We start from the raw sequence: 63,481 nt of genomic DNA on the forward strand, positions 1-63,481 counted from the left end.
GATATAACTTCAAGGTAAGTCACTCCACAATCCTCAGTAGCTCACTCTGCTGCTCCTCTAGTCTCTAAATCTACGACAGCAATAACAGCCATCGCTGAGTACTAGAACTCAGTGGTGCACAATATGTTAAAATAATCTTTATGCAGAATTTAAATAATATTTATTCAAAAATTGGACTAAATATGAGAATTAAATACAAAACATGAATTATAAGATTTTAATCCAAACAATTTAATTTCAAAGTATCAAAACCAATTTCATAAAACTCACAGTTATATCATGCCATTCGAAACAAATATAATCTCATTAGCCAGAGGCTAAGGAGAAGTCACTTCACAAGGCTAGCTAGCTCAAATATATGGATATCCATTCAATTTCTTCTTCTACTGGCACACACCTCAACACTTCAGCCAGAGAAGGAATCAAAATTCGAAACTGATTATCCCCACTAGTCATGCTAGTGAGGTGTTCAAATATATGGTCATGACACTGTGGTTTCAAAATTTATCTTAACAATTTGCTAAACATTTATGCCATCTCAAATATACACAAATAACTTTCAACAATTTAAATCAAAAGCATAATAAATATTTTGTCACAATAATGTTACAATTCAATATTTCAAATTATTCAAAACAATATGTAGAAGAAAATTTACAGAAATTTTACGTTGTGCACAAACCTTATATGAGTCGCCTTTTGGTCTTGACTCGACACCTCGGGTTCTTTCCCGGTGTTCTTTTTCACTGAAACACACAGTTTCACAGTGTTTCAGTATCATAACTAAGCATAAATCCAAAAGTAAAAATTTACTTTTGCCTAGCTCTAATGTGCTAAACTTGACGTTCTTTAAAATTTGTGTTTCGAGGTTACTATTCAAGTCAATTTGTTGACTTTTTAAGGCTTAATAGGTATGGGAATCCCAACTTCACCCACATACCACATTTTGGTTACTAAATTTGTTGGTTTTGGTTGTTTACTCAAATTCTAAGTCTTTTAGGCAAATTTGCAAATTTTCAGTTTTTGTGTCTTAAGTTGCACTATTCTATTGGTCATTTTCTGTTAGAATTTGGCAAAACTTTTTTCATAGAAAATGTTCCCTATTGTCCTAGCTTTATTCTCCTTTTTGGATCACTCCATTTTGAGTTTTGTAGCTCAAGTTATAGCCATTTGAATCATGGCTGCCAGATTAGACTTAACCCAGATTTCTGGGCACCAAACTAGTTCTGGCAGTTTTAGGTCACCAACTTTGGGTGGCCAAATGACTTGGTTAAGGGCATAATTTGGGTTTTTGTTCTTCATGAAAGTTTTAGGTCTATATCTCAGCTGTCCACTGGTAAAATTTCAGGTCATAACACTGTTCATTTGGTCATTTTTGTACAAGTCAGACTGAGAAAATCCGAATTTGGTCAATTTGTTCACTAGGTTTTGGTCACTTTTTGGGCATGATTCCTAAATGAAAAATGTTCCATTTTGTGTCTATTTTCATTCTCAATTGGTCTCATACCAATTGGACTTGTAAATTTTCAGTTTTGGTCCCTCAAAGGGACCTTGGTCCTGCTGCCTGCAGCATGGCCATTTTCAATCCGAATTCACTCTCACTTTCAACAATTCCAACACATCTCAATTGGTCACAAATGACCATTTCTCACCTCAAACAAGGTCAAACACACCATTTGACCATTTTTCTAATTTTTGGCTTTCAAAACCCTAGGTCAAAACCCTAATTCACATTTTTGTTTCATCTACTTGATTCAAAGCATACCAACATCATTCATCAACTCAATTAAGCTTTCTAACATATTTAATTCAATCAAAACACATGTATTTCCATCACAAACCTTAGCTGCCAGAATTTCCATCTAGTCCTCCAACAATTAATTTCTTTTCAATTTAAGCATATTTCCAAGTTCTTCATGCTATAAATACTTAAATTAAACTAAAAACTTAAAGTGAACTCACTAACCTTGAATTGCAGAATTTTTTTTTCCTCTTCAACTCCTTCCTTTCTTCTTTTTTTCTTGCTCAAACTTCTTTTCAAGACTAAAAGACCAGGTTTAATTAAGGGATTTGCAATTTTTATGACTAAGGTTTGGTTTCTTCAAGCTCAAAATGAGCTTTAATGGTGATTTGGTGAGGGAGAGTTGAGAGGGAGAGTGGTTCACATTTTTTTTAAGAAGATGAAGTCTTTTTTTTTTCTTTTCTTTTTCTTTTATGAATTTAGTCTTATGAAAGGCCATAAATCAAATTAAATAAATTTTTAATTATAGTATTTATGGCATCATGCATGATGTCATCTCTTTTCACTTTTTCAATTTTCTTTTTATTTTTCTATTTATTTTTTTCCATTAGTTCTTTAATTTAATTCTCGATTCCGAAATTTTCTTTTCTCAGATTTTATTTGACAGTTAGGTCAGGAGTCAGCTCTCGGGGTCAATTGACCAAATTGCCCCTCGCCGGTTCAACCCGGTTTGCAAATAATTCAATATTTCTTCCGGCTCCCTGACCTAATTATTTGACTGGCTTAACAATTCTTTTTCGTGATTTTCTCTTTTCCACTGTGTTCATAATAGTCCTAAGGACTGCAGCGTCACGTTTTATGGTTTGAAATTTGAGTTTAAATTGACTTCGCAATCCTTCCCGAGAAGGTCACCCATCGCTGTGACTCTCGACTCGTTTAACTTCTTATGTTCTGTTTTTCTTATTTATACTTAACTAATTGGCAATTACTAATTATTTATGTTTATAGTTTATCTAGTTGTCTTAAGTGTGGTTCTAATCCCCTTAATTATCCAGACCGACACCGGTCACCGAAATAGCGAAATATACCAGGCTATGCAAATAGGGGTATTACACTAACCTCACTTATGTGACACCCAAGCTTGCCAAAACTCAACTTTTCTATTTCTTTTTGCTCCCAAAATCTTCACCAAGATGAAATATTAAGGTTTTTGTTGGAAATTTAGGGTTTTGTTAAAGGAAAACTAAGGAAATTAAGCTTTTGTAAACATAAAAATGGAGGAGAGAGAGAGGAGCAAGGTTAGGCCAAAGAGATGAGGAAAATGGCTGATAGCTTTTTAAATTTTTTGACTTCTTCTTCTTCTTTTTAATGTATTATAAATGTATTTATTGAATTTTTTATTGGCCAAGAAGTTTTTGATTACCTCATGCTTAATAAATCAATTTTATCTTCATTTCTTTTCTTTTCTTTACTACTCATTTTTTATTTTATTTTTAGCAATATTTATTCATATTTTATGTCATATAATTTATTTACTTAATTGGACAAGTTAGTCAAAAATCATCTCTGAATACGAAATGACTAAAATGCCCTCCGTTTGGCTTAAGGAGCTAAAATTGTGTATGCCGATTAATTTAATTTTCTTTGTGTTTTCTTACCATTTTATTATCATCGAAACCCCAATAATCCTTCCCTGAAATCCCAAAAATTATTTTATGGAGTTTCCCCTGGGTCTAGGGTTGCTAACGACCTTCACCGTCACTTCCTGTTAGGGTCACTCATCGCTGGGGCTACGGCTCATTTAACCTTAGTGCATTTCATTTCTAAAATTTTCCTTAATTTTCTTATTATTATTTGGTTTATTTATAACTACTCACTCTAATCTAATTATAATTCCAGATATTCTAGCTGCCCGGACCGACATTGATCACCGGAACAGTAGAACGTACGAACTAACTAAAATGATGATGTTACAGAGACGGTCTGTCCTGCTCCAATAAGCTGGACTTAGACCTTCAGTGTTGTGGAAATTTATTTAAATTTTATATAAATTATAGTTGATACAATTTTATAAGTAAAATTCATTTACTTTTATTTCCTAAATTTATTCAAGTAAAATTAAAAAATTATCATTCTCTACAACATCAAAAGAAGTTTCTACCTAATAAATTTATAATAATTAACAATATATTAATAAATATAAAATGAATTCACGGTCAAAGTTTCCTCAAATGATTGATAGGGCTAAGGCATCACTTTCCGAACATCAATTAAATTGGCAGGCATGATATCTTGGTCTTTATGGAGGCGAAGAATCTTTTATTGTTTCAACAGAAGGTCATCTAAATTAAGATATGTGGCTACGGTTTTAGTTTATTCCTAATAAGAATTGAAATCGGAATTAAACTTCAGTTTCTCTATTTTTCAGAATTAAAATTGGAATCAAATTTTGATACAATAAAAGATTCTAGTATTAATTTCAATTTCGTTCTGATTTTAATTTTAATTTCAATTTTCGATTGTTATACTTAAAATTGTAGTATTATTATCTTTTTTTCTTTAAAAAATAAAAATAATTATATATTTCTAACTTAAAAATATCAATGAAATAATAATGCTAATATTAAAAATAATAATATTAAAATCAAAATAAAATATTAATAAAATAACATAAAATCAAACTAACAATACTCACATAAAAATACAAGATAACACCAAATATCCATAATAAGTTACATTATATTTTCATATTCACAATTATAAAATAACAGCAAATCAATTCATAAAAAAAATTTTGTAAATTATGATTAAAACTTTTTAAAATTAAAAATAAAATAGCTAACATAATTTTAAATCACTTCATAATATGTCTCTTAATAACTATATTCTATTATCTTATGCATATTTTTTAATTACATAATTTTTAACTTGAAAATATGCTACATGACTAAAAGGAGAATTTATCGTATAATTAATGACTATAAAGTGATTTAATGTATTTATGATTAAAAGTAATAAATTTAATATTAACTTATACATATAATTAAGGATAAAATAGGTTATATATATAATAAGGATAAATTAGGTTATATATATATAATTAATTTTAATTGCATATAAATTATATGATTTTGTTGAAATTGTTTAATATATTTAAAAAATCATAAAAATATATTTATAATTTCAATTCTTCAGTTTGGTTTAATTTCAAAATGGTTTTGGTTTGATTTTTGATAAAGAACCAGTACCAAATCAAAATAGTAAAATAAGTTTAGTTTGGTTTGATACGGTTCAATTTCTACAGTAACGATTCATTTTTGGTTTCGATTCAATTAGATACGATTTTTTAGCTCAGTTTAGAACCCTAGAAACCGCGCACAACCCTAGTCATTTCTATCCTAATGATTGTTGATCAAGCTGCTGCTCTATTACAAGACTACCAGACTTTATACCCCACTTCACCGAGGTGCAAGTATATCAGGTCTCAAGTTAAATGGCAGGTCCCAGAAGAAGATTTTTTCAAGGTTAATTCGTATGCATCGTTTGAAGGTGGGTTACGTGGTTTGGGAATGGTTATCAAAAATCACAAGGGAGAGGTGATGGCCTCTGGGCTTTGTCAGCGTGCGACGATGATGGAAGTCATTAAGGCTGAGATAGAGGCAGCAAACTTTGCTGTAAAAACTGCAATGGAGTTAGGCTTGTTAAATTTAGTACTAGAATCAGATTCTATAGAAATAGTCCACCTCTTGAATTCAGGATTTTTCTCTCTTGATTATGCGGGAGTTCAACTTCATCAGTTGAGTTCGGCAGTTCAAAATTGTAATATTTTCTTTTGTAGCCATGTTTACAGAGAGGGCAATGTGGTTGCTCACTCATTATCAAAAGCTTCCTTTTAATTTCGTAGATAAGGAGCTTGTATGAATTGAAGAGGTTCCTTCCTCTATCCTTAGGTTTGTTTCCAGTGATATTGTTTCTTCTGATTGAGTAATGAAATCTTTTTGGCCAAATAAATCATCAAACATCTTAACTATTTGGGTTTTGACTATTGCATGCATAAACTAATTTCATATACCTAAACTAATTTCATGACCTTTTGAACATTTAAACTTAAAAAATTGATTACATTTAAATATAAAATTATCACCCAAGCAGTGATCTGTCAAAAAATTTTAAAAAAAAATGACCTCACTTTTTACTAACTATGCTTTATTTCTCCCATAAGATGACTAAATTATCCCTTTCCTTCTCTCTCTCTCTCCCCCTCTCCCTCTGCCATGGTCGTTCCTTTCTTTTCCCCAATCCCTCCAATGCCTCCATTCTCTGTTCAATCTCCATTTTATGTCTTTAGTTTCCACTTCGCTGATTACTCTCGTTCATTCTCCACTATGTTGACCCTTTCATCATTGGCTCCTTAGTTCTTAAGCTTAATCTTATAGGTTTTCACTACATCCAATCCAAGCTTGAGGCTCTTCATAAGCTTGAGAATCTTTTTTTTGGTGCGCCTATCGATTATCTTCATGCTTTTCGTTTCTAACCTTGGTTGACTACCGTGCATTTGAACAGCTATGTGATATTCTTAGGTTGCTTAAGTCACTTAAGGTTGTTTCTGTTTTGCCTCCGCCTATTTGTGACCCTACTCTGCTTTCATTATTGCCGTTTGAGAGATTGAATGTTTGGGAGCTTAGAGGGTGTCATTTGCCACTTTAGTAGCTAGAGTTTTGCTTGAGTTGAGACATACTTTGGAGAAGATCATTTGCCACAATTCAACTGTGAGGTTTTTCACTTTTTTTTTACTATAATGTTCTATTGTTTTGACTTGCAAATTGTAGTAACTTTCTGGTTTCAAATGAAATGCAAGAGAATGGGATAATGAATTATTTTGCTTTTCCTATTGTAAATGAAAGACTAGAATAAATGGCAAACACAAGCAATTGACAGGAGATTTAAAAAAAAAAAAGAAAAAAAAATTGAAAGACTTGTGTTTATTGTAGTTATGTTCCATTGAAGAGGATGAATGGTAATGTATGATTGTGCTGAAATGGGAAGTTGGGTTTTATTATAAATGATATTGCAATTCAGTAAGGAGGTGGAGAGAGAAATGTAGAAGAAGATGAATAATTTAGTCATCTTATGGGAGAATTAGAACATATTCAGTCATTTTTTACTATTTTTGGCATATCACTTCTTAGATGGTAATTTTTGCTTAATTGCAATTTTTTTTTAAAATTCATATATTTAATAGGCCATGAAATTAGTTCATGTGTGCAGTAAACCAAATTCAAATAGTTGAGATATGTAGTGATATATTTAGGCAAATCTTTTTCCCTCAAACAAAAATAAAATAAAATAAAATAAATCCGTACATACAAATTTCGTGTCTGAAATCTAAACACAAGATAATAGAGAATTAATATCAATTTTTTATGAATTTAATAAAAAAATGAGGTACAATCTCTATCGTGGAATTTCTTAGATAGAAAAATTTAATCCTTTAATTCTTTTATTTGGAGAGTGTGATTCAAGGGCTTGAGAGATTGTTTTTGAATATGTGGAGAAGACCTCTTTGATTTGGAGAAGACAAATTTATAGAATTGGGGTAGTCTTATTGTTTGAATAAAAGATCTGTAGAGCTTATAGCTTGTAGCTTGGACAGAGCTTTAGTAGTTTGAGACTTCATGTTTTTTAAATGGAAAATCTGTAGAACTTGTAATTTGTAACTTGGACAGAACTTCAGTAGCTTGAGACTTGATCTTCTGATCTTCTTTCATCCTCTTTTTGAAGAGCAGGGCATCTCTATTTATGGTGAATTTTGGAGGAGATAGCTCAATTGTCATTTGACAAATGTTATTATTTTATTAATCAACTTATTCCCTTTTTAATAAGAGACATAGAATACTTTAATTAGCAATTTATCACACATATGACAATATTTAAATGGATTTATTTAGTGAAATTAATTTTAAAAAATCACTAAATAAAATTTGTTGATCCAAAAGTCATGTGGCAATTTGTAATTAGAATTTAAAAATTTTTGTTCCTCCAATATCTCATAATATAAGATATTTATTGTGAAAGACTTTTCATATTATATAAGTGAGCAATTTTTTTTTTACATAGTGAGTATTTATGAAAAAATTAATAAAAAGCTAAAATAATAACAAATTAAAATAAGTCTTTTTTTTAATTTATTTAATTTATTAATCATACTTGGTAGTTTTTTAATTAACAAATATAAGAAGAGTCATTGGGTGAAAATTTTTTACTAAGGGTATTTTAGTAAAAACAATGTTATCACACAGGTTTTGTACAATTTATTTTAAATTTTATCAAATTTATAAAAATTTTGATATTTTCATAATAAAACTTAATTAAATTTTACAAAATTTTATAAAATGAAATTAACCAAATAAGGTCATTGCCCGAAACGGAGAGAAACGCTATTGGTGTCGTGCAAGCGGTAGAAGTGTCGTAATACATAAATATCCATATCCCTCTTTGTCGGGTCGGGTTTTTAGTCCAATTCAAACGATCAATTCCTCATTTAAAATTTTTGATAAATTATAATTTAATTTTTAAAATTTATTTTTTAAAATTAATTTTTAAAATTTATTAAATATTATAAATTTGATCCTTCAATTTCTAAGTTGAGATAATCGACTCATGATCATTATATGACCAAAATAAATTTAATTTTTAATATAAATGAAACACTCAACACCAATAATCTCAGAATTCAAATTCGAGAACCCACGATATCACCAATAATCTCTGCAAGAACACAGTCCATTCTCAAACCTGTGAAATCTGTTAGCATCTCTCACTAAAAATACCAATTGCAGGATTTTCGATAAGCCCTTGATGAACTGATGACAATCCCCGCAAATTCTCAAGTTTTTGAAGACGCGAATCACCCCTCCGCTCTTTTCCCAGCCACCACAAACCAAAGCCAACCCAATTGCCAACTTCTCACTGTGAAATCTCAAGCTCTCTTCCTTTGATTCTTCTTCCACATCACGCAATACATATTTCATTCCGTACACATAACCCAACTCTTCTTTCATTTTCTTCTCCATTTCTTTCAAGACTTCATGTATTTTCTCTATGAGTGGGTGTGTGTCATCTCCACCGTAGAAGAAGTGGACCTCCTTGTCAATCTCTACCCAACTGCGGCCTGCTTCTTTCTTCAACCTCTTTGTCTTAACCAATTCTCTTACTCTCTCACACTCATTCCAGTAGCCAGCATCAGCATAAATATTTGACAGCATCACATAGTTGACAGGATTATCACCATCTAATCTCAAGAGAATCTCACCTACTTCTATCCCCAATTCCACGTCTGCGTGAATTCTGCAAGCACTGAGCAATGCCTGCCATATCCCTATATTTGGCTTTAGAGGCATGCAGTCTATGATATCCTTAGCTTCTTTTAAGCGCCCTGCTCGGCCAAGGAGATCAACCATACAAGCATAATGCTCCACTCTAGCTTTAATCCTATGATCACTACACAACCTAGAGAAGTATTCTTGACCTTCTTCAATTAGTCCAGAATGGCTACATGCTAAAAGTACAGCCAAGTAAGTAACATCATCAGGCTCAATATTATTGGATTGCATTTTGTTGATGAGAAAAACAGCCTCTTTACCAAGACCATGCTTCCCATAGCCATTGATCATAATTGTCCAAGAAAACACATCTCTCATTGCCATTTCTGCGAAAAATCTCTCGGCCTCACCCATCATTCCACACTTGAGATACATATCCACGATTGAATTGCATACTGATATTTCTAAACCTGACGGGACTTTGATGGTATAAGCATGCATTTGCTTGCCTTGCTCCACAAGTGCAAAATCAGCAAACACACCTATCATGCTTGACAGAGCAAACCCATCTGGTTGGATGTCGCTCCCTCTAAGCTGCTTAAACAAGTCCATCGCTTCAGCTAGGTTACCTTCTTGAGCATTGCCAAGAATTAGTGCACTCCATGATATCACATGCTTCTGTTCAATCTGACCAAACACTCTCCGAGCTTCACATAACTTCCCACATTTCACATAATGATCAATAAGAGCACCAGCAATACTAGTTGTAATCAGATATGGAAAACCACTAGTGGCCAAGAAAGCATGAATTTGGGATCCTTCCTTTATTGCACCAAGACCACTACAAGCCTTCAATATGCTTGTAAATGTGAACTCATCTGGGGCTTGCTCATTTTCTAGCATTTTTTGAAACAAAACTACAGCTTTCTTACCCAATCCTGCAATATTGTACCCTGCTATCATTGAATTCCAACTTACAAGATTTCTAACTGGCATAACATCAAACATGCGGGCAGCTTCATTAATCCTTCCACACTTTGAGTACATATTAACTATAGAATTGCCCACTACAATCACCATGTCAAATCCAGTTTTCACACAAGTATCATGAATCTGCATCCCAGTATCAGAAAGATTCAACATACTACACGCTTTAAGATTCATCGAAAAAGTGAACTGATTCGGTTTTACATCAGATAATCCCATTTGAGATAGTAGAAATAATGACTCTTCGGCATTGTCATTCTGTATGTGCCCACACATAAGAGCTGTCCAAGAAACCACATTTCTTTCAAGCATTCTATCAAACACAGCACAAGCAGCATTCACTCTACCACATTTCCCATACATATCTATAAGATCATTGTTCAACATCAAATCAAATCCAAGCCCTCCTTTTACTACGGCTCCATGCACTTGCAGTCCTTGATTAAGTAACCATTTTTTCGAACAGCATCGCAACAGTTCTGCAAGTCTTTGCCTCTCACTCAAAACTGAGAACGAAAACTTCTTCATAGTTTATCAGAGACCAAAATTCTCAACGTCACGGTCAATAATGGCAAAGGAATTGGAGCCTTGAAATCAAAGAACTGGAAAATCTCTTTGTACCCATTTTGCGAAATTGCAAGAACATAGAAGAACTGAAGAGAAACCATGCTCTCATTATCAAGTACTCACTGTCACAGAGCAGCTTCCTGGTGAAAAAAAATTGTTGATGCGTGTGATAGTAGCGAGGATATGAATTATCCAGGCTTGATTTTGAAGCAAGTCGTAGAATCAAATACCTTTTTGTACAATGCAGTGATACAACCCTCTACACCGGCCTAGAGATGATGGCTCTTTGTAAGCAAATGCTAAAGCAAAATTCCCAACGAAGTGAAAACCCCATTTTGCCGACGAATTCACGTTCCCATCTGTGGTAGAATCCTGTGCAAGGCTTGTGCTCCATAATCAAGGTAAGCAAGTCCATGCCCATTTCTTAAAATTTGGGCCAGAGTTCCATCACAGAGAATGCGATGATTGATATGCATAGAAGTCATGTTGGGCTTACCCGCTAGGTCGAGCCGGTGATCGATAGATGTAGTTGATAGCCGATAATCTATGATAATTAATTAGTGTTAAATATTTAATAAAATTATGTTAATTATTTTTATGGATATATAAAATAAGTAAAGAAATATATATTATATAATTTATTTTATTATTAAAATAATTATATAATTATGAATTTGTTATATATTATTAATTATTTTATTATTAAATTAAATATATAATTATTAATTTATTATTTTAATAATTTATCTTATTATTAAAATATATAAATAAAAATTAAATATTTTAAAGTAATATAATATTTAAATGTATTTAAAATATATTTGAAACTATAATAAATTTATTTAAACAAATAATAATCATTATTTATCAACATTAATTTACAGGCAATTTGATTATGTAAGGCATTCACAATTTAATTACGTAAAGCATTCACTTGAAGTGCTTCACTTTTTTTATTACTTTCTTCTATTTGAATGTCATCTACATCATTAAATATATTTGGTGATATAAAATTTGGACTTTTATCCAATCGCTTAAATACTGGATCAATCAATACTTTTCTTCTCTTCGAATGTGATTATGTAATGTTATGGACATAATAATCATATCTTTTTGTACATGAAATAAATAAGGAGACACACTGTTCAAAATTCCTAACTCTAAAAGTTCGTTTAATGCAACATATTAGAGATAAATGCCAACGATTAAAAATTTCTTTAAGTCCTCTTGATCTTCCATTGCATTGAAAATCAGGTAATTATGTTCATATTTCATTTTATTTAATAAGCTGCAATCAACATATACCTAATCCTAAAGAAGAAAAAAGGTTTTTTTTTTTTTTAAACCTTCACATGCTCCATATTGAATAGTAGGCAAAAACTATTCTATAACAACTAATATTAGAAAAAAAAATAAACTCCAATTAATCAAGTAAAAAATATAAATAATAATAGGAAAAAAAAAGCTGAAATCATTTATATTGAATGTTCTTCAAATTTATTATAATTATATTGAAATTTAATATGATAATAAAAAGTTAAGAATATATCAATTTGTAACAGATTTTTATTTACTATAAATAATAATTTGGCAATAATTTTCAACTATTTCATGAAGGAGATTGAGATCAAATTCAAGAGATCCGTGGCGGATTGATCGGTTTGGTTTTATTTTTTTTATTTTTATTGAATATAATAAATAATTTTAATATTTAAAAATATAAAATAATATTTTATTAATAAAAATTTAAAAAAATTATTATTCTAATATTTTTAGCAAAATAATAAATTTATTTACATTTAAATCAAAAAATTTGGCTTAATTTAGACGAAAACTTAAAAATTACCTTATTCAAATGTTAAATTAAATTGATCTTTATTACCAATCACATAACAAAATTGATCATAATATTTCTGTTCTCTCATAGGCTATAACCCTATTGGTATGTGATTCTCACATGAATCAAAAGTTTTACACATATACTTCTTTCTTTTGTTTTCTCCTGATCAAGGAAAAAGGTGTGTACTGAGTGTGTGGATGATGTAAAGAATTTAAACAGAGCATAGCTTTTTAATAGAAACAGAGAGAACACAAAGTGAAAATGAAATTAAAAATCTCATTATATTGACATTAAAATAAAAAAAAAAAAAAAACTACAGTTAGAAAATCATACATTTCTCCCAATAGAAAACTTCATAAAGACAAAATACAACATAAAAATAGCATTTGCAAACCCACATGAAACCCCGACGAAACAGAGGACATTCCTGACGAATGGTATGTTGCTTCCCAATGCTGTAATTGAATAATAATTCCCAAATGCCATTTCTTAAAATGTTCACTTAAAATTATTGTCAATTTCATGGTTTGACAATTTTGTTTTCTAAAAATTATTTTTATAGGAATTTTTTATCAGGTAAAAAGCCTAAATTTAAGAGCTTTATTGATGAGGTAATTGGTCTAATCCAACCTAAAAATTATTTTTATTAGAATGTTTTACATGTCTTTCCCTTGTCTATTGTTATAAATATGAATTGTCAAATGAAATCAAATATGATCAGAAATCAGGAGCTCTATAATAAATTTTGTTTAACAAAAAAAAAAGTCAGACAAGCCCAAAAAAAAGACCCAAAATTGAGATTAGTAGAAAATACACAAACCTAATATTAATTTTAAGGTCTACTAATAAATAACAATATAAATAAGAGTGATAGCATCAACAAATATAAAATTAAAAATTATAAAATTAGCGTACCATATAATCTAGTGCAGTCAATGTCAAAACCAATTCAACCTTGAGAAGAAATAAGTATTCTTATCAACAAACTCAAGAAGGAGATACAATAATAATGTAAAGATTGATAAAAAAAATAAGAATTATGATTAAAATAGGAGATAGAAGATAAAAATGAAAATACATAGAGGAGAACGTTAGAGTCAGCATACCTTGTAATCCAGCGCACTCAATATCAAAACCAATTCAACGTTGAGAAGAAATAAGTATTCTGATCAACAAGCTTAAGAAGGAATAATAATGATGTAAAGATTGAAAAAAAAAATAAGTATTATAATCGAAATAAGAGATAGAAGATAAAAATGACAATACGACAAAGGAGAATGTTAGAGTAGAAAATTTTTTTTGTCAAAAATTAAAATCAACATATAGCAGTTTTTAATCAGCTCCTATCTTAGAACTAATAGAAATAGCTTTTGGTTATCATATCAGCTAACAATCAGTTATCTTTTAACTTTTTTAATATTTACCAAATACCTAAGTTTAGCTGTTTGGATACCCATCTATTATCAGTTACATTCAACTGCTGAACCAAACACTCTTGAAGTGTGATAATTTGTTAGATGCATATAAAGTGTTTGATGAATTGGATGACAGAGATACTGTTTTATGGGATGGTATTTTATGGTATTATTATTAAAATCGCAAATTGACGAATTATCATTATTTAAGAAATTTAAAAGTATTGTAAAAAACAGAAATTTAAAAGTTAAAATATATGAAAACTTGAAATAGATTTTTAAATAATAAAATTAAAACTAATATTATTTTACTAAATTATAAATTTATATATTTAACCTTTTAAAATAAAAATATTTTTTAATTTATTAAAATAAATATCTTCTATTTATTTTAACATTATTTTTAATTTTTAATATATAATAATTATTTATACTTATATTGTAATTTTTATATTATTTTTTAACAAATTTTGTTTTTATTATTATTATTATTATTATTATTATCAACTAATTTCTATGGCCCTTTGTTTCACGAAAAATAATTTATATATCAAAATTGTTTTGCATGAAAAATGTTTTTAAAAAATATATTTTCATGAAAATATTTTATATTATTTAGTTATAATGTTAAATCAACAACATGTTTATATATATATATATATATATATATATATATATATATATATATTTTAATAAAATTATCAAAATTTAAAAAATAAAAAATAATTTTTTCTTTAAAAAAAATAATTTTCCTTAAAAATATTTAATTTTCTCTTTAATATCCCAAATGCTATATTTTTTAGAAAAATATTTTTTATAAAATAAATGGAAATTAAAATATATAATATTTTTATGGTTAATATATTTTTATTAAATGCATTCACAATTTTTAAAATTAATCCATTGGTTCTTTGGTTACTTCTTAGACTATGAGATCTTTCTTGGAGAGACTACAGAATCAGCAGGATTTGCTGGGACACTGTTCACGGATCAGGACCAATCGCTAGGCAAAATAGAAACTCTCAATCTTAAACCGGCACCACTGATCCATCCAAAAATGGCTTGAATTTGAGAATCTTTGAATCACGCAGCATTAGAAAGAGCAGATTAAGTTACTCCATTCGGTGATGGGCCGGCCTTGCCATCAGGAACCTGTGGTCTTGAATCCACATGATTATATATGAAAGCCAGTCACATAATGACAGTTAGTGAAGACAAGCGTGTTGAGAATAGAACACAACTAATAACGTATTCGTAAATTTTAAATCTAATTATTATTATTAAAAATATTTAAATTTATTTAATTTTATATTTTTTAATTAATAATTCAAAAAAAAAATTATTTTTTATTAATAATTTATATTTAAAAAATTTAAAATTCTATAAAATATTTAAATTCTATTATACTTTAAATATAATATATAAATATTATATATATTATTATAAAAAATATATATATTTTTTTTTATATTTAATTAAATATTTATATAAACATGTTTGAATAATAAATACACGATATGCAAAATCTAAATCCAACTTATTATTTATTAAATTCAAACTCATAATAAATTCGATTATATACTACCCAAACTCTTCCAATCGAGCCTGAAACCTGCAAAAGCCCAACCCGTTACCATCCCTAATAGATACACGATATGCAAAATCTAAATTCAACTTATTATTTATTAAATTCAAACTCATAATAAATTCAATTATATACTGCCCAAACTCTTCCAATCGAGCCTGAAACCTGCAAAAGCCCAACCCATTACCATCCCTGGTAGAGTGCTAGTTAGTGCTTCAGCCCTTGTCGACTTCAGTGGCTCCCTTTCACTTCTATGCCCCTAATCGAACAGCTTAATCAAGAATATTGTGCTATTCAACTGCAGAACGAGGACTCTTATGTAAACTGATACCTATATTCGATAAATGAGTATTCAACACAGATTAAGTTTTAAGGGTGTGTAGTGAAAATAACATATAAAATTTAGCAACCAAAGAGACATTGTCACAAAAGTAAGTGCTGTTCAAGGCAGAATTAATAAGTTAACTAGGAACCCATCCAACATCAATATGAATTAATACATGTTGAAATAAATTATATAAAAAATCAAGTAGTTGAGTCACTGGACAAAGGAAAAGCCAGCAATTACAATTACAGCATATACACTGGAATCCATAAATATTGCCTCAACGGCCTTCTGCAACACCAAACCTACCGACAAAGCCTTACCTGCTTGCTCAGCCCAGTAATATTTGCTCATCTAAGGCATATTATATCCTCCTCCAACGGCCCTTTTAAAAACTCTGTGATTATTGAAAAGAAGCCGTGCCAGCACAAGTGTCAGATTTGTCAGAAAAACATGATAAAGAGGCTTAAAACTTATGATGCTCTTTATCATGTTGCTGCCTAGCAGTGGGAATCCCAAATATGATAAGACAACGAGAAGGGCTATGGTTATAGAACAAAAAAGGTGAGTGCTCTTAGATGCTGCACTGGCAGAGCTTATTTGAATTGGAGTTACAAATCTATTTGGACGTGTTTGTGGTTCCAAGTGTGGAACAGTGCCTGAATTGGGCACAGTTGAATTATGATCGGTTGATGAGGCCAAAGTGTAATGTTCATTGCTGATTCCATCTGAAGCAGAAGTAGAAGCTCTTGAGGTTTCGGTACTCGTCTCATATATTCACAAGGAAGATTTTGTGATGCTTCCACTATGGCCAGCGTCAATAGTGAATATTTTTATTTTTTATTTATTAATTTCTTATTTTAATTAATTACTTCTAATAAAATTTTATATCTAATTGAAGTTAAATATAAGTAGGATTAAGAATTTTAAATTTATATGAAGTCTAAAATTAAGAATTTTAGATCTATACAAACTTTAAAATTAATTTAAATAATAAAAATATAATTATAATTAATTTTAAGGATGATATCTTTTTATATTTCTATAGATATCAAGAATGATACCCTTTTATATTTCTATAAATAATTAATAATATTTTTTATTTTCTATTTATTAATTTTTTATTCTAGTTAATTACTTCTTATAAAATTTTATATCTAATTGTAGTTAAATACAAGTAGGATTAAGAATATTATATGAATTCTAAAATTAAGAATTTTAAATCTATATAAACTTTAAAATATAATTGTAATTAATTTTAAGAATGATAAATTTTATATTTTTGTAAATAATAGATAAATTAATAATATTTTTTTATTTTTTGTTTATTAATTTTTTATTTTAATTAATTACTTTTAATAAAATTTTATATCTGATTGAAGTTAAATATAAGTAGGATTAAGAATTTTAAATTTATATGAAGTCTAAAATTAAAAATTTTATATCTATACTAACTTTAAAATTAATTTAAAAAATAAAAATATAATTATAATTAATTTTAAGAATGGTACCTTTTTATATTTCTATAAATAATAGATAAATTAATAATATTTTTTATTTTTTATTTATTAATTTATTATTTTAATTAATTACTTTTTATAAAATTTTATATTTAATTGAAGTTAAATATAAGTATAATTAAGAATTTTAGATTTATATAAATTCTAAAATTAAGAATTTTAAATCTATACAAACTTTAAAATTAATTTAAATAATGAAAATATAATTATAATTAATTTTAAGAATAATACATTTTATATTTTTGTAAATAGTAGATAAATTAATAATAATTTTTATTTTTATTTATTAATTTTTTATTTTAATTAATTAATTTTAATAAAATTTTATATCTAATTGATGTTAAATATAAGTAAGATTAAGAATCTTAAATTTATATAAATTCTAAAATTAAGAATTTTAAATCTATATAAATTTTAAAATTAATTTAAATAGTAAAAATATAATTATAATTAATTTTAAGAATGATACTTTTTATATTTTTGTAAAAATAAATAGATTAATAATATTTTTTTATTTTTTTTTTATTAATTTTTTATTTTAGTTAATTACTTCTTATAAGATTTTATATTTAATTGAAATTAAATATAAGTGGGATTAAGAATTCTAAAATTAAAAATTTTATATCTATACAAATTTTAAAATTAATTTAAATAATAAAATATAATTATAATTAATTTTAAGGTTGATATTTTTATATTTTTGTAAATAATAGATAGATTAATAATATTTTTTATTTTTTATTTGTTAATTTCTTATTTTAGTTAATTATTTCATATAAAATTTTATATTTAATTTAAATTAAATATAAGTAGGATAAAGAATTTTAAATTTATATGAACTTTAAAATTAAAAATTTTATATCTATATAAACTTTAAAATTAATTTAAATAATAAAAATATAATTGTAATTAATTTTAGTAATGATACTTTTTATATTTTTATAAATAATAGATAGATTAATAATATTTTTTATTTTTTATTTATTAATTTCTTATTTTAATTAATTACTTCTTATAAATATAAGCAGATTAAGAATTTTAAATTTGTATGAAATCTAAAATTAAGAATTTTAAAACTATACAAATTTTCAAATTAACTCAAATAATAAAAATATCTTTATAATTAATTTAAAAAATAAAAAATAATTTGGACAAAAGTAATATTTCCCTTTATATATTTATATATAATATAGATAATTGTATTTTTTTTATTTGTTGAAATAAATTTTTATATTGATAAAAATATAAGTTGTTAAAAAAATTATTTTCAAATAAAAATTAATTTTATTTTTTCTAATAATCGATGTAGTTAATTTTTACTTTTGAAAAAAAAAATAATTCTTTCAAAATTAAAATTAAAACCATTTCAAACTGAACTAGATGAAAATCGTAAGTATTAAAATCAAAACTGGAATCACATTTGAATTTAAATTGTCTTGAAACTGTCTACAAGTAGGCCGTGAAGGGCTAAAAACTTTTGTTTTTTAATATTATTATTAAATAATTTTTTATATATATTATAAATATATTATTAATTTTTTAAAATTATTATAATTATATTAAAAATTTAAATAAATAACAATAATTATATTTTAAATAAAAAATATTTTGAGTTTAAAAAATTATAAATTAAAATAATGAGCTTTCAGTAATTTTTAATATTGTAAAATTTTCAATTTCAATACAAATTAAAAATTTAGTTTATATAAAAAATACTAAACGACCATTAAGTTTTTTTATTTAGGCGGTCATCTACGTGGTTGCTTCTACTTAGGAGAGAACTTCATCAGGAAGTCTTCCAGGTAATAGAATACAATCAAACTGAGAACTACTGTGGAAACGTTGATCCCATGCCCACCAAGTAACGAGCCGTCGACTCGCTGAAAACCCTAAATACCACCGTTGCAGATTAGCCACAGCACCGCTTCAGGTACTCTTTTGCTTTATATTTCATACCTTTTTTGCGTTTGTTCTTGATTCATTGATCAGATAGTATATTAACGTCGATACGACGACTTAATGTGGTAGTTCGTGCTCTTCTTTTCTGCTGGTTCTCTCCCTGATAGGCATGGAAAGTGCACCTAAAGCCATGGCACTGATCAGCTCTCAGGACACACTTGCTCTTGCCTGTAGACGTGATAGGATGAGTGTTCTTCCAGAATCAGTCATCTTTCGCATATTCTCATTCCTCCGGCCTAATGAATCTGCTATTCTTAGCTTGGTATCGAGAAGGTTTAGACAACTTTGCATTAACAGCCCTTACCTGTACTTCTGTGCCAATTTTGATTCCAAAGGGTGTTTGAGAAGGTATACCCAGTTCTGTTATTATGTGGATAAAATGATGAGAACGCGAGATAGGCTTGGAATTGAGATAGACAAATTTCTTATTCACTGGTTTTGCAAGCAACCCAGGTATAATATTGGAGGAACTATTGTTGATGCTTGGGTTAAAATTGCTACTAAATGTAATGTTGGAGAGCTAGATATTCTCGTTAATTTAGACGAATGGCTCGGATGGGGAGTCTATTCATTGCCTGAGTGTGTTTTTAGGTGCAAGTCTTTACGTGTGTTGAAATTGAATCTGCAGATGGGAAAGTTTTATTTGGTATCAACTGAGAATATGGACTCAGTTGAGGACCTGTTGCTAGATTCTATGATAATCAATGAGAGAAATTTTGGAGAAAAGATTTCTGGTTCTTGGACTTCCCTTAGAAGGTTAATTCTTGAGAAGGTTCATTTGGTTGTTGAGCTCAACATAACCAGTTCATCTCTTGAAGAGCTAAAAATGTCTAACTGCGAAGGAGGAGCTTATGTCGACTGGCATTTCAGCGTTTCCAGTTCATCTTTGAAGAATCTGTGTATTTCCAGGTGCCATTTTAAAGTCCCCACCCTCATGAACCTTAGGTGCCCATCTCTAGAGAATTTCACTCTCCAAGGGTCTGATTTTGACAAGCTTTCAACTTTCAAGATAGCATCTTTGTCAATTGAAAATTTTAGAATCTGTGGGTCTAATTTCCTGAAAGGCTGCTGCTTCTGCATTTCATGTCCATCTGTTAAGCATATTAAGATCGGCAGCAGCAATTTTGAAGACTTTTGCTTTATTGAAATCAACAGTTCTTCACTTGGAGACTTGACTGTTTCGGATTGCGAATTAAGTCGTCCCCAGATACCAAATTTCAAATTGGCCCCTGGAAAACGAATCCATATTGTTGCTGAAAAGCTTCAGACATTGACAATAAACTCTTCGGACAAGCATTTATACAACTTGCCATTGTCAATTTCCACTCCCAATATCCAGGATATAAAATGGACAGGAAATCCTGTGGATTTTAGTTATTTGGAGAGTTTCTTGTCACTAGTGGATGCTACAATTTACATTAAACCTTCTTGTCAGCACAAGAGTAAGGAGTTAGCTTGCCGTTGCAAGCTTGTCCAGAGTTTAATATATTGTGCTGCTATGCTTCTTCAAAGCTTGAAATATGCCAAATTCTTAAAAATCAACATTTGGCCTATTGAGGTACGTATATCTATATATACTTCACACATCTGTCAATTATTGAGCTCATATATGCTGCTTCTGTAAGTACTCATCATCTTGTTTTTGCGCTCATGAAATTCAATTTTTTTTTTAAATATTGCAGATGTTCTTTATGCAAAACAATGAGCCGATATATTTTAACAATCTATTGTGCTTGTTATTGACGGTGGATTCACTGACTGACCAAACTCCCTTGATTGCCTCCTTCCTCAAGGGATTGCCAAATCTAAGGACTCTAATAATAAAATGTAGGCCGAAGTCCCATGTGATTGATGAGCCAAATGTAAGTAACAGTTTGCGCTTCTTTAAAGATATCTTGGTTGTTCATATTTTAATTTGATTCCTTTGTGGCTGCGTGCAGTTCATCAGCTTACTGGGGTTGTGTCCAAAGACCTTTAATCTGTCACTTAGTGAAGAAGGGGTAAAGATCTTTAGGAGAAATGCTCAAGATGTTGAAGGCTAACTGGATAAGAAGTGGATGGAACACTACAGTTATTTTCACATTAATTTAGGGCTAGCTAGATGATACAGAATATTATTTGCTTAGACGATACTGAAAAATGAGATTTTATTATTAGCATAGATCATTGAATTGGCTACTCTTCGAAAGTTTATTGGCGTGCTTGTTCTTCTAATTTGCCAGTGACAAGGTAATTTCGTGGCGTGTTTGTGCTCTGCCAAGAATCTAAAAACAAATATTCCAGATTTAATATTTTTCTTTTCTTATTTAATTTGTGATCATCTGCTTTTCAAACATTCTGATCAACAGCTTTGTTTGTTCTTTTCGGCATTCATGACTTCGATTTCTAGAGACAATGACCATTCTCTTGATTAAACAAATTTTTAAAGAATTTTGTCCTTCACCAGGAGCACATTCAAGAGCTGTGGGACTCACCAGTAAATTTTGCCACATTTGATATAACATGATCAAAATTTTAATGTAATCATTGTTACATTGCATATTTGATTACGTTATTTGGCAACACAAAAAATTTTTATGTAACGGAATGACAATTATATAATATAATTAATTATATCAAGATTACTTATTTTTATTTTTTTCATTTATTATCAATATTATCGTTCGGCCAAAATGTTACTACCACCAGTACTTCACCTTGTTATCACTACCGCCACCACCACCACCACCACCCTATTACTTCTGTTGTTATTACTAACACCACCACTTGACCATCACTATCACTACAAAGCCACTGACACTTCTACTACCACCTACCACCTAGCCAGCACCACCACTACCTCATCTTACTATCACTATCACCACCACCACTTAACAAACACTATCACTCGACTAACAATTAGTGTAATCACTATCACTTATTATTAATATTATAAATAAATTAAATATTAAAATCAAAATTATCATTACATTATAATACTTAGATTTTTATTATTTTAATATTTAACTAAGTGATAGTGGTTGCTAAATGGTGGTGGTGGTGGTGATAATGATAGATGGTGATGGTGGCTAGGTAGTGCTATAAGTAATAATAACTAAGTGGTGATAACGGTGGTCAAGTGATGATAGCAATAGTGGTAGTGGTGGTGGTGGTAATGGTTATGATGATGGTAGTAGTGGTGACAAAGTAAAAGTAGTTGTAATAATAACAGTAGCAATGATGGTTAAATAGTGGTGATGGTGATGATAGTACTAATAATAAATAAATTAATTAAAAATAAGTAATCATGATTACATCCATTTTTATATGTAATAACTTTAAATATAATTAATTACGTTACGTAATTGTCATTTTATTTCGTCAATCTTTTTTGTGTTACCAAACAACGTAATCAAATATGTAATGTAATCGCGATTATATTACAATTTTAATTATGTCATACTAAACAAAACCTTAGTTCAATGGAATTGAAGTCATCTTTAAAACTATCCTAATCAGAACCAAATGAGCCAAAAACCACATAATATGCTAATCAGCAAATCATGTACAAAGATAAGGTTAAACAATTCCAGTTCAACAAGACAATAGTAACTTTCTATAGACCTTTCAAGAAATTGGGACAAAAATATGGTTCTCTGAACCATGAAGCTAAGGGAGAAGGAAAAGTAAAAAAAAAAAAAAAAAAAAAAAGGAAAAGAAAAAGAGAGAAGACAAAAAAAATAGCAAAAACACAACTACAGTCTGGACTAGGAGAATAATATATTTCCACAACATTTTCAAATGTGCACCAAAATTTCCTTCAGTTTATAAGTTACTAACCATCAATGGACTCTTCTGAATTAGCTTCAGGTGATAAAACTTCGCCTTCAGACGTCTCACCTTTTGTGTTTTCTGACAATTTTTCATCCTCTGAATCTGGAACAATAGAATCAAGTGTAGAGTTACAAGTGGGTCTCTGCCTCAACCTATTCTTTGTAGCCAAGTTGCTCGTTTCCATAACAGGATGGTTCATAACTCCAGCCAGCCTTTTACTACATTGTGACGTATACGCTTCTGAACAGTTCCTGTCACAAAGTACGTCCTTTTCCTCACCAGAATTGCCAGATTCATTGCCATTATCATTATTACTACTTTTGCCGTCATAATCATCATCACCATCGTCATCATCAGTATTATTTTGTTGAATTTGAGATTCACTGTCCGAGGATTCACCATTTTTAATATTTTCATCTTTTAAGTCTGTCCCCATGTCTGAATCACTATTTTCCATATGACTGTCTTTCAAGTCTGCACCTGTGTCTGAATCGCCATCAGACAGAAATTTTTCCTGCTAAATATGCTTCTTCTCGTTCCTTTGCTCTGTCTTCCTTTTCCTGAATCACAAAGTGATAGTGACGTCAACACCAGCCAAAAAAAAAGGTCATTCAATCCAAAAATGAATTCCACCGATAATCGAGGATGTCACATAAACCAGTTGGAAAAAGGAGCTCTTCTTTCCAAAGCACAACATGAAGCATGCTCCTATTGAGCTTTATATCTCATAAGAAGCCATCAACGTAGAATGTAAACAATCCAAGACACAACATTTAAGAAAACAATCACAATTCTCATTCCCAGTCAGTATCATGCTTCCAAATTATCTAAGACTTATCAGTTCTCCCAAAATATACTCTACCAGCCTTGTTCATTTCACAGTACAAAAATTACTGTATCACCCAATCATACTAGCCCTCCACAAGAGAATCAGAATAACCCAGTTTCACCAAAAACATAACCTTGACGACAATATGAAATTTAAAATTAATAACAACTTATTGATAGTCTAAAAATACCAAAAATCAAACCATGTTTGTTGAAAGCAAAGTCTAACAGAAAGTATAGGAGCAAGACCATTTCAGCATCAGATTTTAAACAAACTACAACCGTCAAACCCGATTTGGCATCTGGATAAGTAAACAGAAAATGTGACACGAACATGTAGGATTGGAGAATTCATGAGGTGTCATTGTCAGATATTCAGCCCTTATTCAATCATTTCCAAGTTCCTGTCCTCAATATGAGAAGGACATGGGCACAAACCCATTATAGGTGGTAAAACACTTTTAACAGAAGATTGCTATATTCCTATTTTCTTAATAAATCAAATATTCCAAAATTCACAGCAAAATAAGTATATATATTTTTTTTTTTTTTAAAAAAAAAAGTCCAGAGGTAAAAGAAGAATCACAGTTCATAGGTCAACATGGCAATAGATCAAATTTTAATATATAGGCTACAAAGTCTGAGCGACTTTGTTATTTCTAAAGCCTCATCAATCACAAGATCATACTCATCTGCATATCAGATAAACATAACTAGTTAGATCGAGATCATAATTTATACCAATATATTATGCCAAATAATCATATTATATAAACATAAAATGTATATCATACCAAATGTGTAACTAACAGGCCTTCGACTGCGGCCGGAACAAGTAATCCCAGTCTCATAGGATCTAAAATCATTCAGGAGCCTTTCTTACCTCTCTTTTTGTTTGAGTGCCCTTTCTTTCTTCTATTAGATATTTAGATGCAATGAAATGAACAAACTGGGTACCAGAGTAAATAGAAAACTAAAAGAAAAAGGTAATTAGCATCTAAAAATATTCACACAATCATAAAAGAAACCATAAGCATACATTCTGAAATTTCTCAACAACAGGGAGAAATTTGGTTTCAATAGTTTTGCCAACAGCAATTTCTCCCACAATCTTGCTAGATGAAAGTTTATCCTGCCATCACCAGCAAGAAACAAGGTAAATTAAAATTCTCAGTTGTTAAACAAAGAAAATATTTAACTTACCACAACTTCTCGAAATTCCTTAAGATTGGTTGCTATGGTTTCCCACTGAAGGGAGATAGCCAGTAGATTATTAGATGTTTTTCCCCTTCTTTTTTGACTTTGTCTCAATCTTCTTTACTTCCTTATACAATCTATGGCCAACAACTGCATTTCCATCGCACCTATGCACACAATTGATGTGAAACAATGATGCCGTAAATCACATAAAATACAGAGCATCTAGAGAATTACCAGTAAGAGGTTGCATTTCCATCTCCCCCAATCTTATCTTTGCGGAAACAGGACATTTCAGTTCCTTTTTTCAAAGAGTCATTAATATATGATACAGCATCACTTTGCTGTGGACAGAAAGCATAGGTTATACCAGAGTTTAAAACGAAACAACAGAAGTACCAAGCAGATCATTCATTTTAAAAAAGTATTTATGTTTATAAGATGGTTGTAAAACAATCAATATGATTATAAACATATCTAGGCACATAACCAGACACAGTATCACCCCATTCATAATGATAAGAATCAGAAACCTTCAATAGCTTAATGTGAAGTTGAGTAAGCGAACTGTTGGGCGTAACAAGACCAATCTCGATCTCCTCTGCCGTTAACTTCAAATCACTACCCATAAGTGGCTCAAAGAGCTGCAAATCAATCCCACACGACTAAACATTATCAATGTATGCAAGTTCATGAATAAAAAAAGTGCAAAATCTGCAACTTCCAAACCACACATAAACCTGCAAGAACTCTGCGTGTTTCGGTGTTTAGAAAGGCAAATAACAATTAATTTAGGAACCAAAATCCCTTTCTCAACATGCATGCATAAAATCAACAATAAAATGCACTCCAAGAATTAAGAACCAATAGTCTAAAAGAATACAAAATGCTATCTAACATAGCACAATTTGAGCATCAAAAACAGAATTTTTGCGGTCAGAAAATTGAGAACAGATGCCAGTTCCCATCTTCCACGAATCTTTGCGATTTCTAATTCCAAAGACGAATCATCAACAACGATCACAGAGTCTTCACCGATACAATCTTTCTCCGGCACCTTTTCGTCCACGGCAGTCTTGTTCGCCGCCACCCGAATTCTCTGGCGACCACCAGCCCTTTCTACTTTCTAGAGAGGAAAGTGAAGGATGCGGAGAATGAATAAGGATAGTGAATAGAGACGGAGGGGATTGCAAGAAGATGGTGTAATTTCAGGATTTTCCTGCCTAAATGATTTTACCTCAGATCAGGGTTAGATTACCTTTCTAGGGTTAATTTCAAGACAGCCTTTTGCATTCGCTGTTATGCTACACCTCTTTCAGAAAAAATGCGCCGTTTCATTTCCAACACTTCAAAAGCCGCTCATTTTTCCTGGGTTACCTTCCATTTCTACTATTTAGCACAAGCCAGGGTCCATCGGGCCCAATACCCTTGACAGGGGTTAAAAAAGCGCTCCTTGGTGGCTACATTTGCTCATTGGAATGAATATGTTTGTTGAACTGAGTTTGTGCAATAAGTTTTCATCTAAACATAGAAGATTACCTATGAAATATGTTTGTAATATGCTCACCTGTGCTTGTCAACTCTCTCCTTATATCGTTGTATAGCTTGCTCTAAGTGCTCTTGAACTTCAATCTGTGGATGAGTTGTGCTCCTAAAATTAAGTGAAGTATCAAACATTTTCCATCTTAGAGTATTGATCCACCACCGCAAAAATTGAATCAACTCCACTTTAAGTAGGAGGAAATCCTAACACAAAATCCATAGAAAGATCTTCTCAATGGCTTTAAGAATTGGCAGAAGGCATTTACAGGCTAGTGTTTTGCTTTGTTCTTTTGGCATTTGACACACCATGCATTTCCTCACAAAATTGCCAACATATTGTTTCAATTAAGGCCAAAAATACCTCTCCTCCAGGCTTGTGATAGTCTTCTCTCTCTCGCAAAGTGTCCACCAAGCCCTCCATCATGTAAGTCTAGGATCAACTTCTCTCTCAAAGATAGTAAAGGAATGCATAGCCGATTGCCTTTAAAAATAAAGCCATCAAGAATTTAAAACAAAGAAAAAAAAAATCCATCTGTTGGTTGTGTGTTCACACACTTCTCCCAATTTCAATGCTATAGGCATCACACTCTACTTCAAATACTTCATCAAAACTCGACAATACTATTATTACAGTTGAACGTGCAAAACTCCTTTGTTCTTCTTCTTTCTTCTCGCCTCTCAAATTTTCCCTTCTTTAAACACTCGATCAATGGTGCCACAATGGTATTGAAATTAAAATCAAAATGTATTTTGATGATTTGCATTTGTGATTGGATGTGCTAGGGCAGGGGATATCAAAGGAAAGGCTGCATGTTCTTCTGTGTGCTTGTGGTATCTTTTCCTTGTTCAATGTGTGATTTCTCCTCCTAGTTCTTCCTCATCCATGCTTCCCTTCTCTCTAACCCTATGCATTACTTGTTAACGCATCTATGACTTTTTTTTAACAAGTTGGTACATATTTTTTTATGCCCTCTTTTAACGATTTGTGTAAAAACTCTTTGTTGGTTCATGGATAGCTAACCCATAGTAGGGGAATAGCTTTTCTTTACTTACATGTGGAATTTAATTTGACAAATTTAAGAACCAAATCATAGCCTTTGTTATTAAATTAGATCGAGAAAAAAAAAATATATATATATATATATATAATTGAATAAATTTTTCATATTTTAAAAATAAATCAAATAAATCATTTTAATATTTTGAGATAAATAAACCTTTTAACTTTAAAAAATAGATAAAAAATATTAAATTATAATTTACCTCTAATATAAATTCAGATGATATCGTCCACGAATATCTTCTAGTCCTCAAGGTCCCCATCAATAATCCTGCGAATCTAATAGACAACATTCTAATAAGTATCTATTGCATCTTAGAGCAAATTGATATGTTTTTTTTGCCGAATGATTAAAAAAACTTCTTTATGGGTCCAAAAAACTTTTGTAGATAAGCTCCTTTAATTATTTTATAAATAACAACATATCAATATGCTCAAACATGCAGGATTGCTAATGAGAATCCTAAAGACCAGAAGATTTTTGTGCACATATTTAACTGGATTTATATTAAAAAAAATTATAGTTCAGTCATTTTTATTTATTTTTATTTGTTCACAGAAAAGTAAAATGACTTATTTAATATATTTTTAAAATTTGAAGTACTTATTTAATTTTTTTTTTAAATTAAAGGGTTTTATTAGACCTCAAAACACTTTGAAGATTTATGTTACTATTTAACATAATTATAATGTCTAAATGAGCCTTTTGACTAATTTGATATATGTGGAAAAAAAAAAGGTATGGTTTTCTACGTCTTTTTCCCTTTGTCAAGGAATACCAATTATTCGGCTACAATCAAGTATAATTCAATCAAATGATGACATTAAAATTTATTTGTATTCCAATGTATAATTGAGCAATCTTAGGGATATAGTTTATTTTGTATTAACTGTCACCACACTTATATATATATATATGTACAATTGATATTCAATCAAAATATACAAGAATCATTGTTCTTCATCCTTAGTTTGCTAACATGGTATCAAAGTAAGATTTTTAATTTCTCTTTCAAAATCAAAATCCTGGGAAATTATTTTTCAACTTCATCTTTCTTATTTCTTACTGTTTCAAATCTTTTTTTAAAAAAAAAAAAATAGCTTGTCTCTAATATCATGGACAACTCCACGGAAACTTCTCAAATTTTCAACACTGCAAATTCCTCCACTCCTATCTCAACACCTTCTTGGCAAACCCATCATATCTTCTCTATCAAACTTAGTTTTTTCCAATTGTCTCCCCTGGAAAACACAATTTCTTCCTCTCTTGAACTATCAAAATCTTGTTGGTTTTGTTGATGAAATCAATGGCACTTCTAATCCCAAATATCTCACCTGGTTCAAAAGGGATCAGACGTTGATGACATGGCTGTTATCATCCCTATCAGAGGACGTTTATTCTTATGTTATTGGTCTTAATTCATCCTTTCAGGTTTGGCAAGCACTTAGCGAAGCTTTTGGATAGGTGTCTCAGAATCGTTAACTCCAATTGCACATCGACCTTCAGGAACTAAAGCGCAATGATATGTTGGTGTCCGTATATCTTTAGAAAGCCGAGGCTCTATCTGATGAACTCAGTGCTGAGAGTAAGCCCTTGTCTGTTGCTGAATTTAACGCTATCATTTTTCGGAATATTGGAAGTGAATATTGGTCGATCATTAAGGCCTTAAACCCACGGTAAGAACCTGTTCCTTTTCATGAGTTACATGGAGAATTAGTGGCCCATGAAATTTTGTTTTAAAGCACTAATGATTTGCCTCTTGTTAACATGGTCAAACCCTCTCCTACTGTTTCAACTCCTCTACTACCCATACCATCTACTCGCCCCTTCTTTGCTCCAAACAGTGCACAACGTTATGTTGGATTTGGTAACTTCAATAACACCAAACCCTGTCCCACCTATTACTCTGATCCGCAGTATTTTCAATCTCCCTGTTAAATTTGTGGCCTACCAATCACATGGCTGACAGTTGCCAGAAGCATTGTTTACCTCAGCAACACACATCAGTCAACAACGTTTCTTCGTACCTTAATGTTGATGTGGCATTTAATATTTAATTAAAAATAATTATTGGTTATAAATGTGGGACTCATTTGAAATAAAATAATAATAATAAAAAAATTCATTGTTCTTGCTTTTGTTTCCAAACCCAAGTCTTTCTTCTTCTTCCTTTTCCTTCTTTCTGAGTCTCGCAAACCCAAATTTTCGAACCCCAACACGATTTCTCTAGAAATCATCAGCGTTTTCTGTCTTCCCTATCTTCCCCAAGTGTAGAGAAACACTTTGGTGTTGCCCAAAATGTAACATAAATTGTTTCTACAGAAGCTTGATTAAGGTCTAGCGATCACAGCAAGCCCCAATCATGCTAAATTGAAGAACCTAACTCTTGCAAAGAAATTGTTTAATTATATTAGACATATTACAGGAATAAAAGCTATATGTATACCCATTTACATACTGATATCATTTCATTATTCCCTGCATTTGTATTGTCATATTCCTAAGTAGTCCTCTTGTTCATGGTTAAATGAACTGTACATTACAATCTACCATGCGCTGATCAATCTAGACATCTTCTCTTGCCTTTGGTTGACCACATAAGCTGAATATAACGTCCCAAATTATCACATCTTAGAAGCATATGATATGAAAGATCATTTCACTGTACAATTAATCCGCCATAAATATACATATATGGATTTCAAAAATTTTCTTCGTTGGTTTATTCATGTTTCACATTTTGTCTCAGATAAGGGAATTAAGGGTAAGTATAATATCATGTGATAGCCTTACAGATCTGCCATGATATTTGATATATGTGTGTGTGTGTGGGTGATAATTTGAGAATCTAACATTGTACATTATAAAACTCATATTGTAGAGATACTTATTCTATGCTAGTAGGAATCCAAGTGGAGCTCCATCACCGCTGCCAAATGGAAGATTTGAGTTGTAGAGATTCATTAAAAAAAGCACTTTGCTAAGGGCAAAAAAAAAAAAATTACGAGACTTTTAATTACAAATCAAACTATAGAATCCTATTTGAAAAATGAGTCAAATCATTTATATTACTATATTTAAGGATTTAATTATAATTTGTTTTTATAATAATCTATTTTGATAAAAATAAATCATTTATATTAGGATTAAAAAAATCTATAAATTAAAAAAAAAAAATCAATCCTTTGTGAGCTGGTAGATTTGCGGTAGATGATATATGTTTGGCCAAATTATGATTATGAAGGAAAGGCATATATAATTTAGGCATGCCACAAGAGACAATTGGAATATGCAAGTTTAATGGGTAGAAATTGGGATAGATTCGGTAAAGAGAGATAAAAGATTTGATCAGATACAGGAATCATCCCAACACGAACTTACTAAATTAGATTATTCTTTTTATGAGGAGTATTTGTCTATTTAATTATTAAAACTTTCCTTTTTTTTCTTCCTTTTTTTTTTTATAGGAAAAAATTTTTCATAATTATGCAAGAAATTATTGCTATTTTGTAAGATTTGATCTATAAATAAATGCAATAAGTATAGTATTTTATTAAAAAAAATATCATTTTATTTTAATTTTTTATTAAGTAAATTAATAAGTGAGTTGGATATATTTAGAGGTTAATATACATCATATCGTATGTGTGTATGAGTTATATAGAAATAAAGATTCTATTAAATTTATAATAATTTTAAAAATATCAATTCTTGTCACTAATTTGCATGCGCATGTGTTTTATCTATTAACAAAAAATAAATTGATAATTTAATATAATATTTTATTAATTAATCATATTTTTAAAAATATATATTATTTTGCAAAAAAAAACCTTATTTATATGTAAATTTAAAATAATTTATAATAATGTTATTTAAAATTCATTTTAAAAATTTTAATAAATATTATTTAAAGGAAGTAATAAGACAATATATCTATGTAGATCTGGGATAAATTTTAATAAACGTCCCTGAATTAATATTATTGTAATACTACAGCTCTTTAACTTTAAAATGTAATATAAAACTCCATAAACTTTCAAATTTTGCATAGTAAAATGACTCTGTCTTTTAATTATTGATTTTCCAGTTAGAAACTAATATGAACAGCTCCCACATAGTGTTTTGTCAACATTTCTCTCTCATTTCTTATGTAAAGTGTAAAATTATTCTCTCTACACATGAAAAATTATTCTGTCTATAGAGAGAAGAATGATTCAATTTATACATGGCTTGAGAGAAAAAAGAGAAATACCGATTAAGTTCTATACTGAAACTGTTCAGGTCAGCGTCTAACTGAAAAACTGATAATTATAGGTTAAAGGGATTTTACTATGCAAAATGTAAAAGTTGATGAGGTTTTATATTATATTTTTAAGTTAAGGCACTGTAATATTATAACTAAATAATTTTAGAAATGATTATTAAAATTTATCCTGTAGATATGTTTTATATTTGCTAGGGGCATTAAAGAAATTTCGGATTTCCAGGGTTTCTTGTCAACTCTTCACTGATTTTTTTTTTTTTAAGATTTTAAATTATATCTATCAATTAATATGATTGAATACATTGATATCAAATTGGTACAACTTATGATCTGCAAAAATGAAACAGTCTCTTACAACAAAAAATATTAACCTTAGTTCAAACCCTCCACTTTCTCCCCGAGAATCAAAGGAAACAATTACCCTTCTCTCTCTCTCTCTCTCTCTCTCTCTCTCTCTCTGTGGCAGGGTAGGCCAACAATGTCAGAAGCAAGAGCGCCACTGCCATGGCTGTTCCGGCGGCCATCAAGCAACGAAATGATGAAAACTTTAGCCTCAGTTTCAAGCAGTCTTTTGCCAGCTTTTGGAACAGTTGTTGACGAAGGATACTTGCAGCTCAGGAAATAAGTCATAGCTCCCTATGATCATAGATACAGGTAATTTTTTTTCCTTTTTTTTTTGGTGGAGAATATATGTATATGCACAAAAGAAGTAATGGTTTTGATGAGCTTGGAATGATTAAAAGCAGGAGGTGGCAGACGTTTCTTGTAGCATTGGTAATATACTCTGCATGGGCGTCTCCGTTTGAGCTAGCTTTCAAGAAAGCAGCCACCGGCGGTTTTATGACCGTCGATTCGGTGGTTGATGCCTTTTTCGCCACTGACATTTTCCTCACTTTCTTTGTGGCTTACTTAGACAAATCTACCTATCTTCTTGTTGATGATCACAAGAAAATCGCACTCAGGTAATTAATTGATTAATTAATTAATAATATTCTCTAAGAATCGTTAACAAATAAAATATTTATATTTATATATAAATTTGAGTTGTCTATGAACACACTTTAATAGTACATTCTTATATGAGTTCAAACTTAAATTAAATATACCCATATTGTCTTTAATAATTTGGATTGAATTTTTTTAATTTAGTGATGCTTGAATTTAAGCAGGTTGAATAACAATTATTGAATTCAAATATGATATTGTTAGATTTGAGTGCAACGTATAACTTAATTGAAATTTAATTGTACCTAAAATTTCTAATTCAAGCTTGAATTTTAATTGCATTTTTCTTTTCAGGTATGTCACAAGCTTATGGTTCCCCATCGACGTGGCCTCAACTCTGCTGTTTCAATTCATATACAGAATCTTCACCGGCAAAATGAGCCAAGGTGAAGTCCTTGGCTTCGTCAACCTGCTTCGACTCTGGCGACTTAGGAGTGTTAGTGAACTCTTTGAAAGGTAAATTCCTGAAATATTATATCTCAGGACTCAAGTTTTTGCCATTTTTTTCAAACAACTGATCATTCATGAATTGAATCTTGAATTTTCTCCATACTAGAGAAAGAGACACCTTTCGGCTACTTTTTTACAAGACTTTTTAAACTAATCAGTGTAAGAAATTTAATTACTGCTTAATTTTTTTCCACCAATACTTTGAGCACAATTGATATCTGTAACGTTTTCCCAATCAATTTTTCTCTTCAATCCAAGGCAGGTTACACTATTTGCAGTGCACTCAGCAGAATGCTTCTACTTCTGGCTGGCTGCCCATCATAAAAAGCCAGATAATACATGGATTGGAGTTCAGGTTCATGATTTCAAACACAGAAGCATTTGGCTAGGTTACACCTATTCCGTTTACTGGTCAATTGTCACCCTAACCACTGTTGGCTATGGAGACTTGCATGCAGTCAATACAGGAGAGAAGATTTTCAATATGATTTATATGCTATTCAACATTGGTCTCACTGCTTATATAATCGGAAACATGACAAATCTCATTGTTCACAGCGCAGTTAGAACTTTTGCCATGGTAATTTCCATCTATTTCAGTTCAAATCAGTATCACATCTCACCCATCTCTAAATCCAACAGTTAGAACATCATAATGGACCATAACTAGAAAGTTCTGTTCTTAATTATTGATGTTTAGTGTGGATATTGGTTTGACAGAGGGATGCAATCAATGAGATATTACGATTCGCATGCAAGAATAGACTCCCAGAAGGCTTGAAAGAGCAAATGTTGGCACACATGCAACTAAAATTCAAGAGAGCGGAGTTACAGCAAGAAGAAGTGCTACAGGACCTACCAAAGCTACAAGATCCAGCATTGCTCAGCATCTTTTCCATAGCACTGTTGAAAACACCTATCTAGTCCAAGGAGTCTCCGAAGACCTCATTAGCCAGCTGGTAAATATATCATTTGCTCTGCATAGAATTTAGGTAATTCTACCACTGTAATTACATAAGAAATTGCATCCAAGAATAAACAAATAAATAAATAAAATAGTAATGATTAATTCATGTTGCCAAAGCAATTGTAACGGGAATATCTTGTTTGTTCTCCAGGTATCAGAGATAAAAGTCGAATACTATCCACCCAAGGTAGAAATTATTTTACAAAATGAAATTCCAACAGATTTCTACATTTTGGTGTCTGGAGAAGTGGTATGTCTCCTTCCTTTTTCTCACAGGCAATACTATATAATCCAGGACGTGAAACCTGAGATTTATTTCAAATTGCAGGATGTGCTGACATACAAGAATGGAACAGAGCAGGTATTTCCGAATATACCAACAAATGAAACTTCATTTTCTGATATCATTGTGTGACAACCACTGATCTAAGAATTGATTACTTTTCTCCGGTATACAATAATTTGAATGAATACTTCGTGCACAAAATGAATACAACAATTTGCCATGCAGTTCTATCAAACCAAAGAACTATGATATACAGTAAACCTAGTTTGAAGTATAACTCCAGTTTACACCATGGATGTCAAATCCAGATTCGACCAACGGATCGGATAATCCAATCCGATTTGTTAACAAATTCTGGGTAGGACCAATTTAATTGAAAACTAAAGTTTAACCCGATCCAGTTACTAATAAACCCTAATTTTCATATATATATATATATATGAAGTATTTTTCTATTTTATTAATTTGTATATCTAAAAAATAATATTTAAAATTTTCTCAATTTACTGTTCTATATTTTAATATATTAAAATTATTTTTATTTGTGTGAATAAATTTATTATTACGAAAATTTTATTTTAAGTATTTTTATTACAAAATATTATTTAAATTTGAAATTTTAACTAAAAATTTTAAATTATTTATTTAAAAAATGTTTAGAAATTGAAATTTAACTAAATTTATTTTAATTATTATTTATAAATTATAAAATATATCAAATCACTAATTATAATAATAATAATTATTATTATTATTATTATTATTATTATTTAAAAAATTATTAATTTTATAATATATTTAATATTATACTGATTAAACTTTGACTCCATTATGATTCAATCATAAATCAGCTCTACTTTTCTGACTCAATAACTAACCCGAATTTGAAAACATTGCTCTACCCACATTATGGTTATCTTCAACTAATCAACACCAATGACAACCCTGTGACCGGATTTTTGCTGTGAACAAACACGATTTACACTCTGTTTGGAAAGGCTACAAGAATTGTTTAAAGGTAAGATAAAATCCCAGCTCACTAATTTGATGAGTTGAAAAAATTGAAATTTTAAATATTTTAAACCTCCAAAAACCTTAACATTCCAAGAAAGATATTGCTATCAAGCAAGTCACCCATGTACTGATTACTTTAAAAATCCATAGATTACCTCTAAAACCTTCCTCCCAAACAGAGTGTTACTGTCAACAAGATCCTGAGGAATTAAATCAACAAACAGGTTAACGTATAATACAACAATCTTCAATCAATTACAACATCGGTTGATGCATAAAAACAAGTAGATGTTGTTATTAAAGCAATATCTTCAAAGAGGATTCCTGATCATGTTACTAATTCTGGAATTTCAAGTTTCAGAGCTTTTAAAGAAATACGCTGTATAAACAAGTTAACTGAAGCCTGTTATCCTAATGCAGTGCAATTAACAAACTTTTATCAATGTTCCCAAGAGTTCTTCAGTTTTTGTCAAAACTAGGAGCTGCAGATATGGCAGGAGAAATAGGAGTTATTTTCAATATCCCACAGCCTTTTACAGTGAGGACCAAGAGGCTTTCGCAGGTTATCAGGATAAGCCATCACCATTTCAAGCATATGGTGCAGCCACAAAGTGAAGATGGAAAAACAATTGTCTCCAACTTTCTTCAGGTTTGGAGAAATTCTGTGTCATACTCATACCATCCCAATTACAATCTCTCTCAAACTTAATATTTGACAAAAGCTGAAGTATTTGTTTATTCTGAATTCTTTGGTTTCAGTACTTGAAGGGCTTAAAACAAGAGATGCAAGAAGAAATACCCTTCTTGATGGAATTGCTGGGTGACATGAATGCGGAGGCATTTCTTCAGCTTTGACTAGTATTACTAGTGTTAGACAAATCATTTGTTACAAGAAGGGATCTTAGCACACCTATCTGGCTGCAAAAGAATCATGTTTAATCTAAAATTATACAGAAATTTTTATTGCCGTGGAATTTAAAATGAGTTTTGGAAAACAAAAAAGAAGATCCTCTTAATCAAAATTGTTAATATCATTCTGATTTACATATCAGATTCACCCATTACAATGTTATGTTGTACCATTCTGGATTTCTTAATGAAAGAATATTATAGACGTGTCAAAGTGTATAGGGAGAAGAGAGAGATGCAAGGAAAGAAAAGAGGGAAAATCCAAGGAAAAGCAAGAAAATTGATTTGTTTTTTTTGTTTTAATTTTCAAAAAATTGCCTTGGACATGTGAAAGAATTAGCGCCTTTTATTTTCATTCTGGCTGATATGGATCAGTACCTAGAGCAATATGATTGAAGGGGATTATGCATTTGACTCTTCCTTCAACATGGTATACATAATTCATAATGGCCAGTATGAAACAATATTTGACAACAGTATTTGTGATCAATTAGCATATTATTATCTCTAAAAGTCATTTCTGGTCTTTGCAGCGCACAGCAATAAATGAGCTAGAAAATCCTGCAGCACTAATTTCTCACAGAGATGCAAGTGCAAAAGGTAATGACCTTGAACTATCTCTATTCATACCTAAAAATGTGCCCATGAAAGAGGGGAAGAAAAGCACACGCACACAAATATTAAAAAACATACGTCTGCCTGAACCATTCTTCAAACTGGGGGACTTTGATTATTAGAACATTTGACCTATTGGATGGATAATTGCAATAAATGTTCGCTCTAATCTCATTGAACAGCAAATGCTCTGTTTTATCTGATGTCGATCACTAATATCTAGACCCGGGGAAGGTTCGGTTTGAATTGGGAATACCCGGAACCGGTCAGTTTCAGTTTGAACTGACATTTTTCTTTAAAAAAAAAATGTTTTGGCCTCCTATAGGTGTTTCATTGAGGGGAGTGTGTTAAATATCCCACATGGATTAGGTATGTGGATAATGTACCCTTACAAATATTTAGACATCCTCTCCCTTAGCTAGCTCTTAGGAGTTAAGCCCGTTTTATTTTCTTATTATGTTATCCCACTTCAATCGGGAATATGGTAAAAATGTTAAATATAAAGATTTGGACAAACCTCTCTCCTTGAGACTCTTTGGGTTTGAGTTAAATTTAGTTCATTTAGTATCAGAATCTCTCAAATGAAAAAGTCTAAAGTTTGTAAAGTGAGTTTGTGCTTCTTCAAACTTCAAGTCCAGTGGCCATTCACATATAGGAGTGTGTTAGAGATATAAAACTACTATTAAAGTCCTCACCTACAAGTTTAAGCTTTTAGGTTGTAGGTTGAGTGGTTTCTTAACACTTCTTTTGCCTCAAATTCCCCTAATTGGTGTGAGAGTATGTCGCTAAGTTACAATTTGGGGTTTGGGCATGGAAGAAGGGCTATCCATCCATTCTCTTGGATAATGGCAAAGGGTATCTAATTCATAACTAACTATAAACTATTAGATGTTCAATATGTTTATGCTATATATAAATATCTGAGTATGCATTGCGAACCACAATTAACAAGGAAACTCCATGCCATCGGATGGTGTTCTTACAGTAACCACACAATGTTGGTTTATCTAAGTCTGAGAACTACAACTTTCCTGCTTGACACAAGGACTTGATTTCTCCAATGTACAGAAGCTTAGATTTCGCTTAAAGTAATGACCATGTAAGGTTCCTGCATAAGTTTCGTATAGTAATTTTGCAGGAAGACCAGAAACGTTTAGTCCAATATCAAGCAAATGTCCCATAAGGGTGATAATACATGGGCATCATCCAAATGAAAGTCCAAAAGAAGGCGATACATTGGGAAAGTTCATTCACTTGCCAGATTCTATAAAAGATCTTTTCAGATTTGCAGGTATGGTATTGCAGAAATAGAACCTTATATTTTCTAGGATATTTGTTTTGAAGGGCCTTGTATGATCTCACCTTTTTATGTACAAATGATAAAATAAGACAAAAGAAAGGAAGAAAAAGGAGGAGGGTTGCGGTAGGTGACAATCAGCGTAAAAATTTCGTCACACCCTATGATATGGATTCAAATGATATAAACGTTGGGGCATCCTCTAAGGATTAGATCTTTAGAAATAAAGGAAGCACTTAAGAAAATGAAAGTGGGTAAAGCCTATGGACCCGATGGAATACCAATTGAAATGTGAAAGTGTTTGGGAGATATGAGAGTGGCATGGTTAACTAAATTGTTTAATAAGATTCTAAACTCAACGAAAATGCCTGATAAATGGAGGAAGAGTATTTTAATACCTACTTTTAAAAATAAGAGAGACATACAGAGTTGCTTAAACTACAGGAGAATTAAACTCATGAGCCATACTATGAAGTTGTGGGAGAGAGTTGTGGAACATCGACTACGTCATGACACTTCTATCTCTCCCAATCAATTTGGCTTCATGTCCAGTCGTTCAAATATTGAAGTGATCTTTTTCATTAGAAGCTTAATGGAAAAATATAGAGATGTGAAGAAAGATCTATACGTGATTTTTATCGATTTGCATAGTTATCAAAGGCTCAAGGCGCACCGAGGCGCCAAGGTGCCTTGGAGCCTAGGCGCAAAGCGCAGGCGCGCGCCCGAGAGAGCCAAGGCGCAAAAATAAAAAATATATATTAAAAATTAAAAAAATTATAATTATGTTATCACACCTCAAGTAACATAAAACTATATTATAATAACTAACAAATATGCAAGTAATAATTAGTTTATAATCCAAAAGAGATAAAAATAAACTATTAAAAATTAAAGTTTAATAAACTAGTAAACTACTAAATGTTCAATCCACATCAATAAAAATATCAAAATCCTCTTCATCTTCTTCATCTTCTTCATCATCTTCATTATCCTCCTCATACTTATCTTCCAAGAGAGAGAGAGAGCATGGCAGCCAAAAAAAAAATGCAGAAAAGAAAGTGCAGTCCAGAAACACTGCAGGAGAGAGAAAGAGAGAGAGCATGGCAGTCCAAAAAAAAAAAAGAGAAGCAGAAACAGAAAGTGCAGTGCAGAAACACTACAGGAGAGAGAGAGAGAGCATGGCAGTCCAAAAAAAAAAAGAGAAGCAGAAACAGAAAGTGCAATGCAGAAACACTACAGGAGAGAGAGAGAGAGAGAGAGAGAGAGAGAGAGAGAGAGAGCATGGCAGTCCAAAAAAAAAAAAAAAGAGAAGCAAAAAAAGAATACCCAGCACAGGAGAGAGAGAGAGAGAGAGAGAGAGAGAGAGAGAAAGCATGGCATTGGCAGCAAAAAAAGAAAAAAATAAAACACTGAAATAAAAAAGAAAACAATGCAGCACAGGGGAAGAGAGCAGAGGAGAGTGAGAGGAGAAGAAGAAGAAGAAGAATAAGAAAAGAATAAGAAAAAATACATACCAGGTTTGTTTCATCTCTCCCTTCACTCCTCTTCTTCTTCTTCTTCTTCTTCTTCTTCTTCTTTCCTTTTTGCTGGCTGTTGGCTGCTGGACAAGCTTAAAAAAAAAAACCCTAGCAGCCTATCCTTTTATCATGCGCCTTGCCTCATCGGTGCACCTCGTGCCTCGGTGCGCCTCAGCTGTCCTGAGGCGCCTAGTGCGGCGCCTGGTGCGCCTTGCGCCTGAGGCACGCCTCAGGCACGCCTTTGATAACAGTGTCGATTTGGAGAAGGCTTATGATAGTGTTCCAAGAGATGTATTATGGAGAGTGTTATAACAAAAAGGAGTATCTATTAGGTACATACAAGTGTTGAAAGATATGTATGAAGGAGCAACTACTATTGTGCGCACAGTGGGAGGGGACACGAGATTTTCCTATCTCAATTGGATTACACCAAGGTTCAGCTGTAAGCCCTTACCTTTTTACATTAGTTTTAGATGAATTGACGAAATATATACAAGAGAGTATCCCTTGGTGCATGATATTTGCAGATAATATAGTTCTGATAAATGAAACGCGAGAAGAAATTAATAAAAAGCTAGAGTTTTGGAGAAGTACTCTAGAATCAAAGAGTTTTAAGTTAAATAGAATGAAGACAGAATACATGCATTGCAAGTTCAGTGAAGGCCGAACTGGTGATATGGAAGGAGTTAGTTTGAATGGAGTGGTACTGCCCCAAAGTAATCACTTTAAATATCTCGGCTCAATCCTTCAAGTAGATGGCGGATGTGAGGAGGATGTTATTCATAGGATTAAAGCCAGATGGTTGAAGTGGAGAAGTGCCACGAGAGTTTTATGTGATCGCAAAATTCTCAATAAGTTGAAAGGAAAATTTTACTGTACAGCCATATGACCGGCCATATTATATGGTAGTGAGTGTTGGACACTGAAAGAGTCGTATGTGTCTAAGATAAGAGTTGCGAAGATGAGAATGTTAAGGTGGATGAGTGGTCATACTAGACTAAATAAAGTCCGTAATGAGAGTATTAGAGAAAAAGGTAGGAGTGGTGTCAAATGAGGATAAGTTGAGAGAAGGGAGATTGAGGTGGTTTGGTCATGTGAAGTGTAGACATACGGAGGCTCCAGTTAGACAAGTAGAGCACATTAGGTTAGAGGATAGAAAGAAAAGAAAGGGTGGACCTAAACTGACTTGGAGAATAGTAGTACAACATGACCTAAAAGCATTACACATTTCCGATAATTTAACCCAAAATCGTTTAGAATAGAGAAAGAGAATCCATATAGCCAACACCAAATTCTTGGGATAAAGGCTTAGTTGAGTTGAGTTGAGTTGAACTTTCTTAAACTTTTTGCATGCAGAAAAGAAGCTTGGCAAACAAGGAAACACAATTCTTATGAAGGATGGCTCACAAGTGGAAGATTTGGTTGCTTCAAGAGAGAATGATCACTTAGTTATTTTCTGAAAGTTCAAACAATAGCTTAACTAACTTTCAGCCCACATATTATTTTTGTTTTAAGTAATCATTTTGAAAACTCATTGTAAAAGTTTGAGTTGTCTAATATTTGAAAGGACAAATTATGTACCTAGTGTATTTTTCTTTTTCTCTCTCTCTGTGTGTACTGTGTACAATTACAATTACAATGTGATTATGGCATGGCCAACTGGCCAAAAATACATCTGCACATATGTTAGAACTCAAACTGTAAATGTTAACAAAATATGAGCTTACAGCTCTTTAGCATCTGTTGTTGAGCATATCCAGTACAGTGTAAGCAGCTTTCTGAAACCTTTCCTTCTCTTCCTCCAAGATTTTCTTCCTTTCAAGGGCAGAATCTTTGCATTTTCCTATCTCTTCCACTATTCCAGTAGAGTTTTGATCAATTTCACTGAAGAGAATTCATCCAAAAAAAATTCTAGAAATGAAATATGTGCAAAGAAAGAAAAGGAGATATAGGTAGGAAATTACAAAATATACAGACTTATAAAAAAAGATATAAGTTGACAAATGGTAGAGAAGCAGGAATAACCATGTGCTTGTATTCAAGAGGAATGGGGAAAAATATATCACTGCATTGCTAATACATAAATAAAACCTTTTTCAAAAAATAATTTTCGCATTTCTGAAACTAAAATTGATTAAGAACTCACACTATCATCTTAAGCATGTTCCCCATTGCCGTCTGGACCTGCTGTGACAAATCTGCAAGCACAAAATGGAACCTGAGATTTTATTTAATTTGGCAAGCATAGAACCATTATATGAGCGAAACAGATTCTACTAGAGCAGATAGGATACCAAGAATAGCAAATTCTATACGCGAGCGTGCATTTTGTGCGTCCGCGCGTGAAAATTTTAGCGTATTGTAAGTAAAAAATTATAAGCACACAGTGGATACAAACTTCACGAGGTATTTTTGGACTTTGAACATCTTGGAACTCCTTGCTTATAGCAGTTCATAAAGAATCATTTACAATAGGTAACAGCTGAGTACAAATTCATATTCTCCCTTCCTTCTGCTTTCTGATATAAATTAAGGTAATACTAATCCCATCAAGATCACAGTTGTGAAGAAATTCTTGCTCTAAACAGAGTGACAAATTTATGATTCAGAGATCCTTCAAAGTTCAAATTAAGAATAGCAGTCTTCAAATATTATTTCATAAAAATATACAATAACAGAACTTCAGAGAAAAGGTATCTCATGTCATTTTCCTGGTTGCTGATCCTAAAAATATCATAAAGAATTCACTATGATGCCTTGCTGCAGATCCTAATGATAGAGTGCAAATAATTTATCGATTAAAATCAGCTTAACCTCAATTAATTACACAAATTCTAACAGATCAAGCAAGTTTTTCTAATCAGCGCCTAATTTTCGAAGAGATCACACTAACAAATTTCTAACAGTTTAAAATCGCGTGATTGCGATTCAAAAGAAAGTGTAAGTAATTATCATATGGTGCGAAAACGAACCAGAGAGGAGAGACGAGAGCTGAGACTCTGCCTCTGGAGAAGAGGCGAGAAACTGAGAGTGAGGATCGCTTGGTAGAACCGCCATTGAAGATGCCTGTTAAGCTTTTTCGAGAGAAAAGCGGGAGAGGATGTTTGAAATCAGCGGGGGCAAGAGCAGATGTTTTTTATTCGATTCCAGGCGCGAGTTTTTTGAGGGGAAATTGGTTGAAAAATGACGAAAACGTCCTTTCATTAGTGGGCTCCAGAATGGGCTGGATTTGGACATTGGATGGGTTTTTGACTTTCTGTTGAACTTGAAAGCTCAAGTGGAAAACCAAATCAGCCATGCTTTTTCTGTGGAATTTGTGTGCGTATATAAAAATAAAATTTTTATTTATTAAATTATTTTTAAGATAAAAATAGAAAATTAATTATGAAATTCCAAATTTGTCGCAATTTTAATATTGGAATCAGATTGGTTATTTAGTTGGTTATATTAAATTTGGAATCAATCAATGATCAATTTAATTTTTTTTTTTCCATTAAAAACATTCATATCTTAATTTTTGTAATTTATATTTTATAAAATTTAATCAAAATTCGTTCATTAATTAATTTGATAAAATTAAATAATTAAATTTTTATTTTTTGAAATATTATTAAAAAACAAATCCTAATTTCTTGCTCGTGAATTAAATCTTTATATTTTTGAATTACTAATTCAATTTGGTAAGTAAACTTAAACAATAAAATATTTTTCAACTATAAAAAAGAAAGTTATTAGATGTGTTAGTCACTATTTCATTCAATTTAAAGTCATCAATTAGGTATTTTTGTCTTCAATTTAAGTTATTTCATAGGATATATCTTTTTTTTTCTCAATATTTCATTGGATATATTAATCACCAAATACTGTTAAGACTTATAAATCTTTCGTATAAAATTATGGTGATTATTTATGAGTTTTAATTCGGTAATATTATAATATTTTAAATAAAATTAAATAAATAATTACAATTATTAATAATTTAAATCACAATGATATATATATATATATATATATTTATTTTTTTATGTAAAGATGCTGCATTTCATTAGAAAAGCAACCAAAACCAAATAGAAACATCGTGACAGTGAGTTACCAAAGCATGATTACTGTTCCCTCTTGAGCATATTTAATCTGGGAGCTCTTAGGATCATTCATTTTTATCAAAAGCAATTACTAATAATAGAAGCACACCTTATTTTCTTAAGGCATTGTAGAGTATCACATCTTATTTGTCAGCATAATTACAGTAATTAGCATAATTATAGGATATTTATGTAGCATAATTACAGTAATTAGTATAATTATAGAAGATTTATATTATTCTTATTTAAATTAGCTCACATTCTCATGTATAAATAGATGTAATATCTTTATAAATAAGACACAGATAAATACACAATCCTTTCCTTCATTACTTGTATTCTTTCTTATAACATTATGTATTACAAGTAGACATAAAAAATTTACAATGCGCCCCTTTTTGTACGTTGTCTAATAGAATAGTTAGTCCATCCCCAAATTGCCATGCCCATACATGATAATGGAGTCAACGATTGATTTCTGACCTTTCCATATGACCAATACGCTGGCCATCACTTTACAACTAAGCTATCCAAGAGGGCAGTTAGTCTGTCCCCAAATTACCATGCCCATTCATGGTATTGGAGTCAGCGATTGATTTCTGGCCTCTCCATATGACCAACACACTGGTCGTCAATCTACAACCAAGCTATCTAATTTTGCGAATATGTCTCCGCCGTTAAAAAAGTATAACCTCGACTGTGAGCCACTTATAAGCCACAAAAAAAAAAATTGCTAAATCTTTTGCTTAATTTGCCTCTGTACTCCAATTACCTGGCAATCACCTACACATACAATCCCGCATGTACTCTCTTGAAATATTGCCCTATAACTTGTCTTTCCCAATCTTTGTGACAAAAGCAATTTTATTTATTTTAATAACACTTACTGAAGGGATTTGCCCACATTGGGGATGTGGGTTTGGCTTTAAGAATGTGTAGTTTTCGGTTTTAATTGAAAAATTAAATCAAATTAATTTAATATAATTAGTTCAATTTTTTAATTTAAATGGTTTAATTCAGTTTGATATTTTTAATATTTTTAATTATATAGATCATTCAATTATTTTCATCAAAAATTGAAGAAGAACAGAATGAAATTAAAATTCTTATACTATGTCATTCTGATGCCCTATGCGTGTCATAACTCATGTCCTCTATCTCTTCTTTTTCCATTTCCCACGCTTATGCCCACCCAGCCTTACTATTCCTTCTTCTTCTTCTTCTCCACCTCCACCTCCACCTCCACGATTCCTTCCCACCCGTTGGCATGCATCGCATGGCACTGGCAAGCATTATTTCCACCCACCAGATCCATGATTCCTTTCCATCTAGAGATGAGAGACCCATTGGTTGCATTACATCGCACTATTAAAGATTCGTTGCGCCATTAGAGAGTTAGAGACCCATTGCACCATCACCATTGACATCGGCTCATGGCATCTCACCATCATCCTGGACACCATCAAAGCCAAAGATTGAAAGCTAATACCTTTAAGGGAGAGCATCGCATCGCACCATCGTCCTCAACACCTCAAATTTGTAATTTGTGAAATGTGAGTGCAATTATTAATTGAATTTGCTGTTATTGCTTCAATGATAAGTTTATTTTTCTACTTTCAATACTTCAATTGATTGATTGATTGAGTTTTTTTTGTTGTGATTGAATTTATTAATTGAGTTGCTGTGAGTGTCTCAAACCTACGATTTTAAATTAAATTAATTTGATTTGATTCAATTTCACTTTTAATTTAATTTAATTTTAATTAATATTTTTATAAAATTAATTTTTTAATTTCTATTTGATTTTAAATTGAACCAATTGAATGTTCTTTCTTACATGGCTCAACTCGACTATTAAAATTAAATTACTTAAACAGGTGAGAATATATATTTACCACAGCTGAAGTTCAAACAATGCACACCCTGAACACCACCACGCACCACTAAGCAAGCACATTCTACAAGCGAAGCACGAATACTGTGGACAATGTCTCATTCGAGGTTGCTATTCCAAATTGTGAAATCCTCCAATCTAAACTTTGATCTTCTCCTGCCCATTAAAAAACCAAAAACAAAAACAAAACTCAAATGATATATTATTGAGGATCATTATAAAAAGAGCGTATCTTCTCGAGGAGACAATCACGTCCAAACCTCAATATTAAAATGCTGATAACATAGGTTTACGTTTCTTAATTCTCTGCGCTTTGGGAATTTTTTGGTACTTGTGGAGGTAGGCACGTGTGACTTCCAAGGGAAGGAACAATTTTTCTTTTCCTTTTTCTGTTTTTTAAGAAAAAAAAAATTGTCTAATATAATAATTTGACTTATTGTCATTTACTCTCTGTCTGGTAGATGTGTAGCAACTCAGATTGATTAGTATTTTCAATATCAAAAAATGTACGGTGGCCTTCTTTCTCTTAAACTTTGACAAGATATTAGTGGATTCTATCATAATTACGACCCATTATTTATTTAATTTTATGAATATTTTTATAAAAATTATTAAATTTTAAATTTTTTAATAAAATATATTAAATTTTAATTTAATTTTATAAAAATTATTATAATAAAAATTTTTAAATTAATTTATTAATTATTTTATAAATAAAATTGCCTAATTAATAATTATCGATAAAAAAGTTTAGTAACAAAGAATAATTGTATATTTTTTAAAAAAGTTAATAAAATGAAATAATTTTTTAATCATGATAATTTTTATAAAATAAAATTAAAATTTTATAAATTTTATAAAAAATTTAAATTTTATATTTTTATAAAAATATTTATAAAATTTTATAATCACATATGACATTTATCTGTAATTTATAAGTCTATATTGAATCTCACTCTTATTTAAATCGAAACTGAAAATAAGATAAATTTAAATTAAAATTGAGATTCAAATTAATTAGTAACATCCATATAGAAATCGATTTTAATTTCCCCTCCCCAATTCGATTTTTACCTAAAAAGAATTAAAAACAAAATTAAAGTGACGCACGCTGATATTGCGGTGCACTCAAGTCGCGTTAGGGGTGTGCAGTTTTCGGTTTAAATTGAAAAATTGAATTGAATCGATTAATTCGGTTCAATCGGTTCGGTTTTAAAATTTAATCGGTTCGGTTCGGTTTATAATTTTAATAATTTCGATTAAATTGGTTCGGTTCGGTTATTTTCATAAAAAAAATCAAAAAAATCGAACCGAACCAAAATTATTAATATATATAGGAAATCAAAAAAATCGAATCAAATTGAATCGAACCGAACCGAAATCAAAGGAAACCGAACCGAACCTAAAGATTTTTTAGTTTTGATTTCTAATTTTTTTTGTTTTTTTGTTTTTATTATTTAGATTTAATGTTAAAAATATAAAATTTTATAAATTTCGGTTTGATCGGTTTAAAATCGAACCGAACCGAAATTTATCGATTCGATTCGATTCGGTTTTCTCCTATCAATCGGTTCGATTCGATTTTTAAAATTTTTTATTTTCAGTTTTCGATTTTATCGGTTCGGTTCGGTTCAAAACCGAACCGACCGTTTGCACACCCCTAAGTCGCGTCATACTCAACCTGCTTATCTTAAATATTATTGTTTTTTTTTTATCAAAATCTTAAATATTATTGTAGCTAAGCAGATTTTTTTTTTAAATTTCATTATTTAAAAATTAATTTAATTTTATTATTTAAAATAATTAAATAATAACCATATTTTTAAAGTATAAATATAGTTCAAGAGAGTGCAGTGGAGTAGAGCAGAATTTCATGAGCAGTTGAAGCAATTAAAAAACGTGGTGAAAATTATAAAGCATAAAATATATTGTTATTAAAATTATAGTAATTTTAATAAAATTATTATTTTTATATAATCAATACATATATTGTAAATACAGATTTTTTTTAATTAAATATTTTTAATTTTAATTTCAATTTAATTCAGCATTAAATTTATGTTTTCTTCCCAAGCATACTCTGCTTTTCAATAAATATTTACAATTTTAATTCAGTTAATCTCTCTTTTATATTTTCTTGCACGGCTTTTACATGTAAAAAGCAATCATTTAATTTTTTTTTTTAGTAATAAAATAATTTTTAATTTTTAAGTGCAATAATTTATTTTTCCACAATCAAACATCCTTTAATTTTCAAGAGCAATCAATTGCTTCTACCGCATAAACTATCAATTCAGATCTTAGTAATAAATTAATATTCAAATTTAGCAATTTGACACGCTATGGATATAATATTGACGAAGCGATTTTCAGTGGAGTCAAGTAACCATAAGAAAATTGGATTTTTTTTTATTTTATTTTTCTTGTTACACAATTGTTCTGGTTAAAAATTTAAAAGAGTGCATTTACATTATTTAATTGAGATTTTAGTGCCTTTGACATGTCTGCAAGTTCATTTACACGTGAAAAAAAGTTTGTACAATTTTTTTTTACACGTTAGGTTCCGTTTATTTTAAAGAAAATAGGTGAATAAAAAAATATTTTTTATTAAAAAAAATTTAAGTCATTTTTTTAAAAAAATAATTTTATTTTTCTAAAAAATAAAGTAATGCATTTTTTTATTTTATAGGCATTAATATTCTTATTTACATGTGAAACACTTTTATTTTATATATATATACACACACCATTAGTATAATATTACCACTAAATAATGAAAAATATTTTTTTTTAAAAATATTTTTTATATATAAATTATTTTCTAAAAAATAAACAAAGTTTAACTCCGTTTATTTCATGAAAAATATTTTTTATATTTTATGGTGTTTGGGGCACTCAAAAAAATAATTAACAAAAAATATTTTCCTGATTAAATAAAAAATTATGTAATTTTTAAGAAAAATTACTTCTATTTTTTCAAATGTCGAAATCATTTTTCATTTTCTAAATTTTGATAATCTTATTAAAATGTGAACACATTTATATATATATATATGAAATAAATATATATCATTAATTTAACATTAAAATCAGATAAACAGAATTATTTTTTATAAAATAAACGAAATTTAAATAAAAATTTATTTAACATGCAAACACACATCTATCTATCTATATATGTAAATCATGCAGATATTCTCCGAGTACTATCACGTGGCACATTCCTTAAAGAATTTTCCACATATCATCCTCCATAAATGAGTTATAACTTTTTTTTAATCTAATTATTTAATTTTTTTTTTTTTATTTTAATTAGTAAAAAGTTTACTGTATGTCACCCTTCATAAATGAGTGTATAACTCTCTTTTATGTTAATTATTTAATTTTTTATTTTTCTTTTAATTAGCATTATTATTAACATTACTATCTTAAATTAATTTTTTTGACTTAAATTTTGTTAAATTTGATTTTTAAAAATTAAAACTTTTGTGATTAAATGCTTTATTTAAAAAATTTTTATATTTTTTTCTTTATAAATTTATTTATACAAAAACATTATTCATCGCATACTACTCTCCATAAAAAAATGAGATAATACTCTTTTACGCTAATTATTTGATTCTTTTTTATTTTTATTTTAATTATCATTATTATTGACATTATTATCTTAATTTTTTATGATTTAAATTATTATTTTATTTAAAATTAATTTTAAAAAAATTAAGGCTTTTGCGATAAATATATTATTAATATTTTTATATTATTTTTTATAATTTTATTTATATAAAAACATTGTATGTTAATTTGTACTTCACTTTTTATTTTATTTTTATTTAATCATATGTCTTTCTATTTTTAAAAATAAATTATTATAATTTATTTTATATTAATTAAATAATAAATATAAACTTTATATGATTATTATCCTTCCAAATCTATCTTTACTTTTGGAGAGAATTTTGCATCATTATTATAATATTGTCTTCTTAAACATTTCCTGTAATTTACATAATATTTTTTTAAATAATCTCATATTATTACGATTGAAAAATATTATTTAATTATATAAACTTTTAAAATTTTTATAATCAATTTTAAATATTACAAAGTAAAAAATAATAAAATGTATTAATTGATAATATTATATTTAATACGAATTCATTTTAATTTTTCAAATGGAAGTACATTTTTTATGTTTTATTTTACTTTTTATTTATATTTTTTTAATTATTTGAAATATTAATATAAATATATACTAATAATTATTTCTTGTAATATTTTATATATTCTTAATACATTTTAGAGATATTTCTTTTAATAATTTATATAATATTAAATTTATATTTATCATATTATAATTTATTAATATTAATAATAAATATAAATATATTAATGATTTAAATACTAAAATTAAAAATTAATAAATTCACATAAAATACAGGTATTTAGCTAATATATATATATATATATATTAAAGTAGGAAATAAAGCAGAAAAAATAAATTTGCTACCATTTGCAATGTTGTGTACATATGAAATGACTACTTAGACTATTCATATGTCCCATTTACCCTCAATCTTTATACAACAAAATATCAATTCAAATGATTGTTTGTAGGTCACCATAGTCCTCATATCAAGGGTTGAAAGTTTCAAAGCATTAAATGATTAAAGTTAAATCCTAACACAAAACTTATGAAATATATTCTACCAAAAAAAATACATATGAAATATAAAATTCAATATTAATTTTATTTTAATATTAAAATAATAAAAATTTAAAATTAAGTCTATAAATGAGCAATATGTATTTAATTATTAAACCATACTATGTATTTAATTATTAAATTATACCAAATTAAACAGGACTCAATATTAATTGTTATTCATTTCAATTCTCATTTAAATTATCATTAATATCCCAAGTTAATGATAAAGTAAAATATGTTAAAAATATATGTTAAGTTACGAATTTTATATAATTTATAAAAACAATTTGTGTTACTATTTTTTTTTTTAGGAAAAATATATTTTTAATTGAAAAATGAAAAAGTGACGACAAAAGCTTACCACAGTGACATAATTATATAAGCCACGTAAGTAACAAAAAAAGAAGGCCTCATAATTCGTAGTACAGAGAAAAGGACAAATCAGTTATCGAAAAAAAAAATGAAGAAATCAACCGCCAATGACCCGTCCATTTTAATGGAATCTTCGCTTAACCACCGTTGGGTTACACCGAGATGCGAGACGAGACCGTACACGTGTCGGTAGTCCCCCTTCCAAGTCCCAAAATGCGAAAACTGAATCACAGAAAACGACAAAAAAGGAGCGCCTAAAAGTAAAAAAAAAGCTTAATTAATGGAGAGAGAGGGAATGATAACTTCTAGTTGGATTTTAACTCTGGTTTGGTTACCTAACTTGCTCGAAAGGAAGAAGATAGTACAGTAACTGCTAGTTGACGAGATTAACTGTCGTTATGTTCCTCAACCAGCAGTTGTGTGGGGGAGTTTCGTTTTTGACCTGCGGTTATGACCGTTGTTTAGTTATATTACGCGGCGAGTCGAAGTCGCTTTCGTTGCTAGTTAATCCGTTAACCCCAAGTGACTGTACTACCCCCTTTTGCCATCATTTTTTACTCCGTTTCATATAATTTAAAAAATATAATTAATATGATTAAAATAATAAATTTTATTTAATTTTTTTTACTAATAAATTCATTTATATTAACTAATGTTAGATAAATTATTAGTTAAAAAAATATTTATAATTTGAAATAAATAAAGAAGAAAAATAAATTTATTTTTATGAGACGAAGATTTTTTTTTTAGATAATAATTCAAAAATATTTAAGTTAAGAGTGAGAGTCAGCTTTTAATAGCTGATTTAGAGTACACAATTTTTATATTAATTATTTTAAAAAAAATTATTTTTATATTTTAAATTTTAAAAATTTTATTTATTAATATTTAAAATTTTAATTATTAACCTGATTGTCAACAATTAATTATAATTATTGAACTAAATAAACATTAAATATCAAATATAATATTAATTCATTTTAATAGATTAATTAATTATGTAAGATTTAAATATTATCTCACCAAAATTATGATATGGCTAAATATGAAAAAAATAATTCTCATGTATAATTTTCAATTTTAAGACCATTTAATATTATTAAATTAAAATTTATAAATAAAAATTGCTATTTATGTTAATTAAATTAAATTAAAATTTTAATTATTTTAAGCTAAATCCTATTTTCGAAGCTCAAAAAGTCAGAACCACAACTTAAACGGTTAAACAATATTAGGAATCATGAAATTTTTGCTCAACTTTTTTTTTTTTTAACTTATTCACATGGGTTTGGTTGAAAGTTTGATGCATGATTAATGTACTCTATGTGACATGGTTCAAAATAAAGCGATCTTTAATACGCCTACATGTATCATACTTCTTTTTTTTTACTTGAATTAGGGTCGTTAAAATGATATTTGGCTTAAGTTAAGAAAATAAATTTATAAACTAATTATTTTAATTTATTTAGTAAAAAATAATTTATAAGTATATTTATCTATATAATATATAAATGTGTGGAGGGAGGGGATATTAGCTTTACCTAAATTCTCTTTTATTATTTATAATATTTATAATTATATTTTTTATTATTTAATTTAATTTTAAAATTTATATAAATCTAAAATTCTTAATCATATTTATATTTAAATTCTACTTAATTTAATTTCTATCATAATATAATTTAAAATAAAATTTTATAAAAATATCTTAATGATTTATATTATTTACAAAAATATTAAGGTATTTTATTTATGCAAATTACTTTTTGTAATAAATTTTAATATATTTTTATTTCTATCTTATAATTATTTATGTAAAATATTTTAATACAATTACATTTGAGTTTATCTAAATGAAAAAGAAAATAAAGTAATTCTTTTATTAATATTTTTGAAATTTTTTTTAATTTAATTTCTTAAAAGTTCATTTCAAAAATATTTTATACAAAATAAATTTTTATTTCTTTAATTATAAATAAATTTCTAAAATTCTTAATTATTTCATTAATATAAAAGTTGATTCTAATTAAAATTGAATTTATAAATTCTATATAAATAATACTGCATTTATTTATAAGCTCTCTCTATATATATATATTAACAATGGAAAAATATTATAAAAAAATTTATATTCTTTGGTTTATAAAAAAAAATATTTAATTAGTATGTAATGTATAATAAAATTATATAAATATTAAATTTTTAAGTAATATATAATTACATAAAAAGCATATAAAATAAATTATATACATGAGAAAAAAAATTAAATAGATAATTATATTATTTAAAAAATTAATAATTAACAAAATTTTTAAGGCTTGAGTTTGATTATAAAATTAATATAATTAATAAAATTATTGAAATTTATAATAGTGAATTTATTTATTTTTAATTGATATATTATTAAAAGTTAAAAAATGCTATTGTGAGAACATATAAAAAAAATATAATATTTTTTTAATTTTTTTAATGCTATAATCTTAATCTAGCATAATAAATAATAAACACGTATAAAAAAATTAGGAATCAAACTTTGAATATAGTTTTATTATTTTAATTAAATAAATTTATATTTAAATATAAACTTAAATTTATATTTTAATTTGAAAATAGTCTAATTTTTATATGAATATGAGCATTACATCATTTATTATATTTTTTTATTTTTTTAAATTCAACAATTTTCTTTATAGAAATTTGACATTTACTTTTACAAAAATGATTATAAAATTTTTTTTTTCGGTGGACTATAAAAAAATTAAATTTAAAAATATTATAAGTTAGCTTGACAAAGTATTTTATTGTAAATCAAATAATTATATATACATTTTTTAATATAATCATTCCGATTAAATATAAGAATATACTATTTTAGTGTTTTTTATTTTATTACATTGATTTTTTTATTTTTTATATAAAAGAAAATTTTAATTATTAATTTATTTTTTATAAATAATTTATTAGTATTAATATATCTATCAATTTTATTTTTTAAGTTTTTCTCTATATCATAAGAAAATATAAAGCTATGCAAAATATTATATATTAAATAAAAATTAATAGTATTGATACTCATTGATGTGAGTGTTTATAGATAATTTTATCAAAAATAAAATTAAAAAATAAAATAAAAAATAATTAGAAATTCAATATTCTATGAAATTAGATTAAATTGAACTTATTTTACTATTATATGTATAAACTTTTAAATAGTTTTAGAAAAAATTTAAACTTTTCATGCTAATTATATATATTTTATAAAAAGTTATATAATACTAAAAGTTAATTAGTTTTAATAAACTCATACATTTCATTATTGAAGAAATTTAACATGAAAATATATGAATCAATTACAATTATAAAATTATATTATAGTAATAAATTTTTCGTAATAAATTTCACTGAAATAATTTCTTATTTTCATTAATTTACTTTCATTTTCATTAACTTAATCTAAAAATAATAAGTGTACATACAACATATATGTCATAAAAAAATAAAAAATTAATATATTAGCATAATAATAATAATTAATATATTATAATAATAGTATATCATATAAACATTAATAAAAAATTATATATAATAATATTAAATTACGATGTATATAATGAGTACAGAAAACATATTATGTTCATTTATAAAATAACTAATATTATTAAAATAACTAAAAATGACATCAAATAAGATTTATAATGAAATTTTAAAAATTAAATAATAATAATATAGTAAAATTTTTTTATCAAATTAGCTTATAAGAACCAAATTGAAAAATAGGTCCCTGCTTATTTTTTTTAGTTTATAAGCTTAACTTATTAGTCCCAAAATTGTTACAAACAAACATATCAACCTATTTTGAGAACTTATAAGCCAGTTTGACCAACTTATAAGTTAAGACAAATACTTTCCAACTCTTTTTCAATTATTGACTTGAATGGTCATGAGCAAATATTTATATTCTTTTAGATTGTTTTTGGTAGAAAATTTAAAAATTAAAAGTTAAATTTTACTCTTATAAAATTTAACCTTTAAAAAGAGTAATTATTGACTTGATCTCTCAAGATTAACATTTAATCTCTCAAGAGAATATAAATATTAATAAAGTAAAAAATTATTATCGTCTCGTTAAATATCCAAACAACATTATTAAGAATTTAAAAGTTACAAGAATAATAATTATCTCTTATCAACCTTGTGTCAAATGCCCCTAAGAGGTAGCTTAGACCAAGTACAACGCAAGTAAGATTGAGTTTAAAGGACCCACTTACTTTTGATATGATAATAAGAGATTCACCACAAAAAATCTTCAACAAGAAGTTCTTAAAATTTTGAATATAATTATTATTGTGACTTCAAATAGAGTGGCTGAAAGGATGGTCAAGCCTCGAGATAGCTAGAGCAATAAGCCATTAATTGAGATTCTTAAATGTACTCAATTGTTGAAAGTAAGCTCCACTTGCCCCAAATATTATACCTTAAACAGGTATAAATATGAACAACCTAATAAGGTAAGCATGCTCTATCTAAAGAAGTCTCTCTTTTATCACATTAAAAACACACAAGAGCCAAATGCTCTCACACATCCATTGTAGAGGGTAAGATTGCCCCCTTATATTCCTCAATCATACGCTAACTTTATAATAAAAAATCATCAAAAGCTCCTCATCGGAGACCCCTTCAACAGTAATCCTCTATTTCTATCACATTAATGCAATATTACCATGTCTCCATGGAGTTTCAATTTTCAAATACCTTCAGAAAGAGAATAAAGTTTACTTTCAAATGTCTTGCATAGCACTACAAGAAAAGTTAAAAATAACTACGAAAATTACCGACTACAAAATTTCGTGAGTAATTTACCGATGAATTACCAACGCTTTACCGACGAAAAGAGAAATAAAATTTAAACTAATTTTTACCGACGAAATTACCGACTAATTACCGACTAAAACTTTACCGACAATATAATTTCATAGGTAAAAGTGGTGCCTAATATTAGCGGCAAAAGTGGCGACCAAATAATAAAAATAACGACCAAATGTTTCGTCGGTAATTACCAATGAAACGCTTTTCGTAGGTAATAGTAAAAAAAAATAGAAAATAAAATTTTAAAAACAATACCTACGAAAAATTTTTCGTCAGTAATTACCAACGAAAAGTTTTTCGTAGGTAATATTAAGAAAAAAATAGAGAAGAAAATTTCTAAAAAGCTAAAAAATTTTACCTACTAATTTTTTTCGTCGGTAATTACCAATGAAATGTTTTTCGTAGGTAATATTAAGGAGAAAATAGAGAAGAAAAATCTAAAAAGCTTGAAAAAATTTTAGCGACGAATTTTTTTCGTCGGTAATTACCAACGAAACGCTTTTCGTAGGTAATATTAAGGAGAAAATAGAAAATAATTTTTTTTAAAAAAATACCTACGAAAAATTTATCGTTGGTAATTACCAACGAAAAATTTTTCGTAGGTAATATTAAGACAAAATAGAGAAGAAAATTTCTTAAAAACTAAAAAAAAATACCTACGAAAAAATTTTCGTCGCTAATTACCAACGAAAAGCTTTTCGTAGGTAATATTAAGGAGAAAATAGGGGAAAAAAATCTAAAAAACTAAAAAAATTTTACCTATGAAAAAATTTTAGTCGGTAATTACCAACGAAAAGCTTTTCTTAGGTAATATTTAAGAGAAAATAGAGAAAAAAAATTCTAAAAAACTAAAAAAATTTTACCTACGAAAAGTATTTAGTCGGTAATTACCAACGAAATACTTTTCGTAGGTAATATTAAGGAGAAAATAAGAAAAAAATTCTAAAAAACTAAAAAAATTTTACCTATGAAAAAATTTTAGTCAGTAATTACCAACGAAAAGCTTTTCGTAGGTAATATTTAGAAGAAAATAGAGAAAAAAAATTCTAAAAAACTTAAAAGATTTTAGCTACGAATTGTTTTCGTCGGTAATTACCAACGAAACGATTTTCGTAGGTAATATTAAGGAGAAATTGAACATAAAATTTTAAAAAAATACCTACGAAATATATTTAGTCGGTAATTCGTCGGTAAATCACAAAAAATGTGAAATTCCCACATCGTTTGAGAATAGATTTGAGGGTAGTGAGTTTATCTATAAAAGGAGAACTACCCTCCAACATAGAGCAATTGTGGCATAGTCACATATATGGGGTCTACGTTGGGCTCCACTAGTATTTTTTTTTAAGTCAATTAAATCTTAAAAAATTATAAATTAAAATAATTAATAATTAATATTTAATATTTAATTAAAAAATTAAAAAATTAAAAAATTAAAAAATTAATTTTAAAATTTTAAATTAAATTAAATTAAATTAAATTAAATTAAATTAAATTAAAATTACATTTTCAATTAAATTAAATTAAATTTAAAAGTTAATTTAAATTAAAAAAAATAAAAAATAAATTAAATTAAAAATTAATGATTAAATTAAAAAATATTAAATAAAAATTAGCTACGAAAATTTGTTTTCGTAGGTAATTACCAACGAAAAATTTTGTCAGTAAATAGTCGGTAATTTATAAGAGCAAAATCTCATACGAAATTACCTACAAAAAAATTTAAATTTACCTACAAAATAATTTATCGGTAAATTTAGCGACAACATTTTTTTCGTCGGTAAAAATTACCTACGCTAGTATTTGTGGACGAAAAAATTTCATCAGTAATCACTGATTACCTACGAAATTTCAGTATATTTGGTCGGTAATTTTTGTAGCTATTTTTTTAATTTCTTGTAATGCAGGCTCCACATGGCGAGATCTAATGGCCACTATAAAAAAAAACACCTTAATAACAACATCAATAATTTAATTTAGGAATGCTAATTAGTGTCTCTAAATGTTTACTATCACCTAAGCATCACCCATAGCGTTGTTGTAAGTGCCATCACCCCATATTTTAGTGACACACTATCTTTGCATTGGTAATATTAATTTATCAACGCTTTTTCTATAGGTGTCACCAAATGGGAGATACACCAGCTTTGTTAGTGTCGCCATGTAAACTATAATTTCCATCTATAATGCCATTAACTTGTTGATACTTTTTTAATTAACGTCGATACTAACCTTAATATGCCAATGTTTGTTTACTACTATCTGGAGTAATTAAAATATGCCGACACTTCATTTATTAATGTCGAGAATAGTTTTAATATATCGACACTTTTGATTAATGTTGGCAAAAAAAAGTCAGGAATATATCTAATATGCCATCGCTTTTTTATTAATGTTGAAAATATATTTAATATGCTAACACTTTTTTATTAGTCTCAAAAATATTTCTAATATATTGATGCTTTATTTTATTAGCATTGAAAATATCTCTAATATGTCGACGCTTTGTCATTCATGTCGGAAATATTCCTAATATGACAATGCTTTTTTTATTAGCGTTAAGAATATTTTTTATATATCTACACTTTTTTTTTATTATTAATGTTGAGATATCTTTAATATGACAACACTTTTTAATTAATGTCATGAATATTTGTAATATGATGATGCTTTTTGTTTTTTTTTTTAATTAATGTTGAGAACATACTTAATATGCCGGTGCTTTTTATTAATGTTGGCAAAATAATATCGCTATAAACCCTTTTTGTTGTAGTGGGCATAAGAAAGTTGAGACTTATCAATTAGCAACATTTGTGGGAATAAGAATATTGTTCCTTTCATTTTCAAAAGTGGAGACCTTTACTCTCATTGAAAATAATAACCCATGCCATTGAAATTTGTGGGAAAGGCCAAGTGAGCTTTCCCAAAGGCTTCATCTCATAAAAAAGAAAACAGTTCATTAAGCATAAAGACCACTCCACTCTTACATACTCCTATGGGTCCTAAACCATGCACAATGACTTGTATGTGCAATTCAAATGTTAAGAAATGACAAAGCATCGTATGTAAATAAGGCTTTCTAGCCTCATCTTTACACAAAAAAAATATGATAGAGAAAATACTATTAACTTCCCTCGATAAGGAGAATGAAATCCTAAAAGAATGCAGATAAGGAGAAAGGAGCCCCGAAGGCTTGCTTTGAAGCAAGCCACTGTGAAGAGGTTACCTACTGGTCAAAAAACGGGTTGAGTTATGTAGAGATGGTAACTAGCCATCAGAAAAAGTGACCATTTGCCATACCTTTCAACTTAATAAATCACATACATGTACTTTTATATTCCCATTCATTCCTTTATGTCGCTTATATGCCTCTAAAATTCCTATATTATGTTGTTTATATGCATCCCACATTTCTTTAATACATTCAAGTATGGCTAAATATTTACTTTCACAAAATCTATACAGGCACATACATATATGAATGTATAATTTTAAGCTTTAAATATCAAGTTTTTAATAATCATAGGGTGAGTTTTTTTTTTTTTTTTTTTTTTCCAAAGGTAGAAGATCATTTCATTAATTAACCTAAGATTGGGACGTTGGCAAGAAGTTTAACACATGCTTAAACAACTTTTCCAAGCATTAATAGAGCCCACAAATCCTTTGATTCACTCACATAAGCTCTTCTTCCTCCCAAACAATGGAACCTTTAAAATCCAAGCAACTTAGAAGCATAACAGTAGCCAACAAGAGGGGATGAAAAGTAGAGCCTCTATGGATACAACAATCGCGCACACAGGGGAGGGAAAATAGAGAAATAAAAGAAAAAGCCCTTATAGCATCTCATTCTCTTTTAGTCGGAGGGGTAGGCAATGGTCTAGGATAGGTTGCCAACACTTGAACCCTCGAGGGCTCTTTTCCTTGGATCAACTGATGAAGCTTTATCTCTCTGGCGATTCAAAGACACATACCCAACCTGCAAGCAAAAGCAAAATCACAGAGCATAACAATTACTGGTAGCTAAGATTTCCTTCTATCTTCACCACTGCTGCCCACCAGACCAACCAAAAACCATCTACAACCAATCCTAGCAGGGGGAGGGGGACCCATTGACTGGGAATGAGGAAGATAGCCTTCCCCTATTTGGAGAGGCAGGAGAAAACCGTCGAATGCGGTAGAAGAAAGGGCTAACCCTTGAAGAAGAAAAAGCAAATTGAGAGAAGGTTAGGAGCAAGCCTAAAACAAATTTTAGGGAACTCCACATCATAGGATGAGTGAAAGGATCACAATCGAAAAATGAGGCATGAGTAGGGGTGGATTGACATGTTGGTTGAGGGCGTCTTGCCCCCCCCAAATTTTTTCAATATATATATATATGCTCTTCTTGCTGCCCATGAATAGGTATGAGGTAGGGGTTGCCACATTGCTATAGCTGCACATATCAAGTGAAACATATAACCATTAGATTTTTTTTTTTTTTAACTTTTACAATAAAAACTATAAAATATAAATAAATTGTTTCAAAGATACACAATGCGGCAGTGAAACTTTGAGAGCAAAAAGGTTATTATTGCACTTAAAATTAATTTAAACTTATTATATCATTAAATTAATAAATTATTATTAATTTAAAAAATCTAATGATTATGATGTTGTAAATTATCAATATTAAAATTTATATTTTCACAAAATAAAAGAAAACGAATTATTAAAGAAATAATAAAATATTAAAAAAAGTTATATAAATATAAAAGATATTTTTATCAAAATGAAAACTTATTCAACGATCTACAAAAGTAAAAATAATCAAATAAATAATATTTTTAAAAAATAAAATATATAATTAAACTCAACTTTCAAATCAACGGATTTTTTTTATTGTTATTTTTTTTTACTTTTTTTTAATTTTTAATGAATTAATATTATTTACTTTGTTAGAATTACTATATTTTTTAATTAGTATTATTTACTTTGTTAAAATTACTATATTTTTTAATTAGAAAGTTCCAAAATTTAAAATATAAATTGTTATTTTTTTAATGTAAGAATTTTTTTTTTAGTATTGAGGAAGGCAAAGTTTTAATATTAAGGTTTTTTTAATAATTTTAAATATTAGATAATATATTACAGTTAATTTTATAAATACTTATAGAAAAACCTTTAAACTTCATGTATCTTATTTTATATTCTGATATTTTTATTTTAAATTATTTCACTTAATATTTTAGATCCTATGTTGGGTGTATAGAGTGAGTGTATATATGAATCTAAGTGTAATATATAATTTTTTATTAAGTTTTCTTAATTATTTAAAATTACTAAAATATATAATTTATAAAAAATAAAAAATAATAAATATTAATCGATAAAAATGTAATTTAAAATCAATATGAGCTTTAGTTCAGTGAAATTTAAAAGTACAATTTCTTTTTTTATTACATGTAATTATGTTTTACAGGTAATTTTGTAAAAAAAAAATAAAAAATAGAAATTATAAAAAATTTTAAAGTTTATGAGGAAATCTGATACAATTAAAAACATATATTATTTTAAAAAAAGAAGGCTAAAGTTTATTATTTTTTTTTAGTAATTTCGCTATTTTTTTATTAATATTAATTTATTATTATTAAGGGAGGAGGCAAAACATAGCACAAACGTGGCACGCATTCAGTGGCAACTGTTTATAAAATTGATTGAAAAGGACATGGAGATCTTATTATTATTATTATTATTATTATTATTATTATTATTATTATTATTATTATTAATTGTCGTATATATTGAACTTTAAGTAGATGAACAAATCATATGAGTTGTCAAAGAAAAGGAAAACTTCTATTTCAATCTGGGCATGTGCAATGATACAACAACATAAAAGGATTTTAAAAAAAAAAAAATAATAATACAATTATGGTAAGAAAACCCAAAAATAGTAAATATAGTTTACATAAAATTTATAGTTATTAAGAACCAATCCAAATAGAAAGTCAATTAAATACTTAACAAAGTGTTGGTTTGTCTAAATTTGTCATTTTACTATATAAAATATTAAGTTAAAAACTATGTAGATTTGTTCATCTATCTTTCTACAAATAATGTATTTCTCAATAATAATATTAGAAATGGCTGACCATTGAATTCATTAAAATATGATAAATATGCATTTGGTTTAATTTAAAGATTTAAAAAAAAAAAAACTTGAAATACTGAAGAAAAGAATCCCAGTCAACATCACACTATCATCTTTACATATAAATTTATGAATTTTAGCTTGAGAAAATGGACCTCAGTGAATTTTAAATTTTAAATGCAGATGTTTATCCATATATAAGATGAATATTTTATTTTAAATTAATATAAAATAATATATTTTTATTAAAATAGGTATATTATATAAAAAAATAGATTGAACTTAATTATATTCAAAAAGTTAATTAAGAAAATAAATTTTATTTAATTTTACTTCAAAAATTAATTGAAAAGAGAAAATTGTACGACTTTCCTAATTTTTCTCGTTGTGAATGAATTACTAATGTATTAGAATTTGTTTGACATTATTATTATATTACTATTGAGAAAATTATTTTTTTTAAATATATTAATTAGAGAGTATTAAAAAATAATTTAAAATTAAATTTAATAAATTTTAACTATAAAAATATTAAAATAATTTTTATCAAATTATTTTTTTTAATAACATCTAATATAATATTTTTATTAAAAAAATAATTTTAATTCTCTTAATGTAATACCAAACAAACACTTAAATACCTTGAAATCTCAAAATGAATTGAATGGAATGTACCTTGAATTTGAATTTTTAATAAAAATAAATATAGCAAAAAATAACAGATAAAATTTTCTTAGAGCTCCTTGACTCTACTGTTAAAGTCTATTCACTAGAGAAAAATTATATTTTTTATTTTTTATTTTTCATAAAAAATAAGAAAAAATTATGAAAAACACATTTACATATTAATAATAAAAATTTCTAATTTAAAAAATTAAAAAGTGTTCATAACTTTAATAATTAAAAATATTACAAAATAAAATTAAAAATTTATTTTACTTTAACAATTTTTATTCATTTATTTTATAATAATATGATTAATATTTATTATTTAAAAAAATATTTTTTAAATAATTATTCAATTTTAGTTATGAAAAGTTATAGTAAAAATTTAATTATAAAAAATTATTATTTTCCATTTATAAAATATAGTTGAAAATAAAACTTTTGTTATAAAGAAAAAAGTGGAAAAAACTTAAAATTGTTTTATAAAATTTAGTTAAATTTTAGAAAATTGAAAATTTAATTTTTTTTATTCTTCACTTAGAAAATTGGCACATTTAATTAGTACAAAAGTTTATTTTTCAGTTTTATTAAAAAATTTTGTTAAAAAACTACTTTAATTTTTTTTTTATAAGTGAACAAAATCTAAGAGCTTGTTTACTTATGGAAATAATTTTATATTTTTCAATTTTCATTTTATATGAAAATAAAGAAAAACTTGAAAAATGTGTTCACTA

General features: G+C 28.5%; 4 protein-coding genes and 1 pseudogene across 7 annotated transcripts; 2 read left to right on the top strand and 3 right to left on the bottom strand.

Moving 5' to 3' along the window:
- Positions 1 to 8,408: 8,408 nt before the first annotated feature.
- Positions 8,409 to 11,120, bottom strand: LOC110633415 (putative pentatricopeptide repeat-containing protein At3g15130). The gene has a single exon (XM_021782002.2). It carries the CDS (start codon positions 10,576 to 10,578, stop codon positions 8,497 to 8,499), a length of 2,082 nt encoding a protein of 693 aa, XP_021637694.2. The 5' UTR covers positions 10,579 to 11,120; the 3' UTR covers positions 8,409 to 8,496.
- Positions 11,121 to 19,067: 7,947 nt separating this feature from the next.
- Positions 19,068 to 21,621, top strand: LOC110633389 (uncharacterized). Of its 2 annotated transcripts, none has more exons than XM_058129916.1 (4): positions 19,068 to 19,232; positions 19,331 to 20,819; positions 20,944 to 21,123; positions 21,202 to 21,621. In XM_058129916.1, exons 2-4 carry the CDS (start codon positions 19,371 to 19,373, stop codon positions 21,301 to 21,303), a joined length of 1,731 nt encoding a protein of 576 aa, XP_057985899.1. In that variant the 5' UTR covers positions 19,068 to 19,232; positions 19,331 to 19,370; the 3' UTR covers positions 21,304 to 21,621. The 2 variants fall into 2 exon arrangements, with proteins under 2 accessions (XP_057985899.1, XP_021637664.2); XM_021781972.2 differs by having other exon boundaries at positions 19,369 to 20,819.
- Positions 21,622 to 22,996: 1,375 nt separating this feature from the next.
- On the bottom strand, positions 22,997 to 27,062 carry LOC110633378 (DDT domain-containing protein DDR4). Its single transcript, XM_058129289.1, is given in 10 exon segments — positions 22,997 to 23,634; positions 24,552 to 24,594; positions 24,697 to 24,817; positions 24,942 to 25,034; positions 25,106 to 25,180; positions 25,182 to 25,266; positions 25,337 to 25,506; positions 25,537 to 25,743; positions 26,034 to 26,225; positions 27,003 to 27,062. Coding segments are annotated over 10 exon segments (1,605 nt in total). The 3' UTR covers positions 22,997 to 23,075.
- Positions 27,063 to 32,447: 5,385 nt separating this feature from the next.
- LOC110633402 (potassium channel KAT3-like) lies at positions 32,448 to 41,489 on the top strand (annotated as a pseudogene).
- LOC110633403 (uncharacterized) lies at positions 33,914 to 43,148 on the bottom strand. 3 transcript variants are annotated; one of them, XM_058129919.1, is made up of 6 exons: positions 43,002 to 43,148; positions 42,176 to 42,227; positions 41,757 to 41,913; positions 36,491 to 36,609; positions 35,847 to 35,891; positions 33,914 to 34,401 (listed from the first exon to the last, which is right to left on the bottom strand). In XM_058129919.1, exons 1-3 carry the CDS (start codon positions 43,084 to 43,086, stop codon positions 41,763 to 41,765), a joined length of 288 nt encoding a protein of 95 aa, XP_057985902.1. In that variant the 5' UTR covers positions 43,087 to 43,148; the 3' UTR covers positions 33,914 to 34,401; positions 35,847 to 35,891; positions 36,491 to 36,609; positions 41,757 to 41,762. The 3 variants fall into 3 exon arrangements, with proteins under 3 accessions (XP_057985902.1, XP_057985900.1, XP_057985901.1); XM_058129917.1 differs by lacking the exon at positions 36,491 to 36,609; XM_058129918.1 differs by lacking the exons at positions 33,914 to 34,401; positions 36,491 to 36,609 and adding an exon at positions 34,472 to 34,696.
- Positions 43,149 to 63,481: the final 20,333 nt, after the last annotated feature.

The sequence above is a fragment of the Hevea brasiliensis genome, chromosome 11, assembly GCF_030052815.1.
Source record: "Hevea brasiliensis isolate MT/VB/25A 57/8 chromosome 11, ASM3005281v1, whole genome shotgun sequence".
NCBI lineage: Eukaryota > Viridiplantae > Streptophyta > Magnoliopsida > Malpighiales > Euphorbiaceae > Hevea > Hevea brasiliensis.

What these genes read in the sequence shown, in the direction of transcription:
- LOC110633415 (XM_021782002.2), bottom strand. Translation starts at nt 10,578, where the DNA reads ATGAAGAAGTTTTCGTTCTCAGTTTTGAGTGAGAGGCAAAGACTTGCA.
- LOC110633389 (XM_058129916.1), top strand. Translation starts at nt 19,371, where the DNA reads ATGGAAAGTGCACCTAAAGCCATGGCACTGATCAGCTCTCAGGACACA. An exon ending in TCAACATTTGGCCTATTGAG is followed by an intron (nt 20,820 to 20,943) that starts GTACGTATATCT and finishes TAAATATTGCAG; the next exon opens with ATGTTCTTTATGCAAAACAA. An exon ending in ATGTGATTGATGAGCCAAAT is followed by an intron (nt 21,124 to 21,201) that starts GTAAGTAACAGT and finishes GGCTGCGTGCAG; the next exon opens with TTCATCAGCTTACTGGGGTT.
- LOC110633403 (XM_058129917.1), bottom strand. Translation starts at nt 43,086, where the DNA reads ATGGCGGTTCTACCAAGCGATCCTCACTCTCAGTTTCTCGCCTCTTCT. An exon ending in GCTCTCGTCTCTCCTCTCTG is followed by an intron (nt 42,228 to 43,001) that starts GTTCGTTTTCGC and finishes TTGTGCTTGCAG; the next exon opens with ATTTGTCACAGCAGGTCCAG. An exon ending in AACATGCTTAAGATGATAGT is followed by an intron (nt 41,914 to 42,175) that starts GTGAGTTCTTAA and finishes AATTCTCTTCAG; the next exon opens with TGAAATTGATCAAAACTCTA.